The following is a 72,089-nucleotide window of genomic DNA, read 5'->3' on the forward strand; positions in this document are numbered from 1 at the left end:
TTGTAGTAAAAATATTGATTGCCTTTTTTTTACGGCACTTTAAAAATTACCTGAAATTTTATGCTTCTAGACCAGAATACCCCCTTAAGCTCAAAATGGTTGTTGCAATGTTTTAAGCTCTTTCGGCTCACCAACATAATTTTTAAATACTTTCGAGCCATCTTAAGACATGGAAGTCTGATAAAAACTCGACTTTGAAAATCGAAGTAGAATCAATTACTTCCCAATTTTTTAAAATTATTGGCTGCGTTCAGGTTTACTAAGTTCTGAGCAGGGCTGACTTTATCTACCAAAAAAATTAATTTTAAACACACTTAAATAAATATACCTTGCATTGTTTTATTATAGGTTAAAAAAAAAAATAATATAGTTATTTTAAGTTGTTGCTACAAGATATGCTCAGATCTGCTAAGAACTTAGTAAACTTGAACGCAGCCATTGTTTTTTTTATAGCAGAAACTTGAAAAGATCAGAAATCAAGAGTTTAGAGCAGTAACTAAAAAATTTAAGGGAATTCACAAGTTTATGGTGGAAGAACAATGCAGTAATTCTTTAAATTTAATTTTCCAATGAAAATATTATCCATTGAAAAATTAAATGTAATGCTTATTAAAAATATTTTCTACTAAAAAAATGGATTTAACGACTAATACATTATTTCTTCGTTGAAAAATTAAATTTAATGGAGAATGAAAATATGATCGTCGTTAAGCTAGTAGTGCAAAATTCATTTTTAACGAATGTTATTAACGATTGTTCGGAATCTAAAGAAGAAACAAAATTATAAATAAAGCATCTAATTAACGACAAATTCAGCATCACAAATAAATTTTGTAATAAAAAGATATTCGCATTGACCGACAGCGGAGTCGTTGGTCCACGTACTCTTCTCCAGGTTACCCAAAATTGATTTATTTGACAAATAGAAGACTTAGGGGGCGCTCTTAGCCTCCTAAGCAACACCGCAGCTACAATCCAGACTGGGTTAGTGCACGTTTGGATACGTTATTTTTTTTTTCCCCAGAGAAATAACAAATCCGTTGCTTCAAGGGCCAATCTTATATAGGTATCCGTGGGGAAAATCGACAATAGTGTTAGGAAAAAGGGATAGAGTGAGTAAACAAAGAGAATTAGGAAAAATAATATAAAATAAACAGTCAAGTTAATTCAATCATAAATAATTAAATAAACTGATATATAAATTAAGACACAAACCAGCAGTCAGATCCAGTTAAACTATTTATTTATAATCTAAGTCCAGAGCCGAAGTCCTCAGTTGGATAGACTGTTTAACAATAATGTAGTTCGCAATTGTTTACAGTCTGTTACAAAATTCCGGCCTAATTTCTATGCAATTGGAAGTTGTGCGTTATATATTTTTGTACATAATTGATTTTTTGCTTCTATTAAAAACTAAAAAAAAAGCAATCAGAAATCGGATGTAGTATTATTTCAGTCTTGATCGCAGAATTAGATTCTATTAACTGATCACAAAAGTAGGCCTTTTTCGCCGGCAAATAAAATTTTTCAAGTGTTTGATAATAATGGCAAAGCGGATACATAACCTACGTGTAATCGATCGCCAGATGTTCTATTGAATGAGGAAGACTCGAAAGATTCTCATTTCCGATAAAACGAGTATCCGAGAACCCGCTAGTCCATTCAACGACTAATTCGACTTATTTCTGTTCAGTGCGGTATAAGGAAGGATGGAGAAGGAGATGGGGTTTATTTACTTAAACATACGTCCATATAGATGTGCATATATTGCATACATTTATTTATACAGAAAAAATGAAGAGGGAAGAGGGAAATATGATTGTAGATTGAATTACAAAAGATCACACAGGTCGTAAAAGCACAATGGGGAATAAATTGAAAAATAATAATGTAATAAATATCATTATAAAAAACATCAATATCAATATCAATATAAACATAAACATGATGCATGATGAAATTTGATGAAATATACATCAGTGATGATGATCATCATCATGGTCATCACTGTCGTCGTTTTGGTCGTCGCGTGGTTCCATGAGAATCCCACATTCGCGAAGAACATTTCGGATTCCATCGGCGCATGCCTGCAAGTTAGTTTTCTCCGACTCGGTCAGCTTGTGTTTGACCAGTTGATGCACGCCGCCGGTTCCGAGAACACAGGGCATGGACATGTAGACGTCCTTGTCGGTGCCATGACTGCAACCCTGCAATATAAAAAAAGTTAAGCGTAAGCGACGCTAAATATCCTTTAAGCACTGGCTAAATAATATAAAAAGAAGAAAAAAAAAAACTGAGTATGTATAAGTGAATCGGAATCGGAATGGCAAGAAACACCAGTAGTCATCGATCGTGATCAATGATCCGCCTTGTAAAAATTCTTACGTGAATATGTGTTGCGACTGGTAGCACGACCTTGGTATTCCTCAGAATGGCATCGACAATCTCGACGGTACACAATGCCAAGCACCAGCAGCTCGGTCCTTTCTCACCCTTTTCACCCGCTAACTTTGATTCCATCTCGCTCACTGAGCTTGTCACCTCATGCCACCGCTCAGGGTCATTTAGTTCCCCCATTTTTGGGTTTATATCGCGCAGCTTTATCCCGGCTAAGTGAGCGCTCGACCAGACTGGTACTTTATTTATAATTTATGATATTAATAAATTATGCTGAAATGTCAATCTTGTCATTCAAGGGATCGTTTTTTATTTTTATTTTTATATTTTTTTTTAAATACTTTATTTTCTGTTGAAAAATCAAATTCTTAAAAAAAAAATTTACTGAATTACGGATCAATTTTTAAGTTATTGATTGATATCCCGATTTTCAAATTAAGAAGAGATTTTCATCGAAATTTATTTTGTCATCATTATTATCATATTCCAAATTACTCTTCTTCTAAAAATGTTTTTTTTCCTAGTGTTAAGAACATTTTATTCAAAAAAAGAATGTTAAGGTAAAATACTCAGATACTTAAACACCGTAAAAAACGGGTCCAATAATTGAACAGAATTTTTAAATTAACATTAATACAAAATTTTAATACTTTTTATAAGTAATATCTGTATTTTAACATTATTTATTGACTTAGTACTAAATTTTAAGACTTTCAATCAGTAAAAAAAACGACATATGATCATTTTATGTAATAAAAATGATACTAATAAATTAAATAGCTTTTTTTAAACATCACATATTTTTTGCAAAGCTAAAAAATATGATTTTAAAATTAAATTATATCGTCTAAGTACACCGCCCAATTTTCAAAGCTGTACCCAGAACTTGAACAATCTAGCGTCGTATGTTCAAGTTTTGGTCCTTATGATTTTTATTTTTGCAACAGTAGTTGGACATAGTCTACAGAGTCTACAGAGTAGTGGTGCGATAATAAACAATGTGGTTTAATTACTTTTTACCGATATAAATAATGTGAATACAATAATTTCATAATTTTGTTGACAATTTATGCAACAAAAACATCAAAATTTGAAGTGAAATGTTATTTATTTTGTAAAAACATAATTTTGACAGTATTGTAACTTATAATAGCTCATGTTCTATTAATCAGCATTGGGACTAGTATTATTTACTACAGATTTAATAAAATCTACATGAAGAAGAAGAGCGTAATGGAATTAATTAAAGATTTTATATCATGTTTAATTTTATTTTTTAGAACTTTCCTGGTATATTTCAATAGTCAAATTCTTAAACCTAAACAAAAATTTTTACAGGAAAGTCTAATTTAAAGTGATAAAAAAAGATAAATAATTATAAAAAGTCTGTAATACTATAGATCACTGAAGATAATTTATTGTTTAACAAGAAATTATTTAAATTTTAATGTTATTAGTGATTTGTGACTTACAAATGATAATAATAATAGCAGTAAAGATATAAAAATAAAAACGTATCATATACTTTTTATATCTTATAGATATTATTCATCATGAATTATTTATAACAATCTTGTGATATATCAATAAAAGACAAATTTATTAGCTTTATATGCTATGCCATCCAAAATGCTGGGTCAAGTACTGCTCCCGGGTTGTTCAACTACTATTGCATTTATAGTTTATCTTTAAAACCTTTTAAAAATATAAATATTTAATCATTTATGTTTTTTTACGCATTAATAAATTTAAAATTGTTTATATTTTCATGAGAAACACTTTTTGTAACTGATAAATAAATTTTTATTTATTAAAAGTAAGATTGAATACGTTTTACTTTGAAAATTGTTCAACTACTGGGTATTTTACCTAATTAATGTTCGAGATTCATTTAAAAGTGATTTAAAAGTAATCGTAAAAGTAACAGTTGATACAACGTTATGTCACTAATAAGATCAATTGGTTTTGTCAGAGGCTGTCAACGATTGGTTGATCCGGGTGATTGGTTTTATCAGTCAAAATCAATCATTAAATTTGAGAAACTATCGTAAAACATGAATTTTATCATCAAAAAATTAGTTATAACAATGTCAAAGAAATTCACCCATCTTAGTTTTAAAAATGATAAAAATTGTAATAGCCGTGTCTGTTAGTGTCAGTAATTGACACTTTTACCTCAATTACTGTTAGATATGCTAAAATATAAATTTATTTTTTCATAAAAAAATTATTAACACCAAAAGCTGCAAGAACTTGTTTTGAAATATAAATTTCAAAAAGCAATCTAATTTCTTCACCGCATTAACGAATGATCCCTTGAATGATTAAAACCTGAGATTATAGCCCAAAATTAGGTCGTTGAATTTTACCTGATGAATCTCCCTGTGCGCCGATGCTCATGCAACAGACTGAAGTATTAGCGACTCCAAGTCTTTGACCCAGATGACACTGGAACCTCATTGTGTCGACAAGAGTCCCGGTACCGATTACACGATTCGATGGTAAGTTTGATAGCCGCCAGGTTATGTACGACATCACTTCGACGGGTCGTGTCGTAACAACCAACACTGCACGACCAGCGAACTTGGCTATCGCGGGTATTACCCGTTTGAATATTTCCAAATTAACTTTTACGTTGGGTGACTCTCCGGGTCCCGGTTCCCCCAGGGCGATTATCACCACCGCTGATTCTTTCACCATCGTCATATCTGCAAGCACCACATATTTAATAAAGCACATTGTGTACAATGTATATATACATATACATAGATACAGTAAGGAGTGAGGACAGAGTTTAAGAAAAGAACAACGAGAGAATAAGCGCGACTTAATGAAGACACGAGTAGGAGATGAAGATATTCTAATGTCCTTACAACGGTATTTTGAAGAAGCAGTTAAGGATCCGTTCTTGTTCCATGAATCCCAACTGCTGTTACTATTTATCGGTCGCCTCATATTAAAAATTGTGAGCCCCTTCCTCTTCCTCTCTATCAACAGGCAGCGTTCAGGCGACCTTGTTATTGGTAATCATCACCATGTTTGTCACGAACACGCGCTTACTTTAAACGATCAATTTAAGGAGGTGCAGGACGGAGTATCCATTCTTAAGATTATCTTTTGGTATTGTATGTTCTAGGGTATTGTTACAAAGAAAAAAATTATTCAATTCGTGAAAAGTTTTCTCTTGAAAATTTCGCTCTTATTTCGAGGTATTCAGTTTGTATTAATTCAAGTTCACAAATTAAAGCAAAAAAAGTTAAATACAGAAGAGTCTATTCAATAATTTTAGCAATTTTGATGAATCATTTTATTATTTTTAAACGAGATACCAACATCTAGTGTTACTAATACCAATAGGGCGTATAAACATTTTTTTCCCTAATCGACTAAGATTGTTGGAAATGCAAAAATTCACTGCAATGATAACGAGTAAAATTTTTTTGTGTATATCAGAAAAAATTTTGTTTTCTTAAATATTTCAGTAAATTTTTAAATTCCTACAATTCCTATAATTATTGAAAAAAAAAAAAAAAAAAAAAATTTTTACACACTGTCGGTTTTGTAGAGAAATTTTTATAAAATGAGTTTCAAGATTAAAAAGTTTTGAATCAAAACAACCAGTTCTCTTTAACATAATTTTTTTGGATCAAGTAGTATTTTATATCATATTAGTATGTTATATCATAATACAGACAGTCTAATTTTTATATATTTTTTATAGGCAACTAATTATCGGCTGTATACTATAAGCTGTAAAAACTTAATTATTTTTTCTTCCATGTTCCTTTCTGTATTATGATATAACTTATACTGGATGAACTTAACATGAACGAAAAAATAATTAAATTTTTACAGCCTAAAGTATACACTTAAGGTAGTTCACTTGGGACATAGTTTGTGCTATTTCTTTTCTATTAATTCGCTAGTGCTGCCTTTCTTACGAGTTATCTCTTATTCGCTTTTACTAATAGTTATTTTTGTTTAACTAAGCAGTTTATTAACAACTTATAAAAAACTACATGGTCAAAATTTTTAAAATTTCTTCGGATTATTTTAAATATATTCTAACCGGTATTAGTTTTTTGAAATGATCTTAAAATCTTTTCAATACAATGACCATTAATATTTGTGATTTTCTCACTCTCCACCCACACTGTCTGTGCTAAAATGTCATTTTTAATTACAATTACCTCATTTCTGGTATGGTCAATTGATTTCAAATTTCAACAGCACATGTAATGCATATTCTATAACCCATATTTCAAATTTCGAAACCTTCTTAAAATTTTGCATTTATGACCGAGCTACTTTAATAATTAATTGTCTATTAGAAAAAATATGTAAAAATTATAGTTTTAAAATAGAATTTTCACAAACTCTATCAGAAATAAATTTCAAAATTATAATTTTTCGGTTTTTTCGCAAAAAGCTAAATCAAATAATGAGATAGAGGAAAATAACTCGCTTTTGATGGTTAAATCAAATGTTTTCGCATTTCTTCTTGGTTCTTATGTTTGTAAATACAAATAGCCATAAGTCAGTAAGACAAAGGTGAAATTTGTGACAGGTTATGGAGACTAAGAATGTAGATTAAGATATCGGAATATGTGTTGTGTCTTAATTCTCAAAGTGAAAACCTTTATAGTTTATTCTGAGAAAGCCAAAAATTATAAAGGAACGTGACAAACGTACGGGTAAAGGTGGCTAGTAATTCAAAGATATATCAAGAGATATTTATTTTCTGTCCCTAACAAATATTAAAGCCACTACACACACTAGCCAGGTATTATACGGTAATCTCTGAGCCGGCTGAGAAGTCAGTCTGGAGCATCTCGATCTTACTGGAGCGATATAATAGCCAGAGAGTGGAGAAAAGAGAGACACTAAGGAAAAAAATATTTTAGGACTGAAATAGGGACTGGAAAGAGTGGTATAGAGTGAACGGTGAGATCTGTTGACGAGATTAGCACCGAGTAGTCCGATGCCGGCACTTCGTCGAAGCTCCAGTCGTGTCCGGGCCACTGCTGTACTGGTAGTCTGTAGCTTCGATGTATAATAGTAGTAGGTATATAATAAGTATTAGCTGTCTTTGAGCTCCGGGATAACTCGAGGCGACGAGCGTGATCCGTCAAAGCGACCGATTCTGCACCCGTTGATATGATGAGTTAAATCACTTTTAGGTTATTTTATTTTTATTTTTATTTTATTAAAGTGATGAGTTGATTTTTATTTTACTACTCGACAAAGTTCCTTTGATTTAGATTTGTAATAAATTTTATGGATATATCACTATTGTACACTACTCACAAAAATTAAGGGAATAAAAAAAATGCAAATTTTTTTTAGATTTTTGACATGCTGTATTTCAGCGGAAAATGATCTTATCACAAAAATAAAAAATGCATTTAAAGCTCTGAGACTCTAGTTTTCAGATCTTGAGGTCAAAATTTTTTAGGAAGTACGTTTTTAACATGATCCGAGGAAATAGAGCAAAAAAAAAAATTTTCGAAATTTTTGAATTTTTTTTTTCGCTCTACGGGCTCGGAAAAATTTTTTCAGATAAAGCGACCTTATGGAACAGATAGCCTGTTTATTCAGCTTCAATTACATTTTTTATTTAGCGTGATACGACCATTCGTTGCGGAAATATCCGAGATTAGACGAAAAAGGACGTTTATGTCTTTAACCATCAATATCTCTGTAACTAATAATCGCACAACAAAAAAAAAGGACAGTTTTGGAAACTGGAAGAAATTCCCAATAAAATCTTATAAAAAAATTCCAGAAAAAAAAATCTTATCGATGCACGATACGGCGTTAAAGAAAGTTAAAAAAAGTGACTTTCTCTTATTTTGGTTAATCGACTGTATCTTAACAAATATCGACGGGGAAGCTAGACATTGCAAAAATTTTTATACCTCAATGTACGCCTGAAAACCCTGTAAATTTTCAGATTGATCCATTCAGTAGTTTTTCCGCCCCGATAATTAAAAATTTTGAAGAAATTAAAGGTATAAGATTTTATCCATTATCGTGCTGCAATCTTCAGAAAAATGAAAAATTGATTTTTTTTTTTCGTTTTGCTCACAATTTGCCTCGGCTCATCAGTAAATTTGAATAAAAAAAAAGGTCAAACAAAAAAATTGAAAAATTTGAAAAAAAAAATTTTTTTACAAAAAAAAAATTTTTTTTCAATTTTTATGTTTGTCTTTTTTTTTTTTATTTAAATTTACTGTTGAGCCGAAGCAATCTGAGAGCAAAACAAAAAAAATCAATTTTTCATTTTTATGAAGATTGCAGCACGATAATGGATAAAATCTTATTCCTTTAATTTTTTCAAAATTTTGAATTATCGGGGCGGAAAAACTACTCAATGGATCGATCTGAAAATTTAATGGGTTTTCAGGGGTACATTAAGGTGTAAAAATTCCTGCAATGTCTAGCTTCCCCGTCGATATTTGTTAAGATACAGTCGATTAACCAAAGAAAGGGAAAAATTCACTTTTTTTAACTTTCTTTAACGCGGAATCGTACATCGATAAGATTTTTTTTTCTGGAATTTTTTTATAAAATTTTATTGGGAATTTCTTCCAGTTTCCTAAAATGTCCTTTTTTTGCTGAGCGATTATTAGTTACAGAGATATTGATGGTTAAAGACATAAACGTCCTTTTTCGTCTAATCTCGGATATCTCTGTAACGAATAGTCGTATCACGCTAAATAAAAAATGTAATTGAAGCTGAATAAACAGGCTATCTGTTCCATAAGGTCGCTTCATCTAAAAAAATTTTTCCGAGCCCGTAGAGCGAAAAAAAAAATTCAAAAAGTTCGAAAATTTTTTTTCGCTCTATTTCTTCGGATCATGTTAAAACCGTACTTCCTAAAAAATTTTGACTTTAAGATCTGAAAACTAGAGTCTCGGAGCTTTAAAATTCATTTTTTATTTTTGTGATACGATCATTTTCCGCTGAAATACAGCCTGTCAAAAATCTAAAAAAAATTTGCATTTTTTTTTTATTCCCTTAATTTTTGTGAGTAGTGTAATTTAGTCAGGATTAAATACACCGAAATAGATGAGAAATTTTTTTCATAAAAACTATAAGTTTGCAAAAAGTTCAAGAAATCTGCAAATTTAGGATATGTCCACACGGAGAGAAAAGTATGGAAATCATTCCTATAATTTTAATGAAATGTTTTCCCATACCATTTTAGGAGCGATTACTTAAATTATGGGAATTGTACCCATCATTTTTGGAAAATGTTACTATAATTATGGGAATGGTTCCTATAGTTATAGGAACGATACCTATAATTATAACTGTAATATCTGCATGATTCCCATAATATATAGGAATGGTTCCCATAATATATAGGAATAGTTTCTATAATATTATAGGAACCATTCCTATAATATTACGGGAACCATTCCTATAATATTATAGGAACCATTACTATAATATTATAGGAACCATTTCTATAATATTACGGGAACCATTCCCATATTATTATAGTGATGATGCCTAATAATATTGAGATATTTATCATTATAACTCAAGTTATTTGTGACTTCGATGACCACTATGAAGCATTTGAAATTATTAGTAATTTCGATAATTTTACTTACTTCTCAATAACATTATTTGAAATATGTAAAATAAGTAATATTGTTCATATAAATAATAAAATTTACGTACTCAAAAGGTGGATTTAATAAATATTTAACGTATGTATTGTAAATAAATAATTTGTTTTAAAAATAAAATGAAATTGTAAAAATAAATAATGAATTTCCATATCTATTTTGCTCCTCTAATTGTATAGTGAAAAAATATCCCTTTTATTAGAGAAACTTTAGAATTGCTACAATATTTTTCAATATTATCTAACACAATAATAACTGAGTTGGAATAAACAATTTAAGATTAAGTACACACGTGAATAAAAATTATGAAAAAGAAATTTTTTCACACTAGTGAAAGATCAATTTTTATTTACAAAAAAAATTTATTAGCAAAATAATATATAATAATTACTTTATATTTTTGATGTGATTGCTTCATTATTATGAACATAAACATTTTTCTATTATTATGTGCGTCATTTCCATAATATTATAGGAACCATTTCTATAATATTATAGGAACCATTCCTTTAATAATATAGGGACAATTCCTATCATATTATAGGAACCATTCCCATAATATACAGTAGCGCTCAAAAGTATTTTGACAACATAAAATTTTTTAATATTTTTTTAAAATAAAAGCCTATCGGAAAATGTATTGAGTATAATGTAGAATAGTGTAATTGCGACTATTTAAGCGTATCAAATTATAACTTGTTTGTTTACACACCGCGCCACCGAACGTACTTGACTTACCGTGAGCTCAAAAGTATTTTGACACGCATTTGACTTGAAAAAATCTCGCAGATTACTTGTTCCTTAGTTTTTATTATTACATATATTTACTTGTTGTGGTTACTTCAATATGCCTATGTGCAAGGAATATGCTAGTGATTTTAAAAAAGCCGTTATTAATGCATTAAAACAAGGATTGAAACAAACAGAAGTTGCTCGTTTGTTTAAAGTGTCTCGACAGTTAGTTAGCTTATGGAATAAAGTCTATAACAAAAGAAAAACTGTCGAAAGTAAGCCTCGAACAGGCCGCCCAAGAAAAACTTCTTCTTACATCGATCATATTATAAAAAAGTTATCAGCAAATGATATACGGATGTCCGCTGTAATGATAAAAAATGAATTAAAAGAAAAATATAACGTAGATATTCATATTTCTACTGTTAAACGACGCTTAAAGGTCCTAGGGTTATATGGCCGAAGACCGGCTAAAAAACCTTTAATATCGAAAAAAAACAGGAAGTCTCGTCTTGAGTTCGCGAAACGGCATATATCGTGGTCAAGTTTAGAGTGGTCTAAAGTTTTATGGAGTGACGAAAGTAAATTTAATTTAATGTCATCTGATGGTATCAAGTACATTCGGCGTCCAGTAAACAAAAAATACGATTATCGGTATCAAATACCCACAGTTAAACATAGAGGTGGTAGTGCGATGGTTTGGGGATGTTTTTCACGGTCTGGAGTTGGACCATTAGTTCGAATAGAAGGAAAAATGGATCGGTTCATGTATGCAAATATATTAAAGTCTCAGATGTTACCATATGCTAAACATCACATGCCAGCTAAGTGGTATTTTCAACAAGACAATGATCCCAAACACAGATCAAAGCATATTAGTGACTTATTAAATCGTGAAAAAGTTAAAGTTCTTGAGTGGCCAAGTCAAAGTCCCGACTTGAATCCGATAGAAAATCTCTGGGAAGAATTGAAACGTAGTGTAAAAACCCAAAATTATTCAAACAAAAACGCTTTGTTTGAAACTCTAAAAAATGAGTGGGATCAAATTCCAATAAGTCGATTACAAAAATTAATCGACTCAATGCCGGAGCGATGCAAGGCTGTCATAAAGGCCAAGGGATATGCTACTAAATACTAATATATTTATTGCTGTAAATTATAATTATGCGTTAAATTATTTTTTTTTTCAAAAATGTCAAAATACTTTTGAGCCACCATTTTCCTAATATTTTAAAAATTAAACTTTCTTTTATTACGAATAAGAACCTCTTTGACACTATTCTGTAGTTCATTCAAAAGGTGTTAAAAAAATAAATAAATGATTATTGTGTTTCATATTTATTTTTAATTAAACCATTAAATATATTTGTCAAAATACTTTTGAGCGCTACTGTATATAAAGCTATTCTATTATTGTATAGGAATGTTTCCAATAAACTATGGGTATGGTTCTTATAATGAGCATAGGATTGATACCTATAATGATTTGGAGATTTGGAAAGGTTCCTATAAATTTCTCTCCGTGCACGTTTAATCTTGAGCAACTTTTGAAATTATAAATTTATCAAAAAATGATAAGAAATCTTTAATTTAGTTAGTCCAGTTTCTTGAAAAAAATATATATTGAGTTTGAAAAATTTTTTCTTATGCTATTCAGGAATTATGTGACACAATTGCAAGATAATTTGGAAAAGAAAAATTTGTCAGAATTTTTTTTGAAAATTTTTCTTTTCTCTTCTTTAGAAAAATAAAAAAATGTTTTCCAAATAAATGAGTTTATGAACTCATTAAAAAGCTTCAATTTTCATGTTTATTCATTTTCCAAGGCCAAAAATTACTCATCTGTCTACAATGGTAAAAAAATAAACCGATCTGTTTTACCGGTCCTGAAAGTTTTTGGTTGCTCTAAAAAATCTACTTCTATTTCGACTGCCGAAAGTCCTACAAAATGAAAACAAGTGAGTTTAATATTCATTAATGAAAAATGTACACTCTCCCAGATTAACTTAACCGAAGAGTAAATTATTAACAATTAGCGGCAATGAAGGGCGATCGCCTCTAAGTAGTAATAAAAATAACCTCAAAAACAGGTGGAAGAAATTTAAGTGTTTTGTCTTAGTGTCGATAAAACATTTGGGGAATCCTTACCCGCTGTACCGGTGATCAGAGGATTACCTAAGAAGATGCCTGCGTGCCGGATGTCCTCAGCTTCGGCCTCCGCTCTTACCGCATTCTTGTCGATCAGACAGACCTCGCTTGCCATTCTCTGTAAATTTAACCGACAGATTAATTGCCGTAATTATACACCAACATTTAGCTCATTTTGTATTTTGTATTTCGTATTTTTTTACGAATACTATGCAGTCGCATTAAAATAATGTTAACTCCACTACCCATTACCCATTACATTACATTAACTTAAATAAATGCTTATGTAAGCTTAAGTAAAACCGATCAAGATGACGGTCACCCTCATGAGAATCGCGATCGCACAGGCGACGCCGATCTTTCCCGCGCCGACTATCGACACCTTCACACGGTGGGGATAAATATCCGAGAGATTCTGGTGGGTTGTTTTCAAGGCATTTTTTGTGCTCGTTCTGATCGGCTCCATCCTCTCTCTTCTCTCCTCGGGGTCTGACTCACCCTGAAAATAACATTCCGCTCATGTAGTGAGTCGTTAAATATTTTTATAAAATAAAATAAAAATTTTTTTCAGTAAAAAATTTTCCACATTATTATAATTTTTTTTTTATTTTTATAATAAAAATAAATTTTTGGCTTAAAAAAAAAACCCTTGGGTAGTGTGTGAAAAAAATTTGTAATCGCAATGCGCTTACCGTGTCCTCTTCAGTATTTTCTTTGGTATTTTTATTGTCACTTTCACTGAGACTGTCCATCGCTACTAAGCCCTGCATAAAAAATAAAAGAATTATTTTTGTTACTTTATGGCCTTATAAATAATAATAAAATAAAATTTTAAAAAAGGGTATGTCGTAAACTGTTTTAGTGAAAATAGTAAAAGGGTTTTCGGATGTCTGGCATAGTAAAAATAAAAATAAAAACAAATATTTATATTTTAAGGTAAAGGGAAAAAGCTTAGAAATGCTAAAAAGTACGTTGTAAACGAAACCCCGCGGAGATTACCTGGCTTCTTAGCGGGTTTCCTCGGGTAAATTTACACTCAAGGGCCGTCTGATCAGTAAATCATCGGTAAGGAAAGTACACAAGGGACTAATGCGATGAGAGGTTCATTATTACTTCCTTGCTAGATTCATACCAAATAAATAATATACTATTTTCTTTATGATTCATAACCTTCACTAAATACAACCGTAATTTAAAAATCATACCTGTAAATAACTTCAATTTGTTTGCATTCATACTCGGCAAATTCATGTTATATTACGGTACGTCGGGTTATATTATATCTTATGGCTTACGGCTTAGAGTTGTTGGATTTAAGGGCATGCTTTATGGATTGTGACTGAAAAATTCTATGATTTTTTGAAAAATAATTCTAATACGTGTGCTGAAAGAAAAACTCGAATTAAGAAAAATGCTCTCTCTTTAAAATTTGGCTCTTATTTCGAAATATTCAGTTCGAATTTTTTCAAGAAATTTTTTATTTTCAGATCTGAAATAAAAAAAAATTATGCAAAATGTTTAAAGAATCAATAATAGTTGAAATTTTACACTGAAATTGTGATAAAACGTTAAAAAGAAAAAGACCACTTGCCGAGGTGCAGAATCGCTGTTGAAAGGGAAGAACCTCAGTACACTTACTTGTAGGATTATTCAGTTATATGTTGCAATCAATTAAAAAATCAATCGAAAACATCCTCATAATTACTTATGGTCGTTATAATATACTCTCTCTACTCCGGCAGTATTAAAGCAAACGGGGTGGTCCCCATTTGTCGAGACCAGTTTCGAACAAGTCATGTCGTGGATGGGCCTTTTGCGTTATGCAAATCCCCGTTAATTCCGCTATTTTTTATTTCGTATTTGCTATATATACCATTATTAATTCGAGCGCTTAAATTAATTGTCAATTCCATAAATCAGTTCCTATCCCGCGGGTCAAAAATAATAGGCCCACTCTCGAAATCCCAATTCCAGTCCCAGTACGACCTCCTGACGCTCTAATCCTCAGCTAAGTAAATCCTCGGTACCCATCCCAAGCCGGTCTTAATTCAATATTCCGCGTGATAAATAAAAGTAACAAAAATAATAATAAATATAATAACTAAACGTTAATTTCGAGAGTATAAACAAGGAGTTAATTATATTTACGACGTTATAAAAGGATTAAGGGAGCCGATAAAGAGTTGTGGAATTTATGTAAGGCCCATCGATAATCATCGGAAGCGCCGTCGTATTTTTTTACGGGCATATCCGATCGCGATCGGCGAGCTCGCACCCAACAAGGCCTACCTCCCTCGGTGCCGCCTTTTTTACATCGCACGTGATATTCCCAGGTTATATTCACTCGAACAAATCTAATATACACACATACAGACATACAGACATTAATACCTACAAGACTAAACTGATGCACCCGCATCGCAGTCGCGGTCGATTGGAAGCTCTGGCATTCAATTATTCCCGTTCGATAATTCGCCAAGACAAAAATGACCACGTCAAAACGTTAAATCCCATTCATCAGACTCACGGAGCGATCGATATTGCGAATGCACCTTTAACGACCTCGGCAGCTCCTCCACGGGCGATACAATCTTACCACCTTGCACGCCAAAGCTACTTCTTCTTCTTCTTTTTGGTCTTCTTCTTCTTCTTTATTCTGTACCTGCCCAAGCCAGGATTTGGTCTTGCTCTTGCTCTTATTATCGAAAACTCTTCATTCTTTTCTTCTCTCTTCTCTTTTCCCTACATACATATATTCCATCCCGCGAACTTATTGAATCTCGTCAAATAATATACGAGCCAATAATAAACGAATAGTGCTGCAATTATGGCTTATCGATCGGTATCTAAACGGATGCCTTCGTAATTTAGTAATCCTCGCTTGCATTCAAAGTATCTTTCATTCTGACAAAACTTTTTTTTATTATTCCCCCGATCTTCAGTCTATATACGCATATACCCAAGCATATTTTATTTTATTTATTTCTTTATATTTATAATATTATTCTTTCCTCGAGGCACTCGCACCAGCAGCGACTTCCAAAATAAATAATTGTGAATTGAAATAAAAAAAATAAACAATGATAGTGATAGCATCTAAAACCACAACTCTAAAGATGATAGAAATAATATTTTTGATTTTACTGGACAAGATGATATGGGGCTTTATGAAATTTATTTTAAATCTGATTTGTAAAAAATTTGAGAAGTATAATTGAAAGTAAAAATAATAATAGGTAACTTACGTCTGCAGGGATGGTAGCACTGATAAAGAGAGCCAGGTTCTTCGGCCAAGGGAGAGAAGTTTGTACTGGTCTCACCATCGTTTGACAACGAGACTCACGTAGAATTCCAGGACAAAGGACATCGAGATCAACTCGCTCAAGTTGCCGAAATAGTAACGTATCTTTTCGAATATCCTATCGAACAATTAAACGTAATAATTATTAACAATGATTTCTAATGACAAATTTGATAAAAATTTCTGAGGACTATTTTTTTTTTTTGAGGACGTTATTATTAATAGCATGGATGTTTTTAAGTGGATCAAGATGATTCCATACAGTACCAAGAATACTAAATTTTTAAATTGTGGGCGATGTAATTAATCTTTTATTTATTCTTAAGAATCGTCTTGATGATTTTAAAAAACTCAGCTAAAGGTCTAGTTTAATTGACGGTTTCAATAAACGATGTAATATATCTCTGTTGTTTCTCATTTAATATACATATCGATAAGTCAACTCCATCAGGTAGTAGAGAAAGAGATAGAGCAACAATTCCTGCCATATTAATTTGTACACAGACCCTCGCCATCTGAAACGATTATATGTATTTTCGTCGTGATTATTATTTATTCATCTAAGATTATTACCCACTTTTACTCATTACACGGAAAGAAAATTATGGGAACTATTCCTATATCATTATGGGAACTAATCCCATAATATTATGGGAACTATTCCTATAATATTATGGGAATGGTTCCCATAATGCTATAGGAATTATTCCTATAATATTATGGGAATGGTTCCCATAATGCTATAGGAATTATTCCTATATTATTATAGGAATGGTTCCCATAATTTATGGGAACCATTCCCATAATAGTATAGGAATGGTTCCCACAACATATAGGTTTAAATCCTACACGGAAAAAAAAAATTGGGGCTGCCGCATAATACATTCCTGTGGAAGATACATGACTTTCATGTGACAGCAACATGATTTTCATGTGGCAGGCAATAATAGTTAAAACAACAATAATGATTAAATAATAATCATAATAATTTATATTATTAAGAGAATAAGAACAATTTTGTTTCCTGGATAGTCACATGATGAAATCGATTTTTTTAGTGAAATTTAGTGTCTTGCAAAGGACTTGACTTGAATTTGTGCCTTTTCAAGGTTTCATATCATTCTCGTCGATAGTCAATTTATGATGATAGTCAATTTATAACAAATATTTAGGTTGCATTCGAAAATGCTCTATCTCTAAACATATAATTGAGAAATGACCTTGTATCTTGTGAACTATTGACATCTTTAAAGATATAAGCTCATCTCGATGTTACACTCATCGAGACCTTTCATTTGAGTACCTATATCAATTTTTCATGTATTTTATATATTTATATATATATATATATATATATATATATATATATATATATATATATATATATATATATATATATATATATATATATATATATATATATATATATATATATATGAAAAATATATCAAAATGCATGTGGGTATTCAAATGAAAGCTCTTGATGAATGTAACATCGGGATGAGTTTATATCTTCAAAAATGTCAATAGTTACCAGATACAAGGTCATTTTCTTCATTATGTATCTAGACACAAAGCATTTTCGGATGCAGCCTAAATTCTTATTATAATAAATTGACTATTGGTGAGAATGATATGAAACCTTGAAAAGGCACAACTCCAAGCAAAAACCCATTTTATCACATAAATACACTGGCCACAAAATTTTCCTTATTCTCTTAATAATATACATTATTATTATTATTATTATTATTATTATTATGATTATTATTATTATTTCATTATTATTGTTGTTTTAACTATTATGGCCTACTACATGAAAATCATGTGGCTGCCCCAATTTTTTTTTCCCGTGTATATATTATAGGAATCATTTCGAACTCACTCCGCACGAAGATTTTATCTTTATTTTATTTTTAGAATGATTCCCATAATGGTATAGGAATGATTCCTAAAATATTCTAGGAATCCTTCCTATACCATTATGGGAATAGTTCTCATAATGATATAGGAACCATTACTATATCGTTATGGGAATATTTCCTATAATATTATGGGAATGGTTCCTATAATTGTATAGGAATCATTCCTATAATTATAGAAACCATTCCTATACTATTATGGGAACGATTCCCATCGTTATAGGAAATGTTCCCATAATTCTGGGAAAATTTCCTATAATTATGGGAACAGTTCCCATATTTTTCTTTCCATGTACTTATACAAGTTCCTTCGGTAAATAAATTCAAGCTTTAACGTAGACCGGAAATGATTTAAGTTGATTTAAATGGTCTATATTATATAATCCAGGAAAGATTTAATCACATCATTAACAGGCATAGTTGGGCATTCCATCTTTTCTTGAGTGGCTGAGTTCTCAGTAAAGTATACTATCAAACAATTCTCGTCAGACTGCTCCAGATAAGTCGGTTAACAAGCCTACTAGTAAGTAGAAGAGTTAGTCTAAGGACGTGGAGGTGCCACTTATGTATATCTTTTCCTCGTTCGCGGAACTCGCGATCGGGACAGAAACAAGTATCAAACTAAACCACCCGAGAAGCTGCCGTACCAGAAGAAGAAGAAGAAGAAGAAAACGAAGAGGATGAACATAGTATGTACAGAGCATGGGTTGCTTGGAGACTGTCTTATGGATATGCCATTCTGGATGGCACAATACCACGGCGGATAGTACACGTTACCTCGCACACGGAATTTTAATTGGCTATTTGTTGGTGCCCCTGTAGGTTTTCGAGCTACTCGGAGAGCCAAACCGCTTAGCTATTGTTCTCCTGACTGGCTCTGACACCAATAAAAGAGAGTGAACAGTCTATCGGCGAATTCATACATAAACCCCCATGATCCGCGACCAGTAGCATCTGAATCTTCTCTTCTTATTTTTATTTTTATTTTTATTTTATTCATTTTACTCTTTACTTAGAAACTTCAGAGAACTATTCCGCTAGTAGAGTCCAGTCTCCAGTCAGATCCTTAGCTTGTTTATGCCAGCAAGTGCGTAAGCGCGTTTATCTAGTGCGCCCGTCACATAAATTCCTGTTCCGACAAAATTATATACTTTTAAAAACAATCGTACCAAGAGAGAATATCATTTTCCTCAGGTTCTTATTCTTAAGCGCCACGGCAAGTGTAATGGGAAAACCAATGGACACATAAATAACCCTCTACATCTCTCTATATAACTCTCTTTTAAACTTCTCACACTCACATTCACATTCACATTCACGTGGGTACAAGGATATCCTCCGTATGTTTGTATTATACTTCCACAGTAAAAAATTTATCGTCATTGTGAAAATGTCAGTGTTAAATATTTAAGCCCCGTGGAAAAAAATGGTATAAAAAGTACCTGTGTGATGAAAAATGAAAATATATTTTTAATTACTAACTTTCAGCAAATTTTCGTATATATATTGAGTATAGGTTAACTAGATTGAATACATTAAAAATGTATCTTGGAGATATAGAAGAAATACATGGATGAAAGAATTAAAAAAAAAATGAATAAAAATTTTTTTTTATACAATGTGATATTTTATACCTATTTTTCTTTAATATTTTTTATGTATTTTAATTAGAAAAAATTTTTACTACATATACATTTACCGACTTAAAAAACTCTTGTGTCTTTTAAACAAAGAGATTTAATGAAAATTATGCCTAAAATAATCTTAAAAATAGTTTCAATATTTCTGGTTTATGACTTAAATAAATTCCATCAAAGAATACCAAGCACAGGCTTGGAGACACCATGGTGCACTCGGGTTTATAGTTGTTTATATGCATTTAGTTCTTGATGTCCAAGTTGACTTCTTAGACCCCCACGGTTCGCTGAAATATCTTCCATACTCGACACATTTCGATATAATACATCCATTCTATACTCAGTATATAATACTATCAGGTCGTGGTCAACCATTGAGCCCTCAACTCATGCAGTTCTCCGTTGGGATCTAACATAACCAGAAAATAATATAAATAAAAGATAAATGTTTTATGATTGATGAAATGAGGGACTTAAAATTCTACATCTGACAAAAAAAAAGTTAAATATTTTTATTGCACTGCGTGTCCTAAATTCATATTTAGGACTCGCTCAACTGTTGACTTAAATAAATAATTATGAAACGAGTAGAGAGGAATTTTTTAGGCTACGGGCTCATATTTACGATCAATTCATACATTTCTGCTCTAAAAATTTGACTTTTACCGCAAAAAAAAAAAAAACAAATAATATATTTAAAAACATTCAAAGCCCCGAAAAAATACAAAATAATAAATAATTAATGATTAAAATTACATCTTTTTGTCGGTTATGATTCAGTCTGAAGTATGCTAAAACCTCTATTAATGATTCTCAAATGTTTTTTATTAACGATTTCGCTCAGTCGTAAACATTATTCTGGTGTGAAATATTTTCTGAACATTATTTAATTTAACAACAATCTTATTCCGTAATAAATATGGACAGTGATTACAGTGATTTAGACGATGATTATAATGATTTTGTTCCTGACGAGATAAAAGAAAAGGCGAAGAATATAGCTTTACAATCAATGCCAACAAAATCTAGACGAATGTATGTGGCAACTTATAATGCTTTTAAAGCATGGCGTAAAGAAAATGTTAAATCAAATTCTTTTGCTGAAGATGTAATTGTAGTCTACTTTGATAATCTTTCTCAAAAATATGCCCCTCCCAGTTTATGGGCTTTTCATTCGATGTTGAAAACTACTATCAAAGCATTTGATGATGTTGATATTGGTAATTACAAAAAAGTAACGTTTTTTTTTTAAAGAAACAAATGTGTAAATACGTTGCTAAAAAATCTGAAGTTTTTACAAAAGAAAATATCGAAAAATTTCTAAATGAAACCCCTGATAATAAATATCTTGCTACAAAGGTAATTAAATATTTATTGATATGTTTAGTATGAAAATGTCTGTATAGTCTAAACATTTGTTTATTTTATTCTTACTGTTGCAGGTTTGTTTAATATTTAGAATTTCTGGTGCTTTAAGAAGAAGTTAATTCATGAACATGAAATTAGAAGATGTCAAAAAAATTGATGAGAACACTTTATTTATTAAAGTTCCGATAACAAAAAATAATCAGCCAAGATCATTTACCATTAATGGTATATATTACGACTACGCAAAAGAATATATGGATGCTAGGCCCCAAACCTGTAAAGCAGATAGATTTTTTTTGAATTACCAAAATGGTCGCTGTACTTGTCAGCCCATAGGAATTAACAAGTTTGGTTCAATGCCTAGAACCATTGCTGAATTTTTAAAATTAGAAAATGCAAAGAAATACACAGGACATAGTTTCCGTCGAACATCTGCCACATTGTTAGCTGATGCTGGAGGTGATATGACAGTGATGAAGAGACATGGTGGTTGGAAGTCATCAACAGTAGTTAAAGGTTATATTGCCGATTCCGTTAACAACAAAAAACGTACTCATTCTATGATCACCGATGGAATTGTTTTGAATAAAAAAACAAATACTGTTGGATCCACTCCTCCATCTACTAAACCATCTCCTGTAATTAGAAACATTACCGTTTCGAATAAATCAACCGATTCAGATGTTTCGACGAAAAAAAATTTTACAAACATTTCAAATGTTTTACCAGTATTAAATGAAAAATGAATTAAAACAGCAGTCTCAATGTCCAAACTCAAAGATAATGCTAAAGATGAATGTTTCATCAAACTTTGACCAACCTTGTTCATCAGCATCAAATGAAGTTAAAGTTGATACATTACGCCATCAAAAAAAATTTTAATCTACTTTGCAAGAAAATACTGTTGCAAGAAAGAAAAATTCAACTTTTCAATTCGACGATTGTGAAACTCCTCATTCATTTATCTGTTCTACAGTATTTTATGATCAAGACTTAGGTTTGTGCGTGAAAAAATTTGAAGAGTCTCAATGTATGGTATTCCAAAACTGCCATTTCACCATTGAAGTTCAATCAGAAGAAAGATAAATATTCGTTAAGATTTTACATTTTATGATTTTAATAATAAATAGAAAGTGGAAATTAAAATTTTTAAGAAAATTAAAAAATTGTAAAGTGACAGCTAAATTTAATGTTATTTAATTTTATGTATTGATTGTTTCAATGTGTGAATTTATTTTTTGTTAATTAATATTAATCACTTTGGATTTATTATTTGATATATATTTGTTTCTTTTTTTTTAACTTTTCATTTGTTTTTTGGGATTGGGGGGGCTCCGCCGGGGCTTCGCCCCTGGACTCCACCGGGGCTCTGCCCCTGGACCCCGATTTTGGGCCCACATATATCGCCGCATTTGTGATAAAAAATAGTATGTGCAACTCGTGCGAAGTTGTCGATTACTACAATTAGATTATACTATTAGACTATTTTTAAGCAATTATTTATTTTAGCATTCTAAATTTTATTTATTTGGAATGCTTGCGGTCCTGCTATGCATGATATACTATTTTTGCTTTTCCTTAATTAATTTTTATATTTAAATTTGAATAAAACTGAAGACGAATTTAGGACACTGGTGCTACAAAATAGTGTAAGATACTCGTGGCTTAAATGAGTGATCATTCACGGCGTATTAGCGCACTCGCTTCGCTCGTGCGCTAACTTCACGCCGTGTCATAATCGCTCATTTAAGCCACTCGTATCTTAATGTACCATTAACTACCCGTTAAGAATTATCTGTGGCCATATCAGAATATATCTAACTTGATATGGTATAACATGTCCTGATATGATTTGATATGCTCATGTATATCCTGATGATATATGGCCACATATAATTTTTCGACCAAATTTAATTTTCAAAATTTCCAACAGTGAGTGTATGATCGCTGGATCGTCCCCCCTACAAAAGACTTCATTCAGAGGCTTTGAGTTACAAAAAAAAATTACATTATAAAATATTCTTAGATTCTTGTTAATATTTAGTTTCAAACAGTGATTTGAACTCCGGGGTGGCATTTTAATTTCTTTTGACAATTAAATAAACTGTTAATACTGTTTGAAATGGTATCTTTTTGCTATTTAGTTATTAAATTGGAGCGTTCAAATATGAAAATCACGATTTTACTGTTTGAAATAGTATTTATTTTCCATTGATTATTATTTCAGTTCATTTTTTCCACGTATAAAATAAAAACCATTTTTTAACTCTTCTAAAAAGTTTGTTTGAGATTGGTTTTTAGTTTAATTAATTACTAAACCAATTTTTATTTAATACAATATGATACTTAACAAACTAATTTTTAGAAAATATATCAAAATTATACACAGAAAAAAAAATTTACTTGAATCAAGTAAATAATTTTAAAGAATTTCATTTTCTTGATTTGAGTAGAAAATTTCTTAAACTAAGAAATTTTTCTTGGCTTAAGTAAATTTTACTTAATTCAAGAATTTTTAGTCTTGATTCAAGAAATGAAACTCTTCAAAATTATTTTTTTGGTTTATGAATTTTAGCTATAAGAAAATTATATTATGTGATTTGAACTATACTTGGCGCCAGATCGAACCAATACTGTGGATACAATATAATACCACGAAGTTAAAGTTCTAAGTTGAAACTCTTAACCTTACGTTGTACTTTTATTTGTTATTTTTATTTTTATTAGTGTATCCTGATCCTTTTATTTTAAAAATATATGTATGCACATATGTGTATATTTATATATGAGTCTGGACACAGATCGGAAGGGGCGAGGCCATACCACAATTGTTTATGCTTGTGTCCCGCCCTATCGGACTCATCGGACACACTCTCAGGATAACCGCCGCTGAGCTCGGTCCCGAGGTATATGCTGCTTGCTATATTGTATCCACTCTTGGTGAATCTGCGAACAGCTATGGTACATACACGCACAAGGCACAAGGCATCGTTTCTTACTCTTGTCGTACTCGAACTTTGTATCATATATATGTAGCCTTTGCAAGGGAGAGCAGGAGACTAGGTGGCGTCATATCTCGAAGGATAGTTGAAACCAGCCATTCGTTACGTTATACCATCTATATAAATCTCTCCTCAACAACGCATTCTCGGAATTATTTATTTATATTATTTTTGATTTTATTATTCTAGCTGCATGTTTGAGTATAAATTTTTTTCTTTTGAATTTACACAGAACAAATTACTGTCATGTGATGACTGACCACCGATCATATATGAATTTTAGCAGCGTTTAAACTTCTACACAGAAAAAATGGTTCACTTGAGCCAAGAAAATATTTTTCTTCATGATTATTTTTTTGAGCGAAAAAAAAATTTTTTTTTGACACAAGAAATTTCAACACTTATTCCAACAAAATTAATTCTCTTGCTTTAAGAAATATGTATCTTGATCCAAGAAAAATTATTTAGGTCAAGAAAATCTTGTTTTGAGAAAATTCAGCCTCTTGCTCCAAAAAATTTAGTTCTTGATAGAAGTAAATTTTTTTGTCTTGAGAAAATTTCTCTCTTGCTCCAAAAAATTAAATACCTCGATAGAGGTAAATTTTCATTAATATTTTTATTGATTGACATGTCAAATGGGACGATCAAATAATATTGAATCATTATTTTTTATTCAATATGTATAACTTCACGCTAAAATAATATAAAATGGGTATCAAATATTCAAGAGAAAAATTTTCTCGAGGTAAAAAAATTTTTTTCTCAGCTGAAGTAGGTAGCGCTGCTTCCCCAAAGTATATAAAAATCTTGATCAAATATAAAAATTTATTGTATCAAGTATTTATGATAATTTGAATTAAGAAAAAATTACTTCTACCAAGAATAAAATTTCAAGAAAAATTTTTACTTTGGCCAACATAATTTCGGTCTTCCTTCAGGCGACCGAACATTCTGAGTCAAGAATTTTGTTCTCCAGTCAAGAAATTTTTCTTTCTGTGTGACTATAGATGAACCTATTTAAAAATTTTTCAGTGTTTGTATTCACATAATAATTGTTTACTTAGGGTGTATAAAAAAAAACTGCCAAATTTTATTTCTTTGAATGATCATAATATTTCGTCAGAAGATGCCAAAATAAAGATCCTGTTGAAAGTAGAGCTCCTAATATTGATATTTAGAGATTGCGAACTAAAATTTTCTGTGTCCATTCAAATACGACATGGAAAAAAATCTATATAAAATTTGGAATTTTATATCACATTCTAGAAGCAACTTACCGGAAAATGTGATAGATATTTTTTGTAGGAAATTGAATGTTCTACAACAAAAGTCTCTTATGATTTTTCGATAAACTTATTTTTTCAAAAGTTATTCAAAGTTAAAGTTTTTATTGTTTAGACAAAAAGTCTTCATCTGTTTCGAAGAGTATTCCATTCTAATATTAAATAACTAAAAAATTGATCTTTCCATGTTATATTTTATTGCTCTTTAACAATTAAAAACTTGAGGGAGTATAAAACACATTGAAGGCTCACTGATAATAATCTCCGAAACTACTTACAAATACTATTTACAAGTACGCATTCAATTAGTTAAAAAAGACTATAAATCATCATTTCAAACCCTCGAATTCAATAATAAAATAAATTTTTTGAATCGCTAAAAAACTTTAAACTTTAGGGTTGTTATTTGCTTACTCGGCAATAAAAAACAGGCTTTATCTTGTCGAGAGGGTTTTTCTATAGTAGAATATAAAAGAAGTAGAGGAGCTATTGTTAATGACTCAGGCAAATTTTGGGCATCACTTTTATGCGGGAGATAAATAGAACCTTTTTGACATCATAAAATTAAAATCCAAGGTTAAGATAAATATATGACTAACCTGAAGATTTGTAATAAAATTAAAAACATACAGCTACACTTTTGAAGTATCAAACAAATACATAATAAAATCATTAGCTAACAAAAAAATTCTTAATATATTTTTAATTTGAAAAAACGTTAACCATAAAAAATAATAATAAAAACCGTAAAAATTATTTTTATTATTTTTCATTTTTATTAAAACGTACGTATCAATATAAATAACTGGAGTTAACGAATCTCTTTCAGCTTGTTTCTTCTTATCTGTTAAGAAGTATGAACAGTAATATCTCTTAGCAATCGGCAAATAAATTAGTACGTTAATGATTATTATTAATTTAAATACTTACGATTATTAATTTTATTCGTTTGAGCGGTTATGACGTTTACGTGGTTGTTAAATGTGTGTAGCTCACCCCCGCAGCAATAATACCCAAGACCTAAGACTGTAGATTGTATTCCAAAGTGAACAGTGACGCTGGTTGCTCGTTGTGAGCTGAGTGGCCTCGGTGCGCGAGAAAATTAATACTCGATGTGTATACGCCGGTCATAAAGCTTCTCTGCGACGCGGTAATTACCCATGGACTGCATTATACGCCACCACCCCGACCGATACTTCATAAGATGCCGAACGACTGCTTTACGACGTTTTCTTGTCCCTCCTCCCGCATTATTATTATTATCATCAGCATCAACATCGGAATTATTATTTTTTATTTTATTTCCATTGCGTTATTGCGCTTTGTGTTTCTTGTAACAATTTAACGATGACAAAAATCTAGTCGTAACAATGCCGCATGTCAGGTGGTAATTAAAAACAAAATAATAATAAATATAAAGACACATATGAGTGCATATGTACTGTTCTTCTTATTTCAATACTTAATATTTATTATTTATTATTGAGTATTTATCGTAGATTCCCAATCAATAAATAACAGTGGGGTGTACGCCACAATGAGCAATAAAACCGAGTCGGCATGAGACATTTTACTATAAATAATATTAAGTACTACTGACTAGATCTTTTGATCTCGGCATCATTCTTGTTTATTATCTTTCCTCGGGATACAATGCCATGGACATCAATAATCCGGAAAATATTCTATTCTTATCCGATTACAGTCTACCGCTTACACCCAACAACCAAAATTAATATCAGTTCATGTTGAGTTTTATTGACAAATTTATTATTGAGGGTTTTGGATGACAGAAAAATAGTCTTATGAAAATGTAACTAGATCTATTTAATTTTCATTCTTTATTACTTTTAAAGATCATAAAAAAAGTTCTGCAAAAATTACATTAAAAAATTTGTAAAATTTACCTATTTGCAATAGACTATTTGTAAAAATTATTTAAAAATAAGTTTCACTCTAGACAAAGATATTATCTTTTTGTATAATTTTTAAAAAGGTATAACTAAGCCCGGGTTTGACAGAGTATCTCGAAAACTTTGATAATTGTCCGATATATCTCGGAAAATATACATTAATTATTAATGATTTTTCGGAATTTATTGAAGTAAAAAAATTCATATTAGAGCAACTAATTAGCAATGAGAAAGTAGCAATTTTATCACCCCAAATAAATTTTTTTGCTTGAATAACGACCGAGATACTGATGGTCAATGTTGGACGAGTCAATACCAGCTTTAAACTCGTAGAAAATTCTATCAGATTTTTTTTTGGGCCACACATTGAAGACATTAAGATATTATTTGACTGCTCTCTTAAATCGAAATAGTGACTATAGTGACTATTCACTATTTTTGCAGTACAGAGTAGATCACTAATTCAAATAGTGTTATACTTTTCACTACTAAATAGTAAATAGTCACTATTTCATAGTGGAAAGTCACTATTTCGATTTAAGAGAGTGTAAAAACAAGAATTTATGTCTTAGAAGTCAAAAAAACTTTGGCCAAATGTCTTTGAAATTTTATTAAATTATTGAACTCATCAAATTATCAATAACCATCAATGTCAAGAGTTTATATATTGGAAGTCGAAGAAATTTTGGCCAACCATTTTTAAAATTTTATTAGCTTCCCAACCCCTACCCAACAAATTATTAAACCTTCATCAAACTTACATGAATCAAATCAACTTAAATTGAAACCAACAAAAATGAAACTAATAACTATTAATAACAATGTAAGCATACTAAACTAAGATCGTCATAACTTCTTACCACCAATAATTTTCCGACCTCCATAACTCAATTAGCATGGTCCTTTTCACCAGACAAGAATCATTGCTCCTACCTCTTATCAGTAATCCCCACTAATCACTGAACAGAAATATCATCACTCCACCCTTTGCCTCGAAACTACTTCTTCTCCAACTCCAGCACTCTTCCTTAATCTCATCTCAAAGCGTTTGATAGTTCATTAAATAGCGTCCACTTGGTCCCACCCAGCAGGTGGCAAACGAGGCTTGCTATCATTCATATTAATATTCTCTATAATGGCGATAGAAACCACCGAGTCCATTAATTTCGTAACACATGCTTACATCTTACATTTATCCACACGCGGGAGATCGGGTGAGTTAGACCTAGCGAGGAGTTGAAGGCATAACAAAAAAAGACCAACCAAAAAAGGTATTTTAAGTACTCAGCTGAAATTATAATCGAGACACTGCGGGTGACTTGACAGTGTAAGTGCAAAGGAGCAAGAACAAGATAGACGAGTAAAAAACCAGGGTTCATTTAATCCCATAACTTTAGAGCTTCTAACGACATTTAAAGTATCTCTTCCGCCTAATTACTCGCCGCGGTTTGCCTGCCTCACCCTTTCCTTTCCTTTCCTTTTGTTCCCTTTTCTTGCGATGGCGAGTACTTATATCTGTACCAACACACACATTACATTAGGAGGAACATTTTTTGCAGCATCCTGGAAATTTATATCATACGACGAACACAAATATACATATCTGTAGATATAGTTAATCGAGGACTTAAATTGCCTGGAGACACTTTCTCTGTTGCTCTTGCTCTGGAGGTTAACTTATTTTATCGAGACACTTGCCGGCGGTGCATACCGGTTCCAACTACAGCATCAACAACACAACAACAATTCTCAACGTTACTCTTACTACTTTGCATTTATATGAGAGGGAGGCTCCTGGAGTCTGTAACTACTCGACGCTTGGACACCAAGTCTATGCGTCTTTTCTATACTACCATCATCATCATCATCATCATCAGCAGCAGCGGCAGCAGCATCAACATGAGCAACAGCGTAAAAAAAGAAGAAAAAAAAGAAAGAAATTTAAACGTACGACAGGTTTAGCCGGCAGGAGCACAGAGTGTGGAAAAAGAGTAAAGAGTAGAGATATTGCTGGAGAGTGGATGCGCTGGGAGTAGATGAATTATGTTAAACGCCTGTTTAAATACATGTTCGCCTAGGGGATACATCCCGAAGTCACGAGTAGGTACCAACTGCTATTCGTCTTCTCGATTTATATTAAATCGGCTCGCGAATGACCCAACATACTCAAGGTGCAGTACTGAGCCATTATTTCAGATACTGGGCACAGTTCGATGACAATGAAAAGGACGAGGATAAAAACTAGCAGATGTAGATGCTCATGCATGGTATGGGTTGGTATATACACAATTTTGCTGGACGAGTCGATTTATCGCTCTCAACAAAGAGAGTTAATGCGACGATACCGATTCTAGAGTGGCAACAACCCGCTGGGCTTGGGGTAAAAGAGTTTATCGGTTTATCGTGCTTCAAATTTTATTTATTTTAAAATTTTAGACGTTATCAGGAATTATGGAATTTTTTTATGGGACCAAGTGGAATTTCTGCTTTAAAATTAAATTATTTACTTTGCAAAAATATTCTAATCTTCTGCTTTAAATTAAATTTAATTACTTTGCAAAAATATTCTAATCTTAAAAATGAAAAAAAAAAAATTCTAAAGCTAAATTATGATTAAAAAAGCGAATTAAAAAGTGTTGAAAAAAAAAATATGTGTGTGTACCAGAGTACACAGATAAGAAGTGAAACTTCTTTGTGGCATATCATTTTTTACTATTTACAACTTCATAGAAATTGGGTAGATGAGACTTAAGAAAAAAAAAATTTTCCGGATTAAATTAAAGCTATTTTAGTATTATAGACATGCATACAAATAAAATGAGTAAGGTAAAAGCCCCAATTATTGACGGGGGTCTAAATATTGACACCCTAAATTATCTTTAAATATATTAGATTATCTGTAATAAGAATAACGATCAAATAAATTTTTATTGAATTCTAATTAATTAAAAAATTGAAAAAAACACTTTCAGTTCAAAATATTAAATATTAATTATTAAAAAAAAATAAAGTTACCACCAGTTCATCAAATCAGCTTACGAGCGTCTATTTTCTTAACAACTTTGGTTAGAAAAGCATTTTTTTTAACTGCCGAGTTTAAATTAATTTTTTCATGTAATTATATGACCTATTTTTTTTTTTAATTAACAGTACATGAAATATTTATAAAATTAAATAATCGAAATTAATTGTATGCTTTATAATATTTAAATAATGGGAGTCAATAACTAGTTCATAATTTTTATGGTGAATCCCATATTGACAGCCAGTCAACAGCGCTATGACGCCTTTTTTTTTAAGTATAAAATACGTTACGCGATTATATACAAGGCTTTTAACTGTCAAATAACTCGGCGTGTTTTGGTGTTAAATAAGTTTTTGAATAAATTGTTATATTTTTAATAATAATTAATCATTCATAGAAATGATTATTAATTAACTTTAATAATATTGATTACTTTATATCAAGTTTTGATAAATAAAAATATGACCAAATGATTCGACGCATGCGCAGTAAGGGCGTCAATAATTGGGGTTACGGTACGTCAATATTTAGATCAATCAATTTTTTAACCCGTCAATAATTGGTGTATCCAGATTATCTATTTAATTATTTAAAATTAATTAGTAAATATCACTGATTATCATTTTAAAAAAAGAAATTGATTAGTTAAAACATTACTTAAGACATTACCACAAACAAAATTCAACGATATTTATATTTGATTGCTTAAAAAAAATCAAATCATAACTTTGTCTCTTATAGCGTCAATAATTGGGGCTTTTACCTTAATTCATTTTATCATTGCTCTTATCTATATTATTAAGAAAATAAGTGAAATTTTGTGGCCAGTGTATTTATATGATAAAATGGGTTTTTATGGTTAAATTTGGTTTAGTTGGAAAAGTTTTGACCTGAAGTTGTGCCTTTTTAAGGTTTCATATCATTCTCACCAATAGTTAATTTATGATGATAAGTATTTATGCTGCATTCGAAAATGCTCTATCTTTAGGTACATAGTTAAGAAATGACCCTGTATCTTGTGAACTATTGACGTTGTTAAAGATATAAGCTCATCCTGATGTTACACTCATTAAGACCTTTCATTTAAGTATCCACATCAATTTTTCCTATATTTATATGTATTATATATATATGTATATATGAAAAATATATCAAAATACATGTGGGTACTCACATGAAAGCTCTTGATGAGTGTAACATCGGGATGAGCTTATATTTTTAAAAACGTCAGTAGTTAAAAAAGTACAGTGTAATTTAACAAAAGTCATTATTTAATAAAGCAAAATTTTATTTATTCATAGTTCACTAGTCACGGCAGTCACATAGTGACTGCAAGGTTGCTAATATATAATTATTGTAATTTATCAATTATGATCTGATCGTCATTACCATTGTTGTCATTTTTTCAATTCTGCCATTATTTAATCTAAAAATTAGTTAATCAGTTTACAAAAATTATATAAAAAACTTTAATATCGATGTTCTAATTAGCAAATTGTCTAACTCGATTTTATAAAATCTTCCATTTGTTCGAAAAAACAATTAGTTAAAAATTTATTATCACTTTAAAAAACCATTTAATATCTACTAGAGGTATAATATTTTAGTTTGAATCATTCAAATAATTTATAATTGGACTATTGCTACATCAAAATGTTAAAAAATCACCTTCTGCAAATTAAGGGGTTAGATCAATTGCTAATTAGACCGTCAATATTTATATTTCATGCCATAACTTAGTAAAAATAATTCAAAGCAAATATTTAATAACTTACTCAATTACACAAGTTATGAGTAAATAATTGGAATGATCTATTCAAAGTAATACAATTATTTAATAACAGTTAATCTTGTAGACATGGATTGATTTTATAGAATTCAAAATGAATAGACAAATCATTAGAAACGAAATAAAAAATATGTACATATACATATTTTTAATTACTAATAATTGTTTTGTTTTATTTTTAAATTATCATTTAATTTGTTTTTTAAATTGTTTTTAGAATTAATAATGCTTACTAGATTTATTCTTTACGGTGATATACTGAACTTTGATAAAAAAAAACAACATGGCGCGTAAAGGAAAATCATGACGATTTTTTTTTTACATTGCTACAAAATTTCTCTCATACGTCGATAAAGAAGTTTCACTTCAAAAAGAAATTTGAATTTTTCTTAATGCTTCTGAAAATTTTTTATACTTTTAAATTCTCTCCCTTACAGAAAATTGACAGTTATTTTGAATTCTTTTTATGATCAGAGAAAGGGCATACATATGTCTCAAATTGTACACCCCTTTAACTTTAGGAATTAAAATATTTTGTGATTTAAAGCCGAAAGGACGTATACTTAAGTAAATCTTGAGTTATTTTAAAAAAACTGGGGGAACTTCAAATTTTAGCGGCTTTGTTTTTAAGTATTTTGGCTATTTCTTAACAAAATTCAATTTTTGAAAAGACGTTTTTTTTTTTATCAAGTGGTTTTTAAGTTTGTTATAATAAATTGTATGAAATTCTTTATATAACCCATGCAAAGTAATTTGTGCATCAAGACCCAAAATTAAAAAAAAATGAACAAGAAAAATGGCCTAAAATTTAATTCAGATAACCTCCGAAAAATGTCGCGATCACGTGGGCCAAAGGTGCATGGGATTCGAACATTAATCGACGCTGACGGGACACCGATCGAACAAATGAACACGCCACTGACGTTAGCGGATAAAAAATACATACCTAAAATAAAAAGTGTGAAGAGTCGGCGAGTCAGAGAGTTTGCCGTGAGCTAAGGTGTGAATTTGTTAATGCACATTCAGTCGGAGATAGAAGGAGACCGCCTGGTATATTGTGTATTGGTACAGTCCTAATGGAGGCGCGAGAGGGAAAGAGGTTCAAGCGCGTGGTCGGACTCGGGACAGACAAACTCCGAGTCGAGCAGAGTAGAGCCTACTCGTGATTTATACAGAATCATATCTCCATCTGAATGTCTTCATTTTTAACTTGTTGAGCCCGCCGCCCCGTCCGCGGCATCGTTTCACCGACTCCAGTGCTTGCTTTGCTTTATTTATTTATTTTTATCATTTTTTACATCCTCATGCGCGGGCTTTATTGTGTTTAAAGAGTTTAAAACCCACCCCGGCCTCGGGCGCACGGGTTGTCATCGCTCGGTGGTCCACAAGACGCATGAGACTTTTAATTTTGATTATGTCAGCCCGTGAAAAAAAAATTGTAAAATCTCGACTTTAAAAATCGGACCGGAATCAATAACTTTTTATTTTTTTTAACATATTTTTAACTTCCCGCTAAGAAAATTGAAAATTTTCAAAAATCGGGAAGTTTTGGTTTTACCCCGTTTTTCGAAAATCGAGTTCTCATCAGATCTCGACGTTTTGAGGTCCTAAGAAGCTCCCCTGAATGCTTTCGTAATGATGTCAGTATGCCTGTGTGTGTGTGTGTGTGTGTGTGTGTGTAACCCTCTTATAACTTTTGAACGGCTTGACCAATTTCATCGCGGTTAGTGCTATTCGAAAGGGCTAGACCAAACTTAGATTTTGAATACAATTTGGACTGATTCGGACCGGTAGATCTTGAAAAATATTAATAAAACTACAAAAAAAAATTTTTCAAATGTGTTTTTTTTGGAATAACTTTCAATCGGCTCGATCGATCGATTCCAAAAACTAATCAGCTCTTAACATCAAAAGACCATGTCGATTGCCGCCAGTCCGGTCAAAATCAGTTGATTCGTTCGTGAGTTATCGTTGTCGAAAGAAAACCGTGAAAAGTGTTTTTTCGGAATTCCTTCGAAATCCCTGGCTCGATCGGTTTAAACTTGAAGATTCTTCATGGGGCTTCAAAAACTGTGTTGAATGCCACCAACTGCGTGAAAATCAGTTCATTTATTCAAAAGTTATTGCCGTTTATTAAACTGCTATTAGAGTTTTGAGCTCGAAGTAAAATTTAATTCAACCAAGAAATTTTCTTAAGTTAAGAATTTTTCGATTCAAATCATGAAGATAGAGTTCTTCAAAATTATTTACTTGATTCAAGTAAATTTCTTCAAGTAATTTTTTTTTCTGTGCAGTATAGAAAAGATTTCCAAAATGATACTAAAATCAACAAATATCTCACAATTTTTGAAATTTTTTAAACAAATCAATTATGATTAAAGAAAAATATTCTTAAAAAATGGGCAATTATAAATTGTTATAGATTCTTACATGGGAACTTTTTTACTTAATTTTTTACATGAAAATTGGATTATTGTTATAAAAATCTAAAAAATGGTATGATGTCTATTAATTTTAGTTTAATGGTTCCGAATCATTATAATTATTCATTGCAGAAATTTACTCCAATCATTGAGGGGGTTAAAACTAAAAAATTATCAAAAAAAAAAAAATTAATTTTAATGTAAATCATAGTGTGGCGGTCATGTGACCGCTGACATTAAAATTATTTAAAAATTAGTAAAAATTTAGTTAAAATTAAAATTATTTTGTTAGACATTTAGGCTACAGTTAAGATTTGAAATTGTAAAATGTAGTAAATTCAATAGAATAATTTAGTTGTAAACTTTCAGTGGTAATAGGATTAAGTTGTAAATATTTGTACATTTTAAGATCCGGAGCCTTTTCTCTCCGGCTTGTGGGTTTTTCCCATGAGTTTTTTCCTAACAACTTTCCTCAAACCTTTCCTGTTTATTACTCTTTTTTCTATGTGCAATAAACCCAAGCGATAGAGGACCCGAGGTCAGCATGGCCAGCTGTACTCTCGGGCCCGCTGACGTCACGAAGGCTTATTGCCCCTTTGCACTTTTCTCACACTTTTCTATTTCCCGAAGATTTTCTTCGTGTCCCTTCGCAAATCTTCGGGGCCTTCTACCCCACTGCTACCCTTTAAACTTCGACTCTGATACCCAAAGTGCAGTAGTGGACACCATTATTCCGACCTAACTCCCCGTCCTGAGTGCCCGTGGCTCCGGGTGATATATTTCTGTCGTGAATCGTTACAATATACATAGTAAATTAACCTCACGTTTACTTATTAACAGAACCTATCACCGTACCCATTAAAAATCCTAAAATAGTATAAATATTTAAGAAATATGATACTGTTGAAATAATTGTTGGAAGTTGTTCCTAGAAATTATAGAAGTAGCACTTTTGAGAATAGAGTTTACAATGATATTATAAATAAAAAATTTTTTATTTTGGTTTAAAAAAATCTTTTTTTTTAATTTTGACAAATTTCAAAACTTTAAAGTTTTTAAAAAGGTATTATGAGAACAAAAGGCTAAAAAAAAAAAATTAAAAATTTCTTAAATTCTTGTATTTGAAGCAATTCTTATTTTATTACTTACTATACTTCCAGAAAGAAAATAATGATGAAATTCTAGAAATGGAACTGTAGATATTAATTTTTTGACCTTCTACCTAAATAGACTAATTACATAAAAATTATGTGAGGGGTATATTTATGAATGATAAAATAAAATTTATATTAATAAAAATAAATAAGTTTATTAAGAAATTAACGACTACTTTTTATACAACTTTAACTTTAAAAATTATTGTATTTTAGATTAAAGAAGTCAGTGTCATGACGACACCCCTCATCGATCTCTAAAACGGCCTCGTCCCAAAGACGTTCCGGCGATCGAGGGACACCTCCCTCGTAGTCCTCCATCAGAAGTTGCCGGGGGCCACGCCTTTTCTTCTTTTTCTTCTTCGAGACCGTTTGGTTTTTTAGATTATCCCGACGAGCTCTCAATCGTTTCTCAATGTAGAGGGGCTCTGGTATACCCTCCAGTGCAGGCGGACTAGGGACGACCATGGGTCGAGGTTCTGGTGATGGCAGAGCCCTTGCTTCCTCTTGCCATCCTTCCTCTGCAGGGCTTGGTACCATCGAAGTTGCTGGGTCTCTGAAGTGAGCTCTTCTCATCTGCCTCCTGGATGGTTTTGGGGCATCCTCGTAACACTCCGTTGCAAAATCTTTTCTAACAATGACCATAGTAATGGAGTTACACTTTTCGTCTTTGAAAAACTACAAAAGCTTTTCAAAAAAACGTAGATATTGATGTTTTCTTTTCACTGTTTGAGTTAAACACTAAGTTTAACCAGCTTTAAATAATGAGTAGAACACTTTTAACAGCAACAGTATTCGATTTTGGTTGACAAAAATTAAACTCTTTTACTTATTGATTCACAAATTTATTACAGATTGAAAATCACTGAACCAAACTTGGATTTTTTGAAGTTTTGATGTTCACAAGACAAAATTATTATATTATTATATTATTATTAATTATTATATAGGCAAATCCGATGGAGAGGGTGCTTCAATAGGGCCAATAGCGATTCAGAGATTCTATAATGTTTGTCATAGTCATTAAGAGTTAAGTATAGCAATGCTTATTTAATATCTCATTAGTGAGTAATTGTTAATGATAATAAATTTTCATTCAATTTCTGCATCTTTTATTGCATGAGGCTACCTGTGTAATGGATTGGGTGAACAAAGAGGTTCTTACGGTAAAATATGATGATGTTAGTCTTATATATTTAATATTGTTATACGTGTACTTTATTATAAAAATTATGTATATTATTGTCATTCGGCTAGTTTGCCTTGACATAAAAATTGAATAAATAAATAAATAAAGGCTGGTTCCGTAGCTGCATTTTTGACCTGAGGGACAAAATATGTAATACAGATTTTAAAAGTCAATTACCTGCTTAACTTGCTCTACACTCTCTCTAATAGCAATTAGTCAGAGTGAGAGAGTTTAATCCTTCATTGTACGGATATTGAAAAGTAAATAAAATTTCATTTATTACTATTAGTTTACCTTTATTTTAAGTAAGTGCAATTTCTATTCAAATATCTTGTTCAAACGATAATTTGTCTTATTTTAAGTAACATCTTATTTAGATAAGTATTCAAAATTGGTTTATTTTATTCCTTTTATTTAAAATTTGTATACTCATTGTTCGCTTAAACTATTATTTATCTACGGTCTCATTTATTATTCTTTAAATATGTAATTTTATTATTTAACTGTTTAAGAAAGTTTCTATTTAAAAGGGGGTATTTTTCTTTTAATAAAATCTCACTCCATTATACTAGAAAAATTTACGAATATCTAGATATGTATTTTCAGGTTCTGTTTCTATGATGCTTATAATAGTTTATAAATGAAAATTATGAATGAAATTAAAACGTAAAAGGTAAAAATGTTTAGTTAAAATTAAAGCAAAAAAATTATTCCAGCAGTATTTTTCATAAACAATTGCTATAAATTTAATAAATAAATTAGTAAAAACTAAACTTTTCAGCTGAATTTAGTCTCTAGCTAATGAAAAATGAATAAGTCTCGTGTATTTTTATCGTATCTCTATTAGTTTATAAATTATAATAATTTTAAGGATGAAAAACGAGGTAAGAATGACCAAATTATAGAAAACGTATATTTAAAAATTAAAAAGAAAAAAAAACAAAACCATGTCTGTTTTTGTGATAATAATTAGAATAGGAAAAAAAATATAAGGTAAAAATTAATTTGTTTATGACAAATTGTTTATTGCACAAACAATGAAAAATTAAGTAAAACGAATTTTTTTTTTTTGTATATCAACCGTATATCAACCGCGATGAAATCGGTCAAGCCGTTCAAAAGTTATAAGCGGTTCACATACTTTCACACACACACACACACACACACACACACACACACACACACACACACACACACACACACACACACACACACACACACACACACACACACATACAGACACCGTGACAACCTCGCGGGGATAGTCAGGGAAGCTTCCTGTGACCTTCAAACGTCGAGATCTGATGAAAACTCGGTTTTTGCAAAACGGGGTGAAAACAATAACTTCCCAATTTTTGAAAATCTTCGATTTTCATAGCGGGAAGTTAAAAATTATTAATTAACTATTGCATAACTAATTGAAAAATTGTGATAAAATTTTTCAGGCAGATTATTGTTCATCTATCTATCTAGTAAGCCCCTGAATTTTTTCATTTCTTAAATCTTATATTTAATATGAAAAAATAATTTTTATTAATCAAGTGTCCAAAGTAGCCGTGGTTTACACCAGCCAGAGCACCCGTTTTCGGCCGTATTTTCATCCCTTCGGGAAAATTATAAATATCGGTCCTATAGTTCCGGGAGACAGGACTTTTTTTTAGGAGATTTCCTCCTCTTATTGAATCTTTTTTTGAATCAAAAAAATCTTTATTAGTTATTTGAGATATTTCCAAAAAACTAAACCCCTTTGTTTTTTTGGTTAATTGTTAATAACTTTTGCAATTTTTGCAAGCGGAACTTTATTTTTTTCAGAAACAATCTAGATGCTTTTCCGAATTGAACCCGAGTAAAAACAGAATTCCGCCGCACCACCGCCGCAATACCGCTGAACGGCTTTTTAAGCGCCGCACCACCGCTGCACTACAGCCGTGACAATTTTGATTATTTTACAAGTGCCGCATCACTACTTTTTTTTTTTTTTTTTTTTTTTTTTTTATGAGGGAGGAATAAAAAAAAACGATATGATGGGAGAAAGGGAAATGTATAGTCAGCTCGAGATTCATCTCGGTACATATATATTTTTTATAATATTAATACATGTGGGCATCGGAGAGAAATTCGTCGAGTTGCGGTTTTCGTCGAGGCAATTTATTGGACAGTACGCGGGAACTTAATTTGCATGGTACTAAATTAAAATAACAAAATAAAATTAAAGGACCGAGGAAGCGAAAATAATAATAAATGTATGGGTGTGCGTACATGTGTGAAGAAGAATTTAAAAATAAAGGACACTAAAGAGAGGCTGAAGGAAAATAAAGTAAAGAGAAGAGAACTCGAGATAAAGAATTAAGAGGCAAGAACAAAGGAAGCGAAAGTGCATCATTGCAAGTGCTTACATTTTACACGTGCTTGGTACTCAATTTAATTTAAAGAAAAAAGAGTTCCGAGAGGACGTTATGGGTTTACCAAATATAACAACAATAATAATAAAAGATAAGACGTGATTACAAGCAGCTCTGGTGGTCCGGGTATGAGTTGTTGAATTCTCAAGCACGCGAGACCCTCTTGTGGAAAGAGGATGCTTTGATGCACTTGAAAAATAATCCTTTTATGTGTATATTTATGTGAGTAAATCTAGTTTTGATGACTACCGGTGTCCACTCGAGAGCTCTCGTCATCTCGGACACTCTCACACTCTAACTAAAGAGCGGATTCCTTTCCCGAGAGCAGCCTCTGCTCTAGAGTATATATCTATAATGAGAGAAAAGTTTACTTTTAAGCGGGTTTGTTTTAATTAATGAGCAGAGCTTATAAGTTACAGCGGATATGAGCTTACTTTTATTTTTCTACTCTGGTTCAGTGGAAATTACGATGTGAACATCCTTATTTTTATGATTGACCGCTTCAAAAGTGGACTTTTGAGATAATTGTTGGTTAAATTGCGAATTGCAGGACTCATAATGCAAAATGTTAGAGAATGTTTTGCTATTGAATTCTTTTTCTGTAACTACTTTTATTTTGCTGAAATCACGATAAAAAAATTGACTCTTATTTTGATAAATTCAGTTTAAATTTATTCAAGAAATTCATAGAGTAGAATTCTTTATAGAGTGAAATTAATAAAACAAAATAAAGAAGATAAAAAGGAAAAGTTTTTTATTCAAATATTTTAAATTTCTCTTATTTTCAATATCATCAAAAGTAAGTCTCATATATCATTCAGAATTGATTCAAGTAAAAAATTTTTTTTTTATATTTTGAATGAAAGAATTTGATGTTGAACCAAAAATATGAAATTCTTGAAAATAATAAAAACTCTTATTAGGTATATAAAATTATAAAATTTAATGTCAAATTTAATTGTATCTCACGAAAGAAATTTATATTCTCAATTTTCAGAATTTAATTTTTTTTCGCTAAAACGGAGTTTCAAGTTAAGAAATTTTTGAATCAAGACGTAAAATTTTCTTTAAGATAATTTTGTTTTTGAACAAAGAATAAATCTCTTCAATTAAGTTATTTTTTTTTAATGTGGAATTATTTCCAAGACAGACAATATCTTGACAATTGTTAAGATTTTGCCAATTTTTTATGTTCAAATCTTAAATTAAAAAAAATTATGCAAAATATTAAAAAATTCAATGACAATTAAAATTTTGATTGAGCCTTAAAAAAAGATTCCACTTGTTAGTTATTTTTAGCAATTAATTAAGAATAAATTTCTCAGATCAAAATTATTTCTACAGAATTGAGTGATTTTTTGTAGTGAATATCGTACATAATTAAAAAATAAAACATTGCAAAGGTAAAAACAATAAAAATAAAACTTGAGTTCGTATTACGATGTTAACATTGTAACTTTTACTGTAATTTTCTTTCCGTGTAGAGAGGAAATGAATTTTTAGCAGGAAGAGAATAAAATATGTAAGCATGTGTAAATGCAGTAATATGTACAGTCATCAAAATATACGTGATATTATTAGGGTAAATAGAAACTCGGAACATAAAGTACCGGTAGTAAAAATGTCAAGGAAAGTGAAAAGCTATGAGGATGAGGATGATGATGGTGGCTAGAATATAGAATATATAATATAGAATGTAGAGGAGCTCGGCTGATTCACGGGAAATAATTTACAGCTTATCCTCGTAATTAACTGTCGTAATTAATGACAGTTGCTCATGTGCTCGGAGATGTTTGTGCGTTGCAACATAACTTTTTACTAAACTCCCGAGACACTTGACTGTAGGCATAAAATCTCGTCCCTTCGAACGTGAGTCGCAGTTTTAACATCGATCGTAAACCTTTTTTTATTTACTACCGTACACATGTGCCAACATATAAACGGTGACACTCGCTAGATAAATATAAAGTACACAAATGTCTAAGCATCTTTTTTTTAGAGAGGGTCTTATCTTCGTAAATTATTTATCAAAAAAATATTCTACCGGCGGGAAAATAAGATCAAAGTCGATTACATATGCACGCTGATATTAAGGATGTCGGTAATTTTATTCTATCCGAAATCAGGTTTTTTTTTATTGAAGATACGGTTTTAATAGAAGTCTTTTATTTTTGCTATTAAATTATTTTATTGTTTATTTATTCAAATGAAATTAGCAGTAGGTTAATTAAATTAACTAGATTCGAGTCTCTTAATATTTTAACGCATAATTTATATTTATATTTTTGAAAATTCTATAATAATTTTAAAACAAGAATTGTTTATAAAAATTTGTCAACTTTCTATGAAATCATTTAAAAAATTATTATTAGTTGAAGTTCTTAACTTAATCAATGTTTTCTAGGTAAGGGAAGTTTTGAATGTTTCTCGAAATTTAAATTGATGATAAATCATAATAATTACGTAAAATATGATGTATTCAAGCACTATTTGGCTGAGAAAGTTCATATTTTACTTCAAGTAGTTTTATACTGCCAATTCATAATAGAATAAATTTCTCCGTGAAACTTAGATTTTTGAGCTATAGTTAGGAGGGGTAAAATGAATGATATCTGGCCAGCTATAGTTGAGTCTATTTTTCTCGCATTTTTCTTGCATGCTAAAAAGTACCTATAGGATATTTATTGTCCACCAGGAAGAGTATAAATCGAAAAAAAAATTTTTGGCGACACGTCGATTCTTGTAAACAATTTTCACTTAAATTTAGTTCGTCATTTATTTACGTTTGGCAGTTTTATTTTTATTGACAAGATTTTCATATCTGCTTAAAAATATTGCTTTAAACTTTAATAACTGTACTATATAACATGACATTCAACTTTAATGAAAAATAATTGAATTTCAGATATTAATAAAGTTATTAAATTTATTCATAAATGAATAAAATTTTATTTGCATCCTCTCAAGTCCGAGGTTCGCCGTTGATATTACAAAAAATTTTGTTCGATACAAATCCGCAAAGGTTGACATTTTGGTAAAAAACTTGAAGTGATGACACTCGTCTCAGGTTATGGATACATTCTCAACAAAACTTTGTACGTAATATCGTATAACAACATACTTGGTTTTGTTGAGAATGCGCCCATAATCTCAGCCTCGTGACGTTATTTCAAGCTTACCAAAATACCTACCTTTGCGCATACGTATCGAAAATAACTATTTCATCTCAGTTCTGTGAGTCAAATTGCGTATGTAGTTATTTTAAGGAGGTACTGTGCAAAATCACTTTTCTTACAATATTCTTCAATTTTTGAATACGCGTACTTTTAAGTGTCCTCTATATATACGAATAAATTTTTTTTAATAGTCCTTGCGGTGCTAATTTTCGAAATATTAGCAATTAAAAATCGTACATTTAACATGTATTCATGAACACCAAGAGCGGTGTTCATTTTTTCGGTGAGTGGAAGTAAGTGAGCGATAGTCTGTAAAGAGAGGCAGCACTAGTGCGTGAGAAAGAAACCAATAGCCCTAACCTATATTGGTGTCTTTTTCTTGGGGCAATACCTCCTTAACACTTTAAAATTCAATGATTGTACAGAAAATTGTAATGTTAAAATAATATTTCCATAGAATTTGTAAACGTTTACATTTATACCAACAAAATTTATGATATTTTTACGTTTATAACTTATTTATAAAATAATTTGGACATCAAATGTCCAAAAACAGTATGGTGTCCTGAAACAGTACTTCTACCCTAATAGAAATTAGTGTTTTAGAAAATTTTTTTTTGCTCCAATCACCCTAAAAATGTTAGAAATGAAAAAATTTGCTGAAACCATGAGAAATAAAGTTTTCTTTTTTTGATTAAGATGATATTAAATTTTAAGGTTTGATTAGGTATTTACTGCATTAATAAAAAAATTAACTTCGGTCAATAAAAAAAACCTTTAACCAAGAAATTCATGTTGAAAAATTTCATTCAGTCTTGAATTAAGCAGAAAAACTTTTACATGTAGTCAAACTAAAAAAATTTTCTTGATTACAAATGATATAGTTCTTCAAAATTATTTTTTGAATATTTATTGCTTGTTAAGCTTAAAAAAAAGCTTCAAAATAAATTGTCTCTTAAAATTTAGATTATATAAAATTGTTTTTAATAATATTATAAAAATTCTAATACGCCTATTTTTCATTAAAGAAAAAATACAAAGCAGCTTCCGAAGCCTAAAATAAAAATGAAAAAAGAAGACATCCTCTCAATTCAAATGATGACTAATAAAAGTTTAATAATTTAACAGCCGTGTCATCCTTTCCTCAATAGGTAAAAAAAGGTCGGGAAGATAAAATTCACATGTTTTACAGCTTTAAAAAATCTAAATATATTTATGCAGATAAGTATTAAAAGGCTTAACTTTAAATTATTATATTCTCGAGGGCATAAAGTTTAAAGATAAATTATTTTTGATTACATTCGGCAGAAATATTAAATATAAAGGAAAAGGAAAAGTGAAAGTACCTGGCAGAAAATAACACGCGGTAAAAAATTAAGACTGTAGTCTGTAGACTGTTGCTAAAGGACACTAGCATAGAATCCAGCCATAAAACGTCACTCGTTTGTGTCGTAAACCAAAAGCTCGCCGGCAACCGGTCAACGCACTACCACCGGTCAATTCACTATATAATACTACTGATGCGTATGCACCTCTATTTTCCGTATCTTATTCACTTGCTCATACCGACAACCAGCATCCAACATCCAACATCTAGCCGCAGTCTCTTCTCTACTCCTAACAAACTTAAACCGCTGCTATTTCAGATAAAATCATATATTTATATACAAATACCTACTACACCACCGGTACAAGCACCTACTCAAGCATCATCCGATTCCCGGAAGTTATTTACCAACACAACCCTATAATCTATAATATACATACGTACACATTACGCATTATAATAAAATAGCAATCGCTAAACCGACGACAAATATGCAAATCTAAGATCAACTTTCCGTATAAAATATTTTAAATATTTTTAACCAATTTTATCTATCATACGTTCAAATATTTTTCATTTTTATTATTATCGACAATGTCATATGGAATTTCAAAAGTCGTTAAATTGATCCAACATGATACTCGGAATTTTTTTATTTTTATGCTGGCAACCGTTTTTAAGGCAGCTGATGTTCATTAATTAAGTAAATGAATTTTAATTTGATAAAAGTTATTAATTAAAAAAAATAAAAATTTACATTATGTGTAACAGTTTAGATTCTTGATGATAAATTATTATAATTAAAATTTAGAAGATTCAGCAAAAATGAAAACTAGCTGCACTTCTTTGGTTATTTTTGAGAAATAAGAAAATAATTTTGAAAAGCAATATTTTCTTGATTTGAGTGGAGAAATTTTTGGATTGAAGTTTTTCTTGATTCAGGAATTTTTCGTCTTGATTCAAAACGATTTTTTTCAATTTAAAGTCCCTAAAGAACAAGTTAAAAGTTAATATACAAATGAACTTATCTTTTTTTTCTCCATTAATTTAATATACACAAATAAAAAAATAATGTACCAAAAAATTGCACTGCTATGTAATGAACCAATAAAAGTGTCTAAGCTTGAAAGTTATTATTAAAATTAAAATGGACGTTTGACTTCAATGATAAAAATGTTGTTGACAAAAAAAGTATCTTTTTTTTTAATCGTTTTAAAATGATTTGAAAGTTTAAAAACATTGTATTTAATTGAGAATTTAACAAAAAATCAATCCTAAATTCTTGATTGCTCCAGTATAAACTAGACAAAACTTTAATCACAATCATCATTAATTTTACCGAAATAAAAACTTCTTTTTTCAATAATCATCAGGCTTACAGCGCTTCCAATAATGTTTCGATTCACCTTAGAGTCGCTAATAGCTCGGAAGATATTCCAAAAATACCAAGGTCCGATACTCACAAATTGATAACAATCCACGCACAGAATTTTCTTGTTCCCACCGAGAACAAGGTACTAAAACACCGATTATAACCGATTCTATAGATAATGTGAGGCAATTAATTAAATAGAGTAAAAGCGAGTCAATCTTGCCGGCGATAATAAAATGGGATTTTAATAAAATCCTCGGATTCTTGGGATTCTCCATCTCTGAACGATGCAGGTGCTCGTACTCACCGTTTCTCTTACCTTACATTATACTTATTAAATTCATTTCCTATCCTCCATCCGTCGATTTATATAAACCTGAGTATTAATAATGTCAATAAACATAAACGTAAACCCTTCGTAACAAATACAGAAAAATATTTTCATGGGACTTTATTGCACTGCAAATATTTTTTACGCTAGGATTTCACGTCTTTATAAATAATTGATTAAATAAATAAATAAGGGCTTTTATATTCGTGTATAGATTCAAATGTTTATGAGACTAAGGATGTGCCCTACGTTTGCTCGATGTACACACAGATACATATATATCTATTGCCATGTATATGCAGTCGTGAATTTATTCCTAGCCGAGGTGGACGTTTATAAATGCGATGGTATAGTTGAGTGTAAGGATAATAATATAAGTTGCGTAGGTATTGCGACCCTGAACCCGATCGAATAAGAGTTTGCGACGCCGTTAATATATTACACACACATATATATATAGCATATATATATATATATATATATATATATATATATATATATATATATGTATATATACAACATACATTTTCTCCTTACTATAATTTAAATTCTTTATTACATTATATTACACTTGACAATAGATACTTGGCAAAAAAATAACAAAATAATTTTTATGTCGACAGTTGATTTTTTAACGCCATCACTCTAATGAATTGTGATAAATTTATTGATTACGGCAGATGTTTGAAGGCTCTTGACTCTTTTATTAATACAAGTTGAGAAAACTCGGCCCACATACAATATAACACACATGTGTGTTGATCGGTGGACTTGTATGTTGTGTTATTGTAAATGATAAGTGTATATGTATATACCTAAATGAACGATATGACTTGAAGGTAAGAATAGTTAAGTCCGATTGTCCTCAAGATTTCACCACTCACATTATTAACTCGCATTTTTGTTTCCGCGGTATAATGTAATAATGAACTATTGATCGTGCGCTCTCGCATCTCCCATATAAATATAAATATACACAAGCATGTGTACGAGGTACCAGGGTGTAGTGTATAAATATATAATATATAATGTATAATGTAAGCCTTCATGATCTCAGCAAATTCATTCCACACATCCTCGTGGTTTATTTTTTATTCGCGGTGGTTCATTTTTTCTTGGTTACGCTGTATAAGCTTCGGAACTCCCTAACCTGCAGTCCTGCAAGAGTGTGAGTATATGTTAGTCCTTGAGGCTTTACAAGTCATTACGGGACAGTGACGAATTATAACGGGGCGTAATGTGTCTTAACTATAAATATAAAGCGGCGTCTTTTGCAGGTTTTACTCGCCTTTTATCTAAATTCCTTTGGTGAATTCCAGAGCAGAGGAAATAGGCGGGTGATAGTTTCTCGGATTAATTGTAAGGAAAACTTAGTCGCTTGGATTATTGTGGAAATTTTTTAATTAGAATTTTTTTAAAGTTGAGGGTTGTAAATTTCGTATTTAAATTCTGAGATTTGTTTTGGCTAAAAGATAAAAGTATAATTAAATTAAGGGGTTAGGTGGGTTTCAGAGGTTCAAAAAAAGGGTATTTTACTAATTTTTTTTTTTTTTTGGTATATGCAATCATATATTTTATTTAAACAATTTAGCATGTCAAAGATAGGGGAGCCTGGGGCACGTCGGTCCCCTTAAGCCGATTTTTCCTTTTTGTGGCTTTTAATCATCAAATTCATTTATTTGCCATCTACTTTGAACGAATCAGTCGAAATTTTGCAAAAAATCGAAAAATAGTATATTGTGCCACAAGGGACGAAAGTACTACATTCTGTCCCGCGTGTGTGATTGCCACCCGAGCCGAAGGCGAGGGTGGCAAACACGCGGGTGAGGATGTAGTACTTTCGTCCCGTGTCACACATACTATTTTTTCTCCTGCCAAGCCGAAAGTTCGCGAATCTTTTAATGCAATAGCATCGTAGGTAATCATGGAAGGGGTCCAGGGGCGAAGCCCCGGCGGGGGCGGAGCCCCCAGTCAAGAAAAATACAATTTAAAATTATTATTTAAGTAAAGATATTAAAAAAAATAATTAGTGTTATGAAAATAACAGAATAATTTTTATTATAACTTTAAATAATCATTTTGATAAATATTAATAGTAATTATAAGCATTCATTTAATAATAATTATGGATAATCTTAATGATAATATTAGATGATAATTTTAATATAAGAATAATTTTAGTGACTTAATTTAAAATTATCATAACTAATAATTTAAAATTATTATTTAAGTAAAGATATTAAAAAAATTAATATTGTGTTATAACTTCAAATATTCATATTGATAAATATTAATAGTAATTATAAGTATTCATTTCATAATAATTATGGATAATCTTAATAATAATATTAGATGATAATTTTAATATAAGAATAATTCTAGTGACTTGGTGATTTAACATATTTTATGTAAATCAACCTTTTTTTGGTACAATATGATAATTTTTGAAATTTTCAAACTATAACATTATCACTAAACATTATCATAAATCACATTATCACTAAATTACATTATTTTTATTATAATTATAGTATATTGCACTAATGACGCAACATGAAGTGCTGACGGAAAAAGTATGTGTTAAAGAGAAGAACGTACAATGCGTGAGAGCCGATGTAGGCACTATTGCGCGTGCGCGTTCATTTATTCCGAGGATAGAAACTGCTGCTTTATTCCGGCTGCAAGCGGAAGGTATTTGAACTTTCGGCTTAGGCAGGAGAAAAAAATTTTTCTGAAATAATTCTGGGGCACGACGGCCCCCTCCCCAAAAAATCATATAAATAAAAAAATTTTTTTTGAACCTCTGAAACCCACCTAACCCCTTAACAATGATTAAAAGTACTTTTGTAACTCTAATACTTTATTTAAATTTTTAAAAACACTTTGATCGTAAAAATTCAACCCATAAATAATTTTCTAATAAGACTTGATAAGCTCAAATCAAGCCTATTATGGTCATATAAGCCCATGTTTCAATCAATTGAAAAATTATAAATTATGTTTGTATTTTTACACATAGCCTGAAATTGTTATATATGACTAGATTAAGCCGCATATAGTCATATCAAAACATCTTTTCATCAGAACTTACACTTCAATAAATTTTTATCTGCAATAAGAAAAATTCCCCAAAATTTAATTAGTATTAGATGGAATCAAACTGCGATTGATCATTGTAATGAATTTACAAGCCTTTACAAGCAGATAAGCCCCCGGTATCTGTTAATTTCCGCTTCGGAAACAAATAGGAGCCCTAAATTCAAGGCCCAATGCAATGTAGTTGCAAGAATGTCAGAGTAAGCAGTGGTGGCGGGTGTAACCTGATCCCGATCATGATCTTGTATATAGATTGCCTGACGTTGCACCTGGGAAAATTATCGGGTTTTTAATTCACCGTTTGAATTCAGTCACAATGAAAGGGTGTCTTGGTTGTCGTACCAAATAAATGGGTTTCGGTTGCATCCGCTGGGCGTTGGGTGCTTGGAATTGACTCTTAGGTTATATTATACTTTATACTTAATACTTATTCAAATAAAAGTAAAGATAATACGTAAGGAAAATAAAAAATAAAGATTTTATTCCGAGTACAAGAGTATATGTTAGGTTAGGTGTACCTTTTATCCGTTGTTCTCGTCTCCAGGCGACCGGTTGATCGATGCAAGCCCCAGGTTTTATGAATGAGCAGTACACAGTATCGGGTTGCTGGACTGACCTTTATTTATCGCAGCAATCCTACGCGTTTAATTGTCGAATAATTTAGCCATTATTGCGCCATCAATGTTGTATTATAACTTATAAGTAAACAACAAAATAAAATAAACTAAACACTTGTAATAAATATTTTAAATAGATTGTTTTGAATTAAATTTTATGTTCAGTTGGACGTAGGCGGACTATTTCAATAATGTCTAACCTCTGACGATTTATATATTCTGTCTTTGTTTAATGTTGATCGTGCAGTAAGGATCATTTTTTATAAGGAAAAATTAATCTACGCAAAAAGAAACAAAGAGAAAAAGTAATGGAACTCATTTCTATAAATGTTTGAAAAATTTATTATTTATTGATATAGTTACTTTAAAAGTTAGTGTAGTGGTCATGATGACTTATATAATTGTGTATTTTAATTATGACTTATGAACAATAAGTAAATATACAGTAAATATAAACAATTGTGAGATATATAGTCAACTACTAAGGTATGCTGGAAAAAGTTGTGAAAGCGAGAGAGACAATAAAAAAAGTGATGGAAACAGAAAAATGTGAGGATAAGGCGTTTAGTGTAGGCAATGACATACACACTTATGAGCTAGGCCTTCATATCATCGTAAGACCCAGTACGCCTATGCAATAGAGATGGAAATTTCTATTTATTGAAACAAGTGTGAGCACGACTACTTGCGAGAGGCGAGGGATGTTCGCGCCATCTAGCATATCGGAGCCGAATAACCACTTATATCAATCATTAAGTATGAATTTTTCTGACTTCTGAATTGTTCATAATTTTCTTGACTATTATTAAAAGCATTTTCTGTAATTTGAAGCGTATATTAATCCTTTATTGGATAATTTACTTTTTCTCTCAAATCAATTATCAAGTAGAATTTATTTTTTTGTGATTTTGCCCTAAATGACATCTGAAGACGAAATTTGTACTTTTTCTCTGAATTATAATTATCATTTTAAAAAAATCAATCCTAACAGAACAATTTTCAAATAATAACTTTTCTCGAAATTGATCTGGAAGTTAATATCTTGTAATTCTTCATAATGTTATCTCGTACTTACAATATATTATATAAAACAATAATAAAAGGGAAACAGTTAAAAATATTTTATTAAATTACGAAAAGCATAATTCATGTTCTCAGAAATACGGGTTGTAAAGGAACATATAAAAATAATATATTTTCTCTGGCATATAAATATTATCATCTCTATCTACGATTGCAAGTAATTTCCTGTAACAAAACTTTTTTTCGTCATTAAAAGGAGCATCTGTATAATCAACGGGGTTCCATCGAAAGGTGTTCTCCGGTAATTGGCCACCACAACCCAGTAATTAATAACCATTTAAGACGAACGAGATGACTAGATATATTTTTTCTCAAGCATCAACAGCGTCTTTTGTTTTCTTCTCTATAACACAGCACCGTTTATCGTTTCTTGGTACCGCGAGTACCACATTGCACTTTCATAATAAATTTCAGTAAAAGAAATTTTGAATCTTACTAATGAAGATTCTGCTGGTCATGGTCCAAATATTATACTCGCTTACCTGCCTCATCACCAAAGCGCGCTATTTCTTCTTCATTTTTTTTTTTTTTTTCATTGTTAGATTTAATGAAGACACAATAACAAAATTTACACTGTAAAAAATTTGCGAAGTGATTTGAAGAGTCAATGCAGAATAGGTCATTTTTAATTGATTTAATATCTTTGGAGTGAAATTCACTTTGAGAAGGATTTTGTTCATAATTTGAATAAAAAAAAACTCCGCGAAGTAAATTTTTAAATTTTTTGATCAAATAAAGAAAAAAAAATTATTTTTATTCGTGTAAAAATTACAAAATGCGTATTTATAAGTTTCAAAAATTAGTATAGTTTCTTTCTTCTCTGTAATACTTTAATCGTTAAAAAAGCCTAAAAACTGCCATACAAAAGTTAATTTCAGCAAAATTGAAGTAATTAAATTTATTCAATTAAGTGAAGTAATGTAAATAATTTATTAATTTTGACTTTTTACGTTAAGATTCATCAATAAAACTTAAATACAAAATAATCTCTATCAAACTTCGGTTCAATGTTTCGAAGAGAAATTTTTTAATAAAACATAATTAATATTAACAAATTTAAACTTGAAATAAGTTTTTTGAAATATTTGTTGATAATTTGGCATTTGAAACTTGTTTTAGCTAAATAAAAATTTATTTTAGTCTAAAAACTCTGTATTCAGATGATTTTCGGATTTAAATTCATACAGTCAACGCTCTCTGTATTTGACTCGCCCGTACAGGACCATTCTCTGTATTTGACTCTTCCTTGTCCATAAGAGCTGTGTAAAATCGTCAAATACAGAGGAAGAATGTGGTCAAATACAGAGTACGGTCAAATACAGCGAGGTCCAATACAGAGAGCGTCGACTGTATTCACTTCGCTGAAAAGAAACTGCAAATTTACTCCGTATACACTGAGTGCTTTATTTCTTCAGTCTGGTATTCCAAGTAATGAGAGTGAAATGTTACTCCCCATTCCTTACAATGTAAAATAATAATAATAATCAATAGCTGACAGAAAAAATTGTTCTTTTTCAAAATTAATTAAAAAACTGTCCCCACAATACAATTTTACAGTGCATGTCTTTAAAGAAAAAAATTAACAGCTTAAGGAAAATTGGATTGAATTATCAAAAAAATTAAGGGAACATTCGAAACATGTAATTCGTGTTAAATTTGCCATAAATATAAATTCCGAGCCGTATTTTAAAAATAAATAAGAAAGACTGCAGAAACTGATTCTTACAGAATCAAAGTTAACATCAAACCCAGTTGCTTCCCGAGAAGTAAATTGAAATTGAAGGATCTCGGTAATCGGAATCGGGTGAATGGGGAACAAAACCGCATACATCGCGGTTTAAGCAGAGCCTGACTAGTGTATAGTGCATAGACTACCTGTATAATACCACGAGCGTGGAAACTAACTCGAGCATGTCGAAAAGTAATGGTGTGGTCACCGACTCGGGATATGTTTCTTAGCGTTTTATAAACTCCCAACTTCCCCCTTCATGGATCTTCAACATACTCTGTACTGTCTGGCATGGTCTTTGAGGTTAAAGTCGTTAGAGCCCAACTCGAGTAGCCATTTTATAGCTAACCTCTGCCGTTTACCTACACCTATATCTACCTTGTCTTGTTCTTTATATTATTTCCTCATCTCACGTCCTCTTTAATATCTACGTGCTGTCTCTGTCCAGCTTAGTTATATACCGCTGATTATTGTATACATCGGAAGCCGTACGCCGTATTCCCAACGCCTCTGATCCTAAGTCGATATCTCCGGCAAGAACCATTATATATTATATGTTATATATTATGTATTAAGCATTAGCCCCTTTGAGCTTGTATTGCCATTGAGCAGCAATCTTTGTGGTAAGTCCACCTGCTAATAGTTGAGATTGAATATATGATCGGCATTCTAACTTGGCATTGCCAGTCGGATATTCAGACATGAGAGACATTAAAAAGGGCCAAGGCTTCTCTGCTTCTATCGATACGATTATTATTTCAATATGTGCCGTAACTTAACGTCCGAGATCAGAGAGTAGAGACCTACTCGAGGAATCTTAAAGGTATATATAAGATATGAGACAGAAAATTCTGGTTCTACCCGATCTCCGGACTCATCATCAAGATTGGAAGCGCTATTTTTTGAGGTTACAAAGTCGTTTTGCGAATGAGAGAAGATTACTCTAAGAATTTATCGAATTTATACGTGAATACAGTGACAATTTTGAAATAATGCTACCATTTCTATACTGATAAAAAATTAACTTGATTCAAAAGAAAAATTTCTTTGGTTCAAGAATTTTTCTCTTGAATCAAGTTAATTTTTATTGTGTATTATTTTTAACACTTTTGTTAACTTGACCCATAAATATCTATTAGGGTGTATTAAAAAAAACCAACTTTTTTATTTAATGATCTTAAAATTTCATCTTGTCAAAATGTTTTATTTTGATTTAAATAACAGGGAAGAAATATTCTTATACTTTACAATTTTATATCTCGTTGTACAAGCAACTAACCGGAAACTGTGGTATTTATTGTTTTGTCGGAAATTGAATGTTCAACAACAAAGGCCTCTTATGATTTTTCGATAAATTTACTTTATCAAAAGTTATTCGAAGTTAAAGTTGGACATGTCCTACATCGTCAGCTTTTCTTTCATTTTATTCAACGATTTTGACGAAATTTTTATTGTTTAGATAAAAATTCTTCACTCTTAAGAATATGTATTTCTGACTGTTTGATAACCACGGCAATGAGTATTGTCCATTTTTTAAAACTTCAATTAGTTTTTTTAATACCTGTATAAATTATTTATATACTAGATTGAATCAAAAAAGCTAATTGATGAATTTGACTTTTTTTAACTACCAATTTACAAAGGTAAAATTCAATGTGAAAAATTTTTAAAGAAAAATTATTTTATTGTAATGAAAGCCTGAAATACTTGATATCAATTTTTATAAATATTTAATTAGTAAATAATTATGTGATTTTATCACAAAAATATCTTAAAAAAACACCTCAGGTTTTTGTTAGACTAAAATGATTTTTTGTTAATCATTATTGACTTTTTCAATTTATCCAAAATTATTTTCTATTTTTAGTTTTGTTTGCTGTAAAAAATATTTTTGTTCGTTATAATTTATTGTAATATATTTTCGAAACAACTGAATCAGCGAATGGATAATCGTAAATTTAAATTTCAACAGCTCGTAACACGTTTGGGATGAATTCGGCAACAATGTAATAACACTAATAACACTACCACTGTTACACGATTACAAGTATACATAATATAATATATAATATATGAAGTCGAGATGAGCGCGAAGAAAATATAGGTACGAAGAAGATTGTGCTGATGAAAAAAATAATTCCTGAGAAAATAATGACAAGTACCTCATACTGAAACTCATACTTAAACGCATACTCGGTGGAATAAAGAAGCATATTTCTTGTAGACTGGTGTCGGAAATAATGGGGAATTTCTTTGGAGACCACGTGCGGCGCAGTATGTTCATGTACTGGATATACTAAGGTTATTTTTTATCTCTTACTGTTGCTCAGTCTTTGGGTCTGACTCTTTCTTTTGGTCGTACTTGACCGTTTCAGGATCAAGTCACGGATCTTTGCGGCGAGGATCCGTGCGTATCTTTGGAGGAACAAGCGACCCAACCGATGCAACAAATGCGCTGTGTGTATGGGTATAGATATAGATATAGATATAAATATAAATAAGAAATAAGAAATAAGAAATAAGAAATGAATGAGCGAAGTATAAGCGGAAGAAGGTCGTTCCGCATCGTGAGATTCTGCGACTGCTCAAACCAGATCCTAAACCCACTAGATGATATCGCCAGATACCTACATTGTATTTAAGAGTCCTGCGATAAATTTTGTTATATAAGTAATGGACATCCAGAACGGTGGTTTATAAGTCTTGTTGAACATATCTTGGGTAAAACTTATTCTATATTCTATATACCACAGAAGTTTTGGAGAACCGAAGTATCTACAACTACAGTTTCTATGCTACCAATCAATTCAAACTTATAATTGGTTAGAATCATGGTTTTGCTGACAGCTCAGTTGTCCAAAAGTGCAAATTTTCATCAAGTATAGAATCTTCAACGTGCATGGAAAAAAATTATATGCGAAAATTACAGCAATGGTTATGTACTAATGGTACGGCCATATTATATGTTATTTTTACAAAAAAAAAAGTGTTAAATTCACAGAAATGGATCGATAAAAATACTATAACCTGCAAAAATTTTTATAAAATTATATAAGTTTTGGTGAGTTATAATTTTATATAGCTTCGCATGATGTATTTTTTCAATGTAAAATTTTCTAATACTAAATTTACATTTTCTTCATTTAAATTAAAAATTTTTACTTATGTAAAATTGATATTAACAGATTTACAGTTTTTGAAATGTAAAAATTACTTATTTAAATGTAAATTTGACAGTTATGTTTTGACAGGACTAAAACTATAAATTTATCTGTAATTTTTACGATTTTTATTTCCGTGTGGTTTTACTTCAAGACATTTTTATATTAAAAACACAAAAATTAAATTGATTACTCATTTTAAAAATTATTGGGTCACCTCAAAATTTTGCGTAAAAAAAAAAATTATTTTTCTTTCGAAAAATTTATTTCTTTATCAACTACACATTCTAATTCGAAGAAAAAAAAATTTTTTTTCGTTCCACCCTATAATATCGATGTTACTAGTCATGATCTTACGAGAAAACTTTGTTTTTTGTATTTTAAAAAGGTTCTGTGCATCAAACCTTAAAATGCATTGTTTAAAAATATAGATCGTCTTTCAAATTAATTTCAAAAATTGATAAAACTCACCATTTAATCAATATTTCTCAATTTATTCTGTAAATGTAAAATCAAATTTCCAAAATCATTTTTTCTTAAAATAAAGTATAACTAGACACTCATTTCATAGAAATTCCAAAAATTTAGTTTTCCTGCAATTTCACAGATACTGTAAAATCTTTTCAAAATGCGACGTCGTATGATTTATGATTAACCATTTAACACATAACTTTTTTCACAATTAATTTTTACCGGATAGAAGAGACAAAAAAAAAAAGAGTGATGCTGGCACAGATTTAGATCGCTGCGGTTACTGTTGTTGTTATATATAATCCTCGTACTTATACTTAGAGTCGTCGTTGTTGTTTTTGATAATTTTAACTCACCGATATTAAACTGCGTGCAAAAGGCGTGGATCTCAGCGGGCGTTCTCCAGGTACTGTGTGTAGTTAGTGACTCTGTAGCCAGCTTTTAATGCTCGTACCGGCACACAACAGCGGACCGCAGGAAAAATATATAAGATTAAGATGAAGATGAAGGGCGCAGACTAGATGCACACTGCTAGATCTTATCGGGCAATGTGTTGTTGGCTGCATTGTGTTGCTGATCGTTGCCGCTGTTGTTGCTGCCCTTACCCAAGAATTAAATATAAAAATACCTTGTAGACCTGTTTTTACGGTTTTTACGGTTTATGTTTATAAAATAAAGATTGTTTTCAATGTATTCATTAGAGTCTCTAGTCTATGGTATATAGTCTATAGAAATATCCACACATATATATCGGCTTATCTCTGGTCGACGAGACCTACGTTGTAAGCCGCGCTTTTGGAAAAATCGAGTGAAAGCTTTAAGGCTCTTTGACCAGTCGGCAAATATTGTGACGTGAATCTTATGTTACAGAAGCCAACAATTTTTAGCCAAGTTAATGGATAGCTTTTTTATACTATAAAAAAAAACGGTATAAGGATAAAATTCGCGTGAATTTTTTGATTTAATAGAAAAAAATAGTAAATTGTAGAAGCAGCAAATTTTTTTACAAGCTTCTTAATTTTTTTTCAAACCTCTGCTTTTTTATCAAATTTCAATTTTCTTTCTATTCTAGGTCATTGTGTAAGAAATATCTTCAAGTTTAACAAACTTTTTATTTATTGATTTCGGGTACTGTGAAGACTGCAATCACCGCAGCAGTGGGGTAACTTTTTTTGGGTGTCTCGCAGTAATTGATACCCAATTACTGCGAGAAAATTGATGATTTTTATTTAAAAAAATTTCTATGTTTACTTGAAATATGCAGTAATATGGCCTGAAAATTTCAAAACAATCGCTACAATAGTTTTACTTTAAAAAATTCCCAAAAATTACCTTTTTTTTAGTCACAGTCATACTCCTTAATAGTTCCAAAAAAATTACAGACTTTGCGTAATTCGCGCTTACACTCCGCAAAGCTAGTACTTTTTGCTCAGTCAAAAAAAAAATTTTTTTTCTTAATAATAGCTGCACTTATCAGCCAACTGCTGCTAATTCACTCTCACATTAACCCTTTTTGGGCCTAAAATATGTATATTACCGGCGTATTTAATGGTTTTTACTAAAAAATATTATCAATTTCAGAAGAGAGTAAATGTACATACTTACATGTAATAATAATACCTGGTCGCTGCTTGGACGGTAGATTTTAAAAAGCTCGCATCCTAATACTGTAGGGAGTGCGAAGGCTCTAAATTTCAATGGCGTGAAATTACGCCCCGGTGGCCTGTCATTATCCCCGCTTAGCCATCAAAACCAATCCCCTTAAATTAACGGTAGCCCTTAACTGCACACGTCTCGATCTTGTTACTCAACGCCTCTGCCTCCTCTTAAATATTACCCTTAAATATATGTTAACTTTGCTCCCTTTGTCGTTGTCATTAGCAGACTATTTTTTTACGTGGAAAGGATTAATCGGTGATTAAATCACCCAGCTTATTTTATTTTTAATATTATACGCGTACCTATATATTATTATGCTATTATTGGAATTATTTTCAAACTTTATTTGGAATTAACAATTATTTTTTTTCTTCATGACCCATTATGTATATATAAATTAAAGTTTTTTTCATGCCTACTAGTCAAGTGACTAGTGAACCTTATTCAAGCCAAGCGATGGACATTCCATCTGCACTATTGGTCGAGAGACATTCTCTCTTTACATTAGTTCTATGGGGTCCATCGAACTTGAATACTAGTAAAGCTGGAAGTTTTGTGGTATCTGTTCGAGTTTTAAAGATGTTAAACAAATGAAAGAAAATGAAAGAAACTACATGAAAGCAAAGATAAACTTTGAAAAAATAAATGGGGTAGGTTACCAAGCCAGGAATCGAACCTGGATCTCCCTGATAACATGTCAGGAGCTCTACCAGTTAAGCTACCGGGCCCCTTCCACCATCCACTTTTCTCAGTCCATTCTTATACTCTCGATACTTTACTTACTTTTCCCTTCTTTTTATTCTCCCCACCCAAACTACGTACTACGATGGTATTGTAGTAATTATTGAGGCGCTATTACAAAGCGTGGATGGTGGAAGGGGCCCGGTAGCTTAACTGGTAGAGCTCCTGACATGTTATCAGGGAGATCCAGGTTCGATTCCTGGCTTGGTAACCTACCCCATTTATTTTTTCAAAGTTTATCTTTGCTCTCATGTCGTTTCTTTCATTTTCTTTCATTTGTTTAACATCTTTACAACTCGAACAGATACCACAAAACTTCCAGCTTTACTAGTATTCAAGTTCGATGGACCCCATAGAACTAATGCAAAGAGAGAATGTCTCTCGACCAATAGTGCAGATGGAATGTCCATCGCTTGGCTTGAATAAGGTTCACTAGTCACTTGACCAGTAGGCATGAAAAAAACTTTAATTTATTTGGAATTTTATTCCACAATTGAGCCAAGTTGCTATAACATATCAGTTTGTCATGTCGCAAAATCAATCTGTTGTTTTAACAAACAATCATTTTTTCGCTAAAGCAATATCTGTTTAGTGTTACAACTAAATTATTTAATTACCATTAATTTCCTAATTTTAGTGCTATAATAGAATTAATTTGTTGCCATAACAAAGTTTATTTGTTGCTATAACAAAATTAATTTATTGTCGTAACTATTAGTGATTTTAATAAAATAATTTAGCTAATTTAACAAAAAAATTTTTGCACCATCTAACTAGTTAATGTTACTACAACAAAATATTTTTTGTTAAACCAACAAAAATATTTGTTATCTCGACTTGACAATTCAGTTGCTGCAACAAACCAATTTGTTACTTCAGCTAAACTGTTTTGTTGAACTAACTAAAATGGTCTGCCATAATTAATAGCTGAATTTGTCATTAAAGTCAAAGTTGGGAACCTGGGAAAGAAAGGATAAAGGGAAAGGGGAGACCTTAATCAGTGAAAATTTTTCGGTAACCGAAAAATAATTCGGACAGCCCAGACCGGGACTCAGACCAAAGGCTCTACCGGTTAAGCTATCCAATACACTGTCCGTAACTACTATTCAGTCATTTAATAACTTGCTATTTGTTATCAATTTCTTGTTATCTTTATCACAAGTTTAGGAAATATATACATTATAAATAATACTCTTTTGTTACATTAACAAATTTATTTCGTTGATAAAAAATATAAAATTAATTATTACAACCTATGTTTTGTTATCATAACATATGATTTGTTTTCTCTATGCTAACATCATAATTTACTATTACAACTTGTCTTATGTTGTCCTAACAAATTTTTTTTTTCAATGATTTATTTTTTTATTAAAAATTTAATGAGCATTAATAAGACTTTTGCACGTTTGAATTTTCCAAAATTTTCTTAATTTTTCGTTTTCGAGCCATTATAAAGATCGGATCTTCTGTGATTTGTAATTCATTCCTTCTCTTATCAATCCGAATCTTGCAACCCATAAACCGTATAGTATAGGTAAATAGGGTAAAAAGTTCGAGGGATAAATCTCCGGAATGAAGCAAAAAATGACGATAATGACCGTCGTGTGTATCAGAATAAACATAAACAAAAAGCCCCGGTCGAAGCTCGAAGCAAGCGGTGTAATCTCGGTGTCATAATCACCATGCAAATGGTATCTGGGTTTTTAGAGTCATCTCTTTATCCTTGGGCATGCGACAAGAGAGCATAATATATAGCAGAAGTTATACGCATGTATGCGTTCAATACATACATAAGTCGTTGTTTTTGAGTGTACAGAGTTGAATGAGACGAGACAAAACGGGAAACCGAGACGAAAGCTTCAACTTCTTTTTAAAGGTAAAGAGTGGTGGCTTGTCATGGTGATCGGGCGAGCCATTCACGGTATTATCCTGTGATTTAGCGTCCAATCCAAGCACAACTAACGTCTCCTGTGACGGAGCTAAAAGTAAAGAGTGATCCAACTCAAGCCAGGAAGCACCCATTGTCCTGCTATCCTGCTATGCCAGCATCACTCGCTCATCCTCCATCACCGTCATTTCTTTCAGCTACACTTTATCATCCACTTTTTTTACACTTTTTGCATTTGTTACGCTCGAGTTGAGTTTTGTTGATGCATTTCATCCTCCAACATACGCTCGATTATCGACTCAACTCCTGAATTTATCTAAAAGTTGTCATTAAATTAAATATTTCTGCAGAGATTTACTTAAAAAAAAAAAAAAAACAAAAAACCGGTGTCAAAAATTGGCTCAGTTTAACACCGTTGCGGTGTTCAAAATTGTAAAATTGGTGTAAAAAAAAGTAAATGCTGGCATATAAATATTGAAAAGTCCGTGAAATAAAATAAAATCACTTCCATCAAGCATGCACTTGTTATTTATTTCTCATATTTCATTAAAAAATTGAACATTTTAGAGAAAGAGTCAAATCAATCGTGATTTATAATCGAGTTAGAAGTGCAGTAAATTTTAAAAATTTAGTTTTGAGTAAAACGCATTTTAAGATTAACAGTGAGTAATATTTCTGACGGATGAACAGCCTCTTCAAAAAGGTATACTTCAAAAACTTTACGAGATACATACTTTAAATTTTAGTAATTTATTTTTCGAAGTATAAACTATCAGGAAGGCAAAAAAATCGCTTCCTTTAAAATTTCACACTTGCGCTGCCTCTTACAATTAACTTTTATAATTTGATTATAAGATCGTCTAACTAATGCATACTTGGATTGCAACTTTTTTAGCGCCTTCTAGCTGTCCAGTTGATTGGATGAAAAGGTAGCCGATGGTTGGTATAGCGAAGAAGAGGTTTTTGGCGTTCATTAATATAATATGGGCAACGCTTGTTGGCAGTTGACTCTAGATCAACGACTGCTGCTGCCGAAATGTTTTTCTTGTCGAATGAAAATGGCATGGCTCGTTATATTAATTAATCAATGGGAATGGCGAAGGCTGGTCCAGTGAAGGGAGAAAGGGGACCACCGGTGGGCAATATCTCTTTCGGATTAAACATTAAGCTCGGACGTAGGTTCTACCGATCATCGATGACGGCAGCCAAACTCTTTAGCTAAGGAGAAATAACTCGAGAAATAAGAGACTGATGCCGAGGAGAAATAGCATCAATCGGGGTTTGCGTCTTGTGTCTTGTGTCTTACATCTTCGGATCCTCGAGTGAAGAACTGGGTCGGGTAAAAACCGGGCGCAACGCAACGCCGAGGCCATAAACGGCTTTTTTTAGCGATACGGACGGCTACCCGGTGCCCGGTTGAATATTCAACGCGGAATCGTCGCGCGCGGGAACCATCAGCATGGCCCGGCAATTAATATTGATTTTATTAAATCCCCTCTGCTCTTCTTAGGTCACTTACTTATGTATATGTAGTTACCAACACATAAAAGAGTTTACTGGTGCATCTCGCTCCTTGTTGCTGCTACTGGATATATATTAATACTCGTACTCTTCTTTTCGCATTCTCCAAATACTTTTTTGCTGACAATGAGCAGAGCCAGGTAAGTCTCCATCTCCGTCCAAAGCCTTCAGTAAATTCTTCAGCATCACGTTACTTTTATTGGATCTTTCTTTCCTTCTTTTCTGAAAAATTTGTTTGTTATTTATGGGATTTATTAATAGCTTATAGCTTTAAGTATGAGTATGAGTATATAAGTGGTTTTTTGTTTTTTGTAATGCTACTGGTAAGGCATTAATATTTATTAACAATTAAAAACCCATTTGTCGGATAGGATCTTGTGCACTGAATAAATATTTATTGATCGTTGATGAATCTTGGGTGTGTTGAAAGTCTTTTGAATTTTTCTAGGTACAGAATAAGTTAGAATTTTTTTTATAAAATTAAACAAATTCATAATCGTCCAAAAATGCCTAAGAATTTTTTATGATTGTCAAAAATTCTGCTACAGTGTTGAAGTCATGTTTATGATTGAGTATATAAGGACAAAAAATTTTTTACTTGTAAATATTTCTTAAAAGATAAAAAATTTTCAATGCTTAAAATAAGAACCAATTTTTAACTTCCCGCTAAGAAAATTGAAAATTTTCAAAAATCGGGAAGTTATAGGTTTTACCCCGTTTTGCGAAAATTGAGTTTTCATCAGATCTCGACGTTTTAAGGTCACAGGAAGCTTCCCTGACTATTCTCGCGATGGTGTTCATGCGGCTGTATGTGTGTGTGTGTGTGTGTGTGTGTGTGTGTGTGTGTGTGTGTGTGTATCATTGCCATCAAATCATTGCCATTAAATTTCGTGAAAATTTGAATCGATTCGGTTTGCCAGATTTTGAGAAATCTCAAAAATAAAATTTTCAAAAAATCGTTTTTTGGAATAACTTCTAAACGGCTTTACCGATCAATTCCAAAAACTAATCAGCTCTTAACATCAAAAGACCACGTCGATTGCTACAAGTTCTGTCAAAATCGGTTGATTCGTTCAAGAGTTATCGAAAACGAAAAATTTCGAAAAAAGTGTTTTTTTTTCACATAACTTCGATATTTCTTTTTTGATCGTTTTTGACGAAATAAAATAATTATTAGAGTCTGAAAAATCACGTCGATCGCCATCAAGAACGTGAAAATCGATTGATTGGTTCGTGAGTTATCGTTGTCGAAAAAATTCGGAAAAAGTGAATTTTTCAAATTTCTCTAAGATTTTCGGTTCGATCAGTTTGTGTTCAAAAGTATATCATAGATTCTGAAAATCTGCGTGGATTACTGCCAACCGCGTGAAAATCGATTCATTCATTCAGAAATTATTGCAGTTTGAAAATTCAAAAAATACTGTTTATTAAACTTTTATCAGACTTTTGAGCTCGAAGAGCTCAAAAGCTTAGAGCAGCTTACTTACAAAAACATCATAAGTTATACATCATAACGTTAAGTTATACATCATAACTTACAAGAACATCATAAGTGCAATTTTAAGAGTTTATTTATGGAATTAGCGGGAAGTTGCAGGGATGGCCTTTAGGGTCAACCGTTTTCCAGATTTTTTTTTATGAAATCAATCAAATTCGTGATTTTTAAAATTTGTTGAAAGCTGTTCAGAAATTTTTGATGATTGTCCAAAATTCTCCAAAGTTGTTAAAGTAACTTTCATGATGAAAAAAAATTGTTTTCTTCTAGAAAATATCTTACAAAAAATCAAAACTTTCTGAACTCAAAATCATAACTAATTAAAAAAATTATATTCACCCCAAAACTCAATTTTATTAAAACCAAGATAGAAAAATTTCTTAACCAAAAAATCCTGTCACATCATTAAAATTTTTTTTCAAGCAAATTCAGCTGACATATAAACTTAGTACCTCCTTAATCTTGAAAAATACAAAGTACGTAAAAAAATAATTTATAACTGTGAATTCTTTTCATCCTCGGCCGTTAATAGCATAAAAAAGTTTCAAAGTTAAATTGGCAGAAAGTCGGGAGTGTATATAAGTATATAGATATACATATATATTTTATCAAGCAAGAGGTATATAAGAGTAGATTCGGAGCAAGTTGAGAGCATCAGATTCAGCAGGAGAGTGCGAAAGCGTAATTCACGAGGCGTGAAGCCCGTTAGATTATTCAAAGGGACGAGGACAATTAAACCGGGAATAGTGTATGTGTCTCAAGGGGGAGTTGCAGTTGAGTATATTATATAGAGAAAGGAAAAGGAAGAGAGATCAACAGACAGCAGGAGACAAAGTGGCGACGCCGGATGCTAATTACCCGGAGCAATTAACCGAATAAAGTAAGACTCTGAAAAGTATCATCGTTTACAGTCTGCTGATGCCGGTATAGCAACAGTTCAGTGCAAAGTAGTCTTTCTATCTTTCCTCGTTAAACTTCTACTCTTATTGTACTCTTACATATCTCCGACATAATACCTTTCCTGCATGATATTCTTGCTTACTGGTATATACGTACTACACGGAAAAAAATAATCAGTATCTGCTACCGATTTTTTTCGGTAGCAGCTACCGATTTTTTCGGTGCAGGCTATCGATTACCAATTTTTGAAAATTTCTTATCTTCTTAACGAGAAGTTAAATTCTCACTTCTTAATGACAAAAAAAAATAACTTCATTTGAGATACACAGATTCGGTAGAATCTGGCGCCAAGTTCCGTTCAAATCGTTGTCATCGGAGCGCCAGACTACCGACTATGTTTACTGTAAGCAGAACGGTATTTTGAGGTTGCAAAACTTTATTTAATTCTACGGTACTTTTTTTTCCTAAATTATATATGATAACAGTAATTCACACTTTATTTTACTGTTATTAATTAATTATATTCACTTATAACAATTAATCTACTTGAAATTACTAAATTTAATCAGCACAAACTATAGCAACGCAAAAATTTCGATCCTGACTTTTTTTCGATGGGCAAAGTAATCTGCCACAGACTAAATAATTCGAGAATGCATAGTAATCCTTCATTAGATGGGAAGCTACAGTTAAAAAAAGATATTTCACAGCTTGCATCTACACCCACCAGGATGCGCTGGAATTATTTTTACATAAACTGTAGCTTCAAGAGAATAGTTTGCTATAAAAAATGCAGCCAACGCGAGATTTAAGTTGGTACCAATTGTAAATTATAATTACAAAAAATACTAAAATCTGAACAAAAACAGTTTCACTGTAAAAAAATCGCGCAAGTCCACGTTCATAAGACTATTAAGAAAAAAAAATTTGTTTTTTTCTTTACAAAAAGATATATGATAAAAAAATTAAAAAATCCAAGTAACCGATATGATTGTTTATGATTTTCGGAAATTAAAAAAAATTTTGTTGTAAATTTAAAAATTAAAAAAAAAATTTTGGAACATACTTGGTGTGCGTCATTGTGTATTTCAATTTTTTTAAAGTCTAGTAAATAGATTTTACGAATTTCATTAAAAGTAAAATATTTTGCAACCGCGTACACTAAATACGTTACAAAATTTTTTTTTTAATTTTTAAATTTACAACAAAATGTTTTTTAATTTCCGAAAATCATAAACAATCATATCGGTTACTTGGATTTTTTAATTTTTTTATTTTATATCTTTTTGTAAAGAAAAAAACAAATTTTTTTTTCTTAATAGTCTTATGAACGTGGACTTGGCGCGATTTTTTTACAGTGAAACTTCTTTTGTTCAGATACAAATAACACTTACTTAAATACAAAATATTAAAAATCAGGAGTATTTATTAGGTATTTTTTTTATTATAAATTTTTATTAAATTAAATAACTTTTGGTAGCCGCAATCGAAAAAATCGGTATAGATTCTGTTTAGAAACTAACCGAGAAATATCATCCAAGTCCCAAAAAATTATTTCTTAAATTATTTTGTATGTGCATATATATATATATATATATATATATATATATATATATATATATATATATATATATATATATATATATATATATATATATATAAATATAAAAAATATATGAAAAGTTTATGTGGGTACTCAAATGAAAGGTCTCGATGAGTGTAATGTCTGGGTGAATTTATACACAGAAAAAAAGAATTATTTGTCTCAAATAAATCAATTTATTTGAGTCGTTTTTTTAAATATTTCTTTATGACAACCATATATATTTGGTACAAGCAAATATAACAGTTGACTCGAATTATTTTATTATTTGTCAGAAATATATCATTTATTTGTGGTAAAGATGCTAAGTTTGTCTGAAACAACGACATCTTTGGCATTAAAACTCTCAACTACTGCTCTCATGACGCCACTTGAACGTTGAAAACAAAACTTTAATGTTTTGATCGCAACTTAAGCTACATCGACGTTTCAAAAAATAGTTTATTTGCATACATAATAGTGTTTGCATAAATAATATTAATTAATAACTATTCATTAATTGGGGATTAAAAAAAGTCATACCTAACCTATATGGTAAGGTGCTTAAAATATTATATTTTACGAAAATAAATCTAAATTATCCTTAACCTACAATCAACACTTTCATTATTTAATACAATTAAATATTTCATTATTCAACTAAAAGAATAAAAAATAATTTTTTTTTTTTCATTTTAAAGCCATTATAATTTCTGAGAATTAATAAAAATAATTTAGCAAATATTTAATCATTTGTAGAACTTTTGTTAACAAATAAATTATGGCAAAAAAAAATAAGAGAAAAAAATTGACATGTAGAAATTTTAAAAAATTAAAATGCAATTTTTAAAAAATAATTTTTTAGAATTAAATTATTTGTTAAATAAAATTAAAAATTGGTCAAGTGACAGCTAACTTTAATGTTACAATAAATTTTAAAAGTTCATTATTGTCGTCAACTATGATTTATTTACCACAAATAAACCATATATTTACCATGAATAAACTATTTATTTGACGCAACTAAATCGCTCAAATATATTATATATTTACCAGAAATAAATATTTATTTGGCCATATCCAACTATCTTATATATTTGGCTCAAATAAATCTTATTTCGATCAAATATTTCTTTTTTTCTGTGTATCTTTAAAAATGTCAATAGTTTACAAGATACAAGGTCATTATTGATATTTTTAAAGATGTAAGCTCATCCTGATGTCACACTCACCAAGATCTTTCATTTGAGTACCCACATGCATTTTTGATATATTATTCATATATACATATATATAATACTAGCTGATGGCCGCCCGCTTCGCTGGGCATGCAATAAAATTTTATTGTGTAACCTAGACGAAAAATATAAACAAAATAATTAATTTCAAAAATCTTAACGAAATTATATCGCTTTTTATCTATAAAATAATTGTTTTTACAGCTCTGAATTTGTTATATTAAGAAATTACATAAATAAATATGTTATTATTTTTTTGTTTAAGCGCCAACTTCAATAACGTTATTAAGATTGTTGATTCAGATTATTATTTTTTATCTCAGCGCTATTTTTTATAAAAATATGAATATTAGTAATCAAGATTATGAAATTAATCACATATTAATTAATCTATATATATATCTATATATCTATATATAAGCGAAATACCACTCACTCACTCATCACGAGATCTCCGAAACTATTCGCCCGATTGACTTGAAATTTAGCATAGTTACTCCATTCGTGATGTAGACGCTCACTAAGAACGGATTTTACGCAATTCCTAGCCAAAATGAATTTTTCGTCTACCATCACATATGCCCTCCCCTCCCCTCCCTCTCATTCTTCTCCTCCCCTCCCGTGCCCTATAATCTTTCCCCTTCCCTATATCTCTCTCTTTTTTTGGGAGCGAAATATCATTTTGACCCTCTAATCTAAGAAACCATCAGTGGCACCCGTAAATTATCGAACTCAACCCCCCTACAACCACCCACGCTAATCAACCGTTGCCATGGTTACCGTTGACAGGGTTACCGTTGCCATGGTTACCATTGTCATGGTTACCGTTGCCATGGTTACCGTTGCTATGGTTACCGTTGCCGTGGTTACCGTTGCCATGGTTACCGTTACCATGGTTGCCGTTACCATGGTTACCGTTATCATGGTTACCGTTGCTATAATAACTGTCAAAATGATTGATTTTAAATTTTATCGATTGACTGTTGGGACAGTAGGAATTCATAATCATACGTTTTTTAAGAAAGAATAGCTAAATCATTAATAACTGAAATAACTTATATGTATTGGAATAATCATGAAGGATGAACTCGATTATATCATAACACAGATAAATTAAACATAAATATTATCAAGTTGATATTGTTAAATGATTATCCCTTCGTAGGTAGCGTGTCTTTTCCGAACTAAGTCGGTCGCATGGTGAGCGCTCCGCCGCCGTGTTAAAACGTACGCGCTGTTGCCAAATGTAAACTAATAGTATTTCCTTGTGAACAAAATATTTCTTCAATGTTTTATGATTAGATAATTTTATTTTTATATTTTATCATAAATTTAATTGAATAATAAAATTTTTTTCTATTATTTTTATTTTTATCACACGTGACATTATTAAATTTAACATAATTAAATTTAAAATCTAAGACCAGATTATAAAATTATAATTAAATGCAATCTTTGCTTAAAATTTATCAAATGTAATAATTAACTCTTATTAATTAAAATTAGTGAACTTATTTTTCAAATTATAAAATTATAATTAAATTCAATAAAAAATTGAATTTATCACACGTAATGTTTTTAATTCTTATCAATTAAAATTAGTAAACTTATTCAAATTATAATTAAATTCAATTTTTAATTGAATTTATCACACGTAATATTTTTAATTCTTATTAATTAAAATTAGTGAACTTATTTTTCAAATTATAAAATTATAATTAAATCTAATTAAAAATTGAATTTTTCACACGTAATGTTTTCAATTCTTATTAATTAAAATTAGTAAACTTACTCTAATTATAATTAAATTCAATTTTTAATTAAATTTATCACATTTAATATTTTCAATTCTTATTAATTAAAATTCGTACAATTTTTCAGATTACAAAATTATAGTTAAATTCAATTTCTAATTGAATTTATCATATGTAATACTGTCAATTCTTAATATTTATGACCAGCAAAATTCTTACAATTATAAAAATAATACTAAATTCAATATCCGATCAAACTATCACATGTAAAATTATTTCTTTACATCAGCAAGACTTACAACAAAAGAATTAAATTAAATTTAATCGGAGATTAAATTATTACAATTATCATTACATAAAAGGCGCAGTGTAGCTTTACGGACTAAAATGATTCAGTCTTATTCTTCTGTTGAATCATTGCACATATAACATCTCTCGCACATTGTACGAGTATGTTCTTTGCATATATAACTTTCACAGGAGTAACAAGTGATAGTCGTCTTACGATTCTTCTTTCTAGGGCAATATGCACATAGTTGCCTAGATTTATCTTGTACAATAACAGATACTTCTTTATTAGAAATGTTGAGGATTTGCTTCATCGTCATGCGTAAAGGTGTTGAAAGTTGAGGTATAGCTACACGTTTGATCATGAAAGGCTTAGTTAAGTCTTTGACAATCTCAGTTAAAAAACTTTTTCGAGATAATTCTGTGCCTGTATTCTCAGAATAAATAATTTGAGAATTAATCCCGACTAGATCCATTAATGAGAAAAAAACTGTCAGTGGCCATCGACAAGAATACCGAGCAACTGTGTAATTCCCGCGTAGTTGATCTACAGTATCTACACCTCCTTTTGTTTCGTTGTAATACATAATAGTTTCTGGTTTCTGTTTTGAACCTGTGCTTTCGTCGATTTTACATTCTTCATGCATGGATGAAACTACGAGGACACATTTGTTTTTTATAGGAACATATGAACTTAATACTTTCCCATTACTGTATCCAATTAGTGATGAGAAAATCGGACGAGTTTTGGTGGCTAAAAATTCTGGAGGAATCTCTTTTTTATTTTTTTTTAGAGTCGCTACTACTGTGGTTTTATGCGATGTTTGTAGTTTATCAATAAGGGGGATTGAGCTGAACCAGTTATCCATAGTTATGTTTCGACCAGTTCCCAAAATTGATTTTGCAATGCGTTGTACTACAACTTTGGGTGTATTATCAACGAAAAATGGTCCTGGAGGTTGTTTTCCCGTATAAATTTCTATGAAAGATGTATAATAATTTGACGAATCAACGAGAGCAAATGTTTTTATGCCATATGAATGAGGTTTCATCGGGAGATATTGACGAAAACTGCATCTTCCTTTAAATGAAAACATCATCTCATCAATTGTTACGTTTTCATGTACAGAGTACAAACTTAAAAATTTTTCGTTTATATGATCAACAATCTCTCTAATTGGTGCTAGTTTATCGTTTTGTGATCTTTCTTTTCTCGTATCAAGATCGTCAAATCTTAGTGCCCGTAAGAGTTGACGAAATCTAGCTTCAGACATAACAGCCTTAAAATATGGAGGAGAAGTGCCATCACGTGCCCATAAATCAGTTGTTTTTGTATGTGATAACTTCAGAGTTCCAGCCAAGTACAACAATCCAAACAGAGCCTGCATTTCTTCGATATTGGTCATAGGACAATCTCTTGAGCGCTGGTACTTTCCTTGAATCTTATTTAACTTTTGATTTGTGTATAGAACTATTTTCTCTATAATAGTGTCATTAAAGCACAGTGTCCATGCTGATAAAGGTGTATTCGCTTCTTTACCACCACCTTTTACTCCAGATTTTTCAGTGACAATGTTTTTTGATTTACTTTTCCCTATCTGGGGAGGTTCAGTAATCCATTTGGTTTCTTGATCTTTACCTAAATAGCAAGATTTTGTAGAGGAAATTGTTGAACATTTTTTTCTCTTATTGTTATTGTCTTCAGTACTTTCCTCATCATCATCCTCGTCATTATGATCATCAATACTATCTTCGTCGTTATCTTTGTCAATATTGTCATCATTGACACTTATTTCTGGTTCTTGGTCTGAGTAACTACTGTCATCAGAATCGCCAAGTGATTCACGATTCTCAGGTTCACTTGCAGCTAACCATTTTGCTCGACTTCGTGTCAACATATTTACTAAAATAAAAAATATATATCATTAAAACTGAATAATCTTGTTTATCGTACAGTTACATTTTATTATTTTAAAAGGAATTGTCATAATTCTGAAATAAACAGATATCTGACCATTTTTTAGATTTTATTGTCAGCCGAAAGATTAAAAAAAAAATAATTAAAAAAATTGGCATTCATTGTTTTTTTTTTTAATTTGTTTATCAGAACATTTTTTTTTTTTATTTAAATTATTATTAATATATGAAAGCCAGACATCTGTTAATTTTAAAATGATGTATTATAAAATAATTTACTTACCAATTATATTTTTATTATTATTTTTACATAAATAATATTTAACACGAGTGTTATTATTACATTATTTTAAACAAATCATATAAGTTATAATATCAACAATAAAAACTAACCTCAACCATTATGTTATTTTTAAACCTTACATGCGGTAAAACAGACTGAAATAGTGGCGGCAGCGACATTTGGCAACAGCGCAGTTTGAAAATCTCCTGGAGGCTCATTCGCACCGGGCGGCGTAGCGCCGCCCGACTTCGAAAATTGCTTTTTTAAATTATTTTGTAAATATTTTTATGCTTTTTAATAACGTCACAATTTTCGGAAAGGTTAAAAGAATGCACTTAATTTTTTTCAAAATTATCAATGCATTCAATTTCGAGAAAAAAAAAAAAATGCAAAAAAGGCGGCGCCGCGCTCATTATGCGACCTACGAAGGGTTATACTGATTTTAATGATTAAAATTAAAATGGTAAATTGTGTCTGATGCGTCTTCTCTAAAATTTCACAACGATATCGTTAAATTATTATAAAAAACGGTCGATTTAAGATAATTTCTAATAAAATGAGTAATAATAAATATATTTTTTAATACCACTTAATTTGTTATGAATTTATTAATAACTAGCTGATACCCGCCCGCTTCGATAGGAATACAATAAATTTTTATGGTGTAACCTAGATGAAAAATATAAACAAAATGGTTAATTTCAAAAAGATAATGAATATAAATTTTGAATTAGAGAAAAGTGATTGTTTGTGATGACCGGTGTTAGCGAGTATTAAATATATGAGAAAAGTATTTTATTATTAACATTTTTTTTAAAATTAAAAAATTATTGACATTTTTAAAATTAAATAATACTATGAAGCGGAAAAGAATAGGAGTTACGGATAATTATTACGTGAAGCGTTCCAACATTCACGTAACAGAATAATTGGAGGAGGAAGAGATTGAGAAAGAAATAGGAAGGACCTTCTTAATAAGAGTTTACAGAATATGCGAGAAAAAATTCAGATAGCTCGGACAGGGATTCGAACCCAGAACCTTCCGGTGACATGTCGGCTACTCTACCATTTGACCTATCCGGTCTAGACTAAATGTTTAGGATAACATTATTATAATGGGAACGCATCTCA

General features: G+C 30.8%; 2 protein-coding genes across 2 annotated transcripts; both read right to left on the reverse strand.

The window, feature by feature from the left end:
* Positions 1 to 1,807: 1,807 nt before the first annotated feature.
* Positions 1,808 to 26,667, reverse strand: LOC123267422 (L-lactate dehydrogenase-like). The gene is made up of 8 exons (XM_044732041.1): positions 26,362 to 26,667; positions 16,164 to 16,337; positions 13,611 to 13,682; positions 13,241 to 13,417; positions 12,919 to 13,036; positions 4,767 to 5,105; positions 2,386 to 2,636; positions 1,808 to 2,207 (listed from the first exon to the last, which is right to left on the reverse strand). Exons 2-8 carry the CDS (start codon positions 16,239 to 16,241, stop codon positions 1,977 to 1,979), a joined length of 1,266 nt encoding a protein of 421 aa, XP_044587976.1. The 5' UTR covers positions 16,242 to 16,337; positions 26,362 to 26,667; the 3' UTR covers positions 1,808 to 1,976.
* Positions 26,668 to 68,868: 42,201 nt separating this feature from the next.
* LOC123268057 (piggyBac transposable element-derived protein 4-like) lies at positions 68,869 to 70,656 on the reverse strand. Its single transcript, XM_044732940.1, has one exon. The coding sequence runs from the start codon at positions 70,654 to 70,656 to the stop codon at positions 68,869 to 68,871; it is 1,788 nt and encodes a 595-aa protein (XP_044588875.1).
* Between the last annotated feature and the right edge of the window lie 1,433 nt (positions 70,657 to 72,089).

The sequence above is a fragment of the Cotesia glomerata genome, linkage group LG6, assembly GCF_020080835.1.
Source record: "Cotesia glomerata isolate CgM1 linkage group LG6, MPM_Cglom_v2.3, whole genome shotgun sequence".
NCBI lineage: Eukaryota > Metazoa > Arthropoda > Insecta > Hymenoptera > Braconidae > Cotesia > Cotesia glomerata.

Bases quoted from the DNA above. Each gene is read 5' to 3' on its own strand.
- LOC123268057 (XM_044732940.1), bottom strand. From the start codon at position 70,656: ATGTTGACACGAAGTCGAGCAAAATGGTTAGCTGCAAGTGAACCTGAG.
- LOC123267422 (XM_044732041.1), bottom strand. From the start codon at position 16,241: ATGGTGAGACCAGTACAAACTTCTCTCCCTTGGCCGAAGAACCTGGCT. The intron at 13,037-13,240 runs GTGACCGTCATC...TTAAATTTACAG, and splicing joins CGATCGCGATTCTCATGAGG to AGAATGGCAAGCGAGGTCTG. The intron at 5,106-12,918 runs GTAAGGATTCCC...TGGTGCTTGCAG, and splicing joins TCTGATCACCGGTACAGCGG to ATATGACGATGGTGAAAGAA.